This window comes from Mytilus trossulus, chromosome 9, assembly GCF_036588685.1.
Source record: "Mytilus trossulus isolate FHL-02 chromosome 9, PNRI_Mtr1.1.1.hap1, whole genome shotgun sequence".
NCBI lineage: Eukaryota > Metazoa > Mollusca > Bivalvia > Mytilida > Mytilidae > Mytilus > Mytilus trossulus.
Window position 1 is genome coordinate 39,388,547 of NC_086381.1, and position 72,089 is coordinate 39,460,635.

Here is a 72,089-nt window from a genome sequence, read left to right on the forward strand (position 1 = left end):
CGGATTTGGCTATACTTTTTGGACCTTTTGGATTATAGCTCTTCATCTTTTATATAAGCCTTGGATTTCAAATATTTTGGCCACGAGCATCACTGAAGAGACATGTATTGTCGAAATGCGCATCTGGTGCAAGAAAATTGGTACCGTTAATTAAATTACTACCACTGGGTCGATGCCTCTGCTGGTGGACTATTAGTCCCCGAGGGTATCACCACCCCAGTAGCCAGTACTTCGGTACTGGCATGAAAATACGGATTTTTTGTGTTATTAAAATTTGCTGTTACAAAATATTAGAAATTATTATAAATCAAGGAATGTATCTACCTCATGCAAAGCTCTGATTCCTTTCACGGATTTGGCTATACTTTTTGGACCTTTTGGATTATAGCTCTTCATCTTTTATATAAGCCTTGGATTTCAAATATTTTGGCCACGAGCATCACTGAAGAGACATGTATTGTCGAAATGCGCATCTGGTGCAACAAAATAGTTCATAAAGCGAAAGAAGCACGTCATATAAGAATAAAATATAAAATCTGAATCTAACTTTTACCCGCGTTTTTTATTTTATACTTATATTGTAATTTTAAATTCACATGCATACCTTTTACATAATCTGGCAAAGCATTCCATTTTTTAATACCACTAAAACAAAAAGAAGACGATTCTACACCTTTGAAATTTGGAACATAAAAATTGTAAGCAGTTGTTCTAGTATTCCTGTGCGAAGATTATGCGGAGCGATGGTGATTTTTTCCCTTTAAAGTGAATCATATCTTAATATTTTGGCATTTAGAATCTACCTGATAAAAACAAATTTCAGTTTCATGTAAATGGTCACGTTTATGTGTGCAACTTTTTAACCAAGTTAATAAAAGCATGTAAAGGAAAGACGTATAATATAAAAGATATAAGAAGATGTGGTATGAGTGCCAATGAAACAACTAAGAAGTACACTTTTTTATATAAGATTCAGCACGTTTTTAGAATTTGCTATCAACTGGATGCAAACAACAACGATATATGTATCGACTTCTGACTTGGGACATGCGCATACAGATTGTGGCAGGCTGAATCATGTTTACTGAATCATGGCACCAAACCCTTCCCACATGCTAGGACAGTTGTGTAACAATACAACATCAGAACAAGTTATCATTAGTTGAAATGCTGTTAATGGATACAAAGCATAAAAGACATCACAAAAAAAGCCAAAAACACACATAGTTCAGATCTTAGAGTACCAAAATGTAAAAAAGCTAGTTGTATGTTTTGGCTAACCGTTTAGTTATTGTCGCGTATTCAGTGACTGTTGCTAAAACATTTTCTTTTCTTTTTTGTAATTTGCAAGAGATTGACATATTACAAGGCCTTATCTAGAAACACAAACGCTAAAGCCATTGTAAGACTTTTCGTCAAAACTACTTTTTAATAATACATTTTTTTAACTATATCTGTACCATTTTTCTCTACATTTGTCAAAAAGCACAGAAAAGCATATCACATTCTTCCAACACAAAGCGCTTGATAAAGGTGTAGCGATTTCAGCTATCAATTTGTAAATTATAATGAAAATAATTATGAAAATGTATATTCATTAAAGTAATGTCTATTCCTGCAAAATTCGTAATGTTATTTCTTTCTATTATTTTTTACCTATTCATATATATCATTCATAGTTACAAATTTGAAATAAGTTATCCCTCTTACAATGTATGTTGATATTTAAAGTCTCGCAATAGAACAAAACACATTCGACAAAATTGGATAAAATTCTTTAATTACTAGTACGTTTTAAATAAGAATATTCTATAAATCATACATTTTCATACTTTTGTATTCGTATGCTTTTTTATTCGTTTTTGAATAGTAACATCTTGGTACGATCACCTTAGTGCTCTATTGTGATCTCTATTGTAACATTCAAATCTTTAAAAATTACCCACATGTGTTTTACTTTCTTTCCACACATTGTAGTATTCTAATACATTTCTAGCTATTTTAAAATTTGTATTCTATTAATTAAAGTACTGCATATTCATTAAAGCAATGTTCTTTCGGTAATTTTACATTTATACCATTCATAGTAAGAAATAAGAAATTAGTTATTCCTCTGAACTCGGAAAAAAATTCAAAACGGAAAGTCCCTATTCAAATGGCAAAATCAAACGCTCAAACACATCAAGCGAATGGACAATATCTGTCATATTCCTGACTTGGTACAAAAAAAATTGTATTTGTATGTTGATATCTTAATTCTCAAAATAGAACAAACATAGTGTTATTTTAATGCATTTCTATTTCTATTGGTTTTTTTTATTTTCGAAAACTAAAAATCTTAATAAAACTTGATAATATTCAGGCGGCGGATGCGTTTATAGAAATTCAAAATAGTATAAACATCTAATTTGAACTCAAAACTGATGAAATATATCAAATCAGTTAAAATATAAGAAGGAAATTATATGAATAAACATTAAACATAATATATTATTTCCAGAAGTTCAAATATGCAATATTAGTATTCACTTGGTAAATTCAAGGCAACAAAAGTTAATCGATGTTCAAGTTACAAGAAATGAAAATTAACTTATGAAACAAAAAAACACTTAAAGTAATCGCACAGACTACAACAAGGAAGTCAGGATCGAGAGGATGGTCGTCGTCTGCTACATGTATGTATGCATCACCCGCCATACGTATCCACAATCAGTAAAAATAAATATTCTTGTCGATAATAAGATATGCTACCAGTCGTTAATTTGTAAATTCGTCGACTGGTCGCATATTTAAAAGACAATAAACATTGCGCAAGTGAGTTTCGTGTCGGTCAATTAATTCGTGACGGTGGCGGTAAAAAGGATGTTGTGTCAATTTCATTCGTTATTTTTGTTAACATTACTGGATTTTTTTCTGTCCTGGTACAATTCAGAAAGTGTTTGAATATCTATTCAGAAAACTCAAATTGATATGAATGATGGAGGACAAAGCATTAAGACTATGATAGAGAAAGAGTCATAAGTCAAGTCAATGGCCTATACGCATTAAGGTACATATATAAGGTTACTTTCACTCACATATTTAACTAGTGATAATTTTTATGCCTAACAATATAAATTTCAAACAACATTCCGTAATTGTATTTCCATAGCATTATTATCCATCTATTCAACAGACAAACTATGAATGTTTGAAGCACGTTGCAATTTTTTACTTTTGTTGACTTTTTTAGTATATTTTTAAGTTCCTTTAAGTCATGCATTTAGTTGACCATTTCGTCAACATGTTGGTCAATGTGTCTATTCCAAAGACAGAAAACTTTGAAAACATTTTATTTTTAAATCATTTATAAGTACCTCGTAATATCCTAAGATTTTCTAAAGTATCATGAAATGTTTATGATGATCCCTTCCCTGTACCTGCATTTTTCATGTTTAACAACAGTGACGCTCAAATCCAAAAGGCATCTATGAAATTAATTGTGGTTCATATCTTGACTTTCACCTAGAAATTGACTATGAGGGTCGGAATGAACAAAGGTTTACTACAAAAGAGATGAGTTCAGCTTTCTTGTTGTGAACTTTTAATCTTAATGATCCAATTTTTCAAGCAGTGCCTGCATATTGAACACATATCTTCGAGTTGATTAAGTATGTTTAACGAGCGCAATCTTGAGTTGGTTGACTGTTTTTGTGGAATATCTGTTGCACAGATGTCCCAAGAAACGTTCCAATTGTCGCTACAACGATCCCATTCGCGTTTGCCACGAATATGACTTACCAAATTATACCGGGTTTTCACAGCCCAGTAGTCAGCACTTCTGTGCCGACATGAAATGTCATTAATATGGTCGTATTTATAAATTAACTGTTTACAAAACTTTTGAATTTTTGTCATACAAATCTATCTCAGGAATAGATGACCTTAGCTGTATTTGGCAAAACGTGTAGGAATTTTGTTCCTCAATGCCCTTCAACTTCGCTTTATTTTGGCCTTTTTACCTTTTTTTTATTCGAGCGTCACTGATGATTCTTTTGTAGATGAAACGCGCGCCTGGCGTAAATACAAAATTTAATCCTGGGACTAGTATATATGATGAGTTTATTGATCTTACATAAGCAACAGGACATGTTCCACTTTTGGATGATGATCTGCTTATTATATAATTCAAATATTCAAATCTTGTAAATGGTTGACACGAAACACAACCTACTTTGTTTTGTTTTCAACTCAAAATACGACAACTGAAGCTACAATGAGCTAGCTTTAGAATAGGGTTAATTCCACCACTTTCTACAAAAAGAAATTGTCCAGTCAAACTAAGATTTAAGCTCGAACTAATTACAACAGAAAATGTTTTAGTTCTAATCTATAGCATTATGCCCTTAATATACACAGAAAAAAGTCCCATAAAATCTCACTTGAGTAAAGCTCAAAATCAGCATTTTATGGAAGGGAGGATAACTTTCCAAAAATGAGTCTTTTTTGGTCAGTTTTTTTGGTTGATTTTCTGGAAATTTATGTAAAGTATGATACTTTGATGGGGTTATAAGTTTTATTTGACTAAATAATACAATCTTCTACTCATGAAATGCACAAAACCGAAGTTTTATAACTAGTGTCTTTTGTGTGCATTTTTCCTTAAATTAAATCATCATAGATACCAGGACAAAATTTAGTATATACGCCAGACGCGCGTTAGGAATTGCAAATTTGAAGCTTTATGACCATTTTGAAAAAATAATGTGAAAATTTGGTATTGTCTATATCTGTATATTACATTTGTCAGCATCTTACTTATCTAAAGAAACTGTTAACCACAAAAAAAGAAATACATGCTTAATTGCTTTTATTGAATTTCAGATTCTTTACTTTGACATGTTGAAAATTTTAAAAAATGGTCAACTAATGAATTACGAAATCTAGCTTTATAAATGATATGAAAACACATTTAGAGTTGTTTGTTATACTCTAAAGACGGCTAAAAAATCAAGAATCTATACATTCTGATGAATAAAAGTAAAGCGGTAAAGTTATAATTTTGTATCATTTTTTATTAATAATGCTTTTTTGCAAGAGTTTCTCCCTTGTCGATGCAAATCTCCATAGGAATTTTAAATGGTGATTTTTTTAGTCTTCCTCAAGTAAGATTTTATAGTACTTTTTTCTGTGTATAATTGAAGTGTAATGTTAAAGATTAAAACTTTAAAATCCTCTGTTGCAATTACTTTCAGGTTAGGGTCAAACTTATGGTATATTGACTGGACTAAAATACGTGTACCAAGATAGCAATGTGACAGTGGTTTTTAATTTGTGTGATGTGTTCGAGCTCTTCATTTTGCCAATGATCAAGGGACTTTCCGTTTTGGTTTTTTTCTGGTATTCGGTTTTTGGTTATTTTACTTTAAAATAAAGAAAGATAATAAGATTTTTATCAAAGATTTATTATAACAAATATATCATATTTACATATATACACTTTTTACATTTTTAAATAAATATTTAACAGATAAAAAATAAAATCGAATCAACTATGAAATTATACAAAAACAATCTATATGCATATTAAATATAATTTATCCTCACACGTGCATTTTTTGTATGAAAGATATAATTTTAAGTATTGATCATCAGATTATCAAATTGTAAAATACAGCAGGATAAACATCTATGGTCAGGCGATTTTGACTTTAGATGAATATGGTTATCTTTTTTATGACACCTTTTGGTTCTAAAGCTCAAGATATATTAATGTGATTATACATCCTCGACTTTATTTATATTTTTATTTTCGCGTACTTGTATGCCATTGAAAATAATAAATATAAAAGTATGATACTGATTTATGTGTGCAATAAGGAAACTTGAAATTTCAAATTTAATACGAAAAGCTTGCCCAGTGTCTTTAATTTAAATACTGAGAATGAAGAAATGGTGTATCGCCTGATATATCGTGGTGGAATCTGTTTATGATGACAACGATATGTTTTGGGAAATTTATCTTCCATTAATCAATTATCTGCAAAACTCTCTGGTTTAAAGAGGTATGGTCGCTTTTTTAGAGACGTCAAAATAGCTAAAATACGACTATAGAAAGATTACGTGATGTCATTGTTGAATTTTGATCAATTACAAATTGTCACAAAAGAAACCACGCTTTGTTTATAAAAAATAGCAACCAGTTTGTCATTTGTTAAATTATAATTATCTAATGAAAACATTAGTCAAAGACATTATAACATTTGACTTTTAAGGAAAAAGTGATTTTGTCAACAACGTTTATTTTAATTATATTCTCGTTTTCTCAATTTTTCAATAGCCAAAATAATGACAAAAATTGGATGTTATCAAAAAGTCGATCAACAAATTAATATGTTGGATTTGTAACATAATATGTCTTCTTCAGATGTTGAAGAAAATATCAGATTTTATAATATCCAGCCCGTTATATACCATCAGATTACTGCATTTTTAACTTACAGTAGAATGATAAGAGCACTGTATACAGATATTGGTATGTCTGTGTAGAGAAGAATATTTGTCTGTATTTATAAAAAATATATGCATATTACATAATGAAATTCTAAAAACAATACACCGTTCTAATGATTCAAACTATAATGATGCTAAATTGAACAGACTGTATTATAGCGCCATGTTTTAAAGCGAGTCAATCAAACAGACAATAACGAATTCATTTTTTTTCTGATTATAACTATATTACAAATATAATGAATTAAATTCTAGTATCTACCAAAGCCAATAAAATTAAAGATGATGAAAATGTCATTTTGCATTATAATGTACGTTTGCCGAAGCGTCGGTGTGCTATTCCGATCCTTCCCAAAACCTTTTCTGTGAGCAAGAAGAATCTCACGTTTGACACATATTTTCTTATTTTGCTACAGGCTCTCTTTTTTGCAGACATATGTATAAACAATATTTCAAATCATTTTGAACGAAATCCTGGTAGATTGTAAATGCACAGTATTTCTTGTTAGATTAATTTTACAAAATTGACAGAAAAAAATGCAAACAAAATTTTACAAATGATTTACATGTACGTTTAAATTTACATTCATTATTCTGTAATGATACAATGAAGGGAATGTGTGTTCGAGACGAGTTTTCCTCTATAATTTCAGGTCTCCTGTTAGTCTCAATTTGTAAATAAAAAAAGATAGTACGGTATTCGAATATATGACAAATCGCCCACTGGCAAATCGCCCACACCTAATCGATTCGAGTTTGGGGTGATTTTTTTTTAAAAAGTGTGGAGCTTTGCCAGTGGGGCCATTTGTCCGGCCTCTCCGTCTACATCGACATATTTTTACATAGCTGATGTTCTATTCGTAGACAGATTGACATAAAACATTATTTCGTATTCCAGATTTCGATATCAACTGCACTAACTTAGTTAATTGTTAAAATAATAAACAAAAAGTTACTATTCGAATATAACAAATTTACCAGTTGTTAAGCTACACATTTAACGCTTGTAGAACACTTGATATGATAAAAACACACAACAAAGTACTTAACGAACGTTTTAAGTTTAACCCGGAACTGGTTGGGTTTTTAGAATGTTGTATCACAGATGGTTGGACCTCTTTAGTTGGTGAAGTCTTTATTTCGGTGGTAATCGTCGTCGTCGACGTTGTTGTCGTTATAACTTTGATAACGTCATTTGGATGTCGGATAGTACATGAAAATCCGGAATTCAGAAGTAAGAATGATATAGATTCATTTATAATTTTGAAATATACATTTGCTGCTTCCAGAGAGCATAACAACGCTGTCACTGTAAATGTGCATCCAACATATTCATTTGTTACCCTGTAAAATAAATGATAGATAATTGAATATTTTTCTCTCTCATTATAACGTTAACTGATGCTTCAAAATAACGACTTCTGATTCACGTGATATTATGGAACGCCACGACTGCCTTATGTTAATAATCAGCATTATACGCAGTGTTCACAGCATTATATGTAGTGCTCACAACATTATATGAAGTGATCACAGCATTATATGCAGTGCTCACAGCATTATATGCAGTGTTCACAACATTATATGAAGTGCTCACAACATTATATTAAGTGCTCACAACATTATATTAAGTGCTCACAACATTATATTAAGTGCTCACAACATTATACGTTTTTTGTTGTATGATGAGATTGATGTATGATGAGATTTATGAATGATGAGATCATTCGGTAAACTTCGTTTTTTTTTGCGGAAATTACCGAATCCACAATTGGTAAATTACGGTAAATTAATGCCCAGCAAACAAATTTAAACAGTTATTATTATATATGTGATCATTAAGGCAGTATACAATATTTAAAACGGATTGAAAGTAAGGAAAAGATGAAACTGAGAGGTGAATGATTGAAGAAGTTCTGTTCGTCGTAAGAAATACGAATGGCAAAATGTAAGTTAAATAATAAAAAGTTTATTTAATGAAATATCGAAGGAAAATTTGTATGATATATTCTCGAGTTCATTTCATCCTGAAGAAATTTAGCAAGGTGCCACTTTATAGTCCGTACTCAGTTTTAAAAAGCTTAATGACCTTTTAAACAAAACAGTCAGCTTTCTATAACACATAGGTGCCATATTACGCTAGCTTATATATATGTCATGATAGAGTCATTTTTGGCATCGATTTTCAGAATTTGGCATTTTTACATGAATAAGAATCTAACAGATATGGAAAATGCAGTTTAAAGCATTTCACTGTAGGTGTTAAACATAACTTTACATCAATTATTCCATTTTTTTACAAGCTTTTAGCACGGCAAGTACTAAGATTGTCTTCTAAATATGATCAGCAGTCTTATATAGAAATTTAAACTTTCATAGAAAAATTTACCCTTTCAAGACCCTGTTTAACATTTTCATTTAAAGTTATCATCTCTTATGAAAATTGAGTTTGTGGGGATGAATAAAACGTTTACCACGTTTGTTCGTCAGTTTGCACGGTACATATATATATAAAAGTGGTATGCTTGCCAATGAAACAACTTTCCACAAGAGACAAAATGACATCACAGAAATTTTAAACAGCTAAACGGCCACAGTACGACCTTTAACAATGAGGAAAGCCCATACCGGATAGTCAGCTATAGAAGGCCCCGAAATGATAAACGAAAAATATTCCTAATTTATGTAAAAACAAACGATCGAAAAACTAACATGTATATAACACATTAATTAACAAACGACAACCACTGAAATAAAGGCTCCTCCTGACTTGGGACGGCCACATATATGCAAAATGTGGCAGGTTTTAACATGTTAGCGGGATGTTGGTATCCTCCCTCTAACCTGGGACAGTGGCGTAACAGAACAACATAAGAACGAACTATGAAAATCAGTTGTAAAAGGCTTGTTAGTTTTCTCGTTTGAATTGTTTTACATGGTCGTATCGGAGCCTTTTATAGCTGACTATGCGGTATGGGCTTTGCTCATTGTTGAAGGCCGTACGGTGACCTATAGTTGTTAATGTTTGTGTCATTTTGGTATTTTGTGGATAGTTGTCTCATTGGCAATCATACAACATCTTCTTTTTTATATTAAGTCATTAGATGGGTACAAATATAAATACATATGATCTAACAAGAAAATAGAGTGAACGTGCATGTGGGCGGGTACTTGTATATCCCAACAATAAAAAGACACTATAAGTACTGATCTGAGAGTATATATAACTAATATTGTACCATGCTGATGCTGTTGATTAAAAATAACATCACTCCAGACCCTTTTGTTTTCCACATAAAGTTAATATTGCCAATAATTAAGAAGTTCCGGGTCGAATCGATACCAATAATATATTCACCTGTTAACTGTTACATTATCTGTACGTTCCGCATCTGACAGGAGTACCACGAAACGCTGTATTTAAGATTTTGCTATATACACGGGTCGTAATCACAGGGTTGAAACGACTTTTAATTCAATCATTGTCACATTGTTCCCGATTGTAGTACTTTAATCAGTATGACTTTCTAAGATGACAATACGAATAATAAAAATCTGGACTTAAAATAAGGCGTATAGGTACAGCATGTACAGTTTTCAATTTGTTAGACGTAAAACAGCACATCAAAGATTCAATTTTATTCATAACTCATAAAGGACAAAACTGTTGATTAAAAAATACTCCTTTCCAGAGACTTTTGTTTTCCAAACAAAATCAATAATACCAATATTAAATTGACAAGTTCCAGGTCGACGGATTCAAACAGAAAGATGTTAAAAGCAGAGAAAACTTCATCTTATAATCGGCATGACTTTATCAGATGACAATACCAATACTAAAATAAGGCTTACGCATAGTTATATTCTTTAATTCAGTCACAGACCCGCGATATCACGGATGTGTTCTAGTAAATATATATACATACTAAGTTGTGAATATGGTGAAACTAATCCTCAAAATAAGTTTAAAATGCCCGGGCCTGGTGTGGAATAAACTTGGGTTAAATTGATCATACTTCTTAATTTACTTATTTCAATCCGTTTTAAATAGTGTATACTGCCTTAATGGTCACATATATAATAATAACTGTTTAAATTTGTTTGCTGGGCATAAATTTACCGTAATTTACCAATTATGGATTCGGTAATTTCCGCAAAAAAACGAAGTTTACCGAATGATCTCATCATTCATAAATCTCATCATACATCAATCTCATCATACAACAAAAAACGTATAAAGTTGTGAACACTTAATATAATGTTGTGAACACTTCATATAATGTTGTGAACACTGCATATAATGCCGTGAGCACTGTATATAATGCTGTGATCACTTCATATAATGTTGTGAGCACTACATATAATGCTGTGATCACTTCATATAATGCTGTGAACACTGCGTATAATGCTGATTATTAACATAAGGCAGTCGTGGCGTTCCATATGATATGGTTATATAATATATCATGGTCTAAATCATTAATTAACAATGCAATTAACGTGAACCCTATAAATAATTTTAACATATATCCCGCTTGCAGAACACTCTTGAATTTTAAATGCAAAATACTTCAAGTTGAATTTGACCTGTATATTATGTTTCAAACCATTGTGTTAAAATATCTTTGTAAAGTGGTACTTTTATTTTAACCTTGAAGGATAACTCATAAATGGTAAATGTCAAAATCATTAAAATTAAACTTTACCCGTTTTTATTTTCTATACCATTGTATTCTTTTTTTTAAACATTTTGGCGAGCGTTACTTTTGATATCTTCAGGAACTATTTCTTTTTTGATAACATATACTGTTAAGTATCAAAAAAGGTCGAAATTAGGAAACCAAGTTTATGATCAATGACCCAGTGTACTAAAGTCAAAGGTGAATGGCAAGTAATACTTTAATTTACATCCGGTAACAAAAGAAATTTATATGTTTGAAGGTAATTTGCATACAATGTAACTTGAACAGATCATGTGAAAACCATGAAAATATAAAATGAGTTGTATTTTTAATGGTCTATAACATTGTTAAAATTTCAAACGTCTGGTAAATTAGTACCTTAAATATCAGCTAGAAACTAACGGTGTCACGGATATACGGTATTCAAACATATGCATCACTGTACAATCCCATTCGCGGAAGGGGTATAAGAAATAACTTGCATATGTCATTTAAAATAGTATATGTTAATCATTCCAGCATGACAGAAACTTAAGAAATGGTCTAATTCCTAATTATATCTTTTCGATGTTTAAAATTTATAAGCATAAGAGGCTGTATAATTCAAGTTTAATTATAATCCATTAGACAATAGAAATGGAAGTGGGCAAAACCAAATGTATTCTCATACTCTTAAAGCATAAACGAACTTCATCTGACTTTAGGCCAAAAAAAATACATACGTGCACATGTGCAATTTATAATGTTTTGCATCAGTCTCTTGCATATTTAATTGTTCTTGTCTATGTTCCTGACACTTTTTATATGTGCGTTGTAATCGTTGAAAGCAGCTTCTTTGTTTAATATATTCTACAAAAGATATACATAGACTTGTTATGATACAAACATATATGGTGAATATTAAAATAAAACTAGATATGTAATAGCGACACAAATGGCCTCTTCTCAAAAAGTTGAAAAATCTGCAATTTCAAAAACACGTGTGGACACAAACATGATGGAAGTATCACAAATCAAACATCAGCTCAAAACCTGAAGGCGTATTAAAAAATTTCCATATAACTGTGGTTTTCGACAAATTTCAATGTTGTAAACCCTTAATTTCGACAAAAATTGGCGGAGCGGGACGAACCTTGATTTTTTGTAACTCATCATGGTTAGCTAACATACCAAAAAATCAGCCCAATATCTGAAAGCATTTAGAAAATCTATCAAACTCAAAAGCCCGAAATTTCAGCACAAAATTAGTGGAGTGGAACGAAACTTAAATTTGATCTGATTTTTTAACATTTATCAAAGTCCATAGCCCGTAATTTCGGCAAAAATAAGCCGATCGAAACGAAACTTGAACTTGATCTGTAACTCATCATGAGTAACTCACACACCAAAAATCATTCCAATATCTGAAAGCGTTCAGAACAAAAGTCCGTTTAACTAAGATGTTCAACAATTTATCAAAGTCCAAAGCCCGCAATTTTGGCAAAAATTAGCGGAGCGGAACGAAACTTAAACTTGATCTATAACTCATCATGGTTAATTCAAATACCCAAAATCCACCCAATATCTGGAGGCGTTAAAAAAAACTCTGTATAATGGTTTGTTGCGGAATGACGGAATTACGGAATGACAGACAAGGGTTGAACTATATGTCACCGGCCATAAAAAAAAAAGATGTGGTATGTTTGCAAATGAGAAAACTCTCAACAAGAGACCAAAATCACACAGAACTTAACAACTATAGGTTACCGTAGAGCCTTCAACAATGAGCAAAGCTTATACCGCGTAGTCACCTATTAATGGCCCCGAAATAACAATGTAAAACAATCCAATCGAGAAAACTAACGGCATAATTTATGTACAAAAATTGAACGAAAAAACAAATGATAACACATAAACAAACGACAACAACTGAATTACAGGCTCCTGACTTTGTACAGGCACACACATACAGAATGTGGCGGGGTTAAACATGTTAGCTGGATCTCAACCATCCCCCTAACCTGTGCACGTGACCGTGGTATAACAGTACAACATGAGAACAAATGTTAAACATGTTTTCATTAACAAATGAACTTTCATCTTTTTAAAAAATCCAACAACAAAGACCATAAGGCAACTTTTTTTATACAGATCTCTGTTATTATACTGTAGTGCAAATTCATGTTTGTTAAATTAATGTGCTTCAATTCAATATCTGACAGAATGTTTTAACTCAATACCAGAATGTACATTTGCGGTCAATCTCAACAGTTTTTATACATGTTTAAAATAGGAAATAGTAATAACGTAATTATGGCCTGTTAATGTTAAGCAGCATATTTTAACTATTTTCAAAATGAGTATGAAAGGACAACCTTTGGTCTATAAGAAGTTATGAAATAGCTGGTATTGTCCTTATCTGATACATCATGATTAATATAACGCGCAGTTATTGTTCATATTTACAATGTATCATTTGTGTATTACGACAGTGACATGGTGCGATACCAAGATCAAAAGCAAAGTTATCGATAAAGAGAATTCATATTATGTAGCAAGTTAAAATAAAATGTTTTAATCTTGTTTACAATCTCAATGACAATATATGTAATATAGCTAAAACAAATGCAAATGGCGATTAAAAGGAATCAAGAAAAAAAAACTTTTGTATTTAGGCCGTATTTTGTCTATTATCAGTTTTTCATAATTATCATAGAAGTTGCAACAAAATTATATTCATTTTGTGTATATGACCCTGTATTTGTAAATTAAATTCTTATCACATCTGTTTAGATTCTTGGAACACTGTCATACTGCAACAGTAGAGAAATCAAAACATATGCGTTTGAATTGTGATGGTACATAGAAATGATTAAATATTAAGGTACAAAGTATGCGTATGTATTCCAATTTCGGCATGATATTGCAGCAACTTTCGTCTTTTAAATTTTAAAGCAATTTAATCCACCAAAACATCCGCCAAATACTTAGATTCTCTTGAATAGTTTTCTGTTTATGTACAGTTACGTTAAGTTCCAACTTTTCCATGTAAATGATTTAACATAACCTTAGTTGTGTTGTTACACGGTATAATGATGGATGTATTGTTCACGTACTTATTTGTACTTGTATATTCAAAATGGATTTAAATTTGAACAACTGTTAACCTTAGTTGTCATTTTTTATATAATTCAATCTTTGTACATTTTTTTTTATCATTGAAATTTGTCCATGTTAACTTGACCACCTGCATCCTACTCAATATCGAAATACACATTATTATAATCCTGGTACCTTTGATAACTATTTACACCACTGGGTCGATGCCCCGATGGTATCACCAGCCCAGTAGTCAGCACTTCGGTGTTAACATGAGTATCAAATATATGGTCATTTTTGTAAATTTTCGGTTACAAAACTTTGAATTTTTCGAAAAACTTAGGATTTTCTTATCCCAAGAATAGATTACCTTGCCGTATTTGGCACAACTTTTTGTAATTTTTAGGTACTCAATGCTCTTGTTTGGCTTTATTACCATTTTGATATGAGTGTCCCTGATGCGTCTTAGTAGACGAAACGCGCGTCTGGCGGATTAAATTATAATCCTGTTATTTACTAATAATAACTTATTATATTATGTAAGTTGTTAAACTGCATGTATCTCTTTCCAATATCTATAGACAATTTTGAATTGGATTTGTTAGTTAATTTGTATCCTTTGTGTGTATTCTGTCACTTCTACTCACTCCGTTGTTTTCTTGTTATATAATCAGTCTACTCCCGAATGATCAATCAATTTTTTCAATTATATTTTTCAAATATTGTTCGTATATGTTAACTCGTATACTTTCTATATTAATAACGCCCAAATGACCAAAATATGTTTTTCCCTTTAGTTTCGAATTATATTTTGATGAATGTTCCTGCAAACGCGGTTAGTAGCTTGTTCAGTTTGCAATTGGATGCTTGATTTATTTGTCTCTATTTTAAACATGCAACTGTAAACTTATTCTAAAGTACTATTCGACAAACAATACCGACAAATAGGTTCTCATAACGTTACTATTCTTACATATCAGTAAGTGTTTGAATGATTCATATGCATTGTACAAATCTCATTCTCAGACATCAATTTTTAACATGCTGATGTTTCATCGGGAAATTATTGTAAAGAATATAAGTTAAAATTAATTTCTCATTTTATATGACTTCCCCAGATATGTGTTCTCGTGTGTTTTTATACATCATTTCTTTAAATGCAGGCAATGCAGGCATACTTAACACCAAATGCCGTTGTTATTATTAACACTTAATAGGATGTATAAACTATATATTTAAAATATCTAATGAAGCAATAGTTCTACAGTTGAAAATATTGCATATTGAAAGTTTTTTTACATGTTATATCATCAAAAGGTAAATAAAATGTAATTCCCCTTTGATAATTTGTACATAGTCATCAAAGGTACCAGGCTTATAACTGTATACGCCAGACGCGCGTTTGTTCCACATAAGATTTATCAGTGACGCTCGGATCAAAATAGTAAGAAAACCAAGCAAGTATAAAGTTGAAGAGCATTATTCTATGTACAATTCACATGTTCATAAGATTTATGACAAAGCGTGTTTATTGAAGAAACTCATTTTCAATTGAATCTTTATGTGAAATTAAAAATTAAAATTTTTGATTTAAATTTAAAAAACCTGTTTAAATCATTTACAAGTGCAGTAAAATCTTTTTAGAAAGAGAGAAATATACTGAAACCAAATACCAACTACCCACATAGTCAAAGTTTAATACCATAAAAAAAAGTCCACTTTCCAAAATTGATCAGATTAGAATCTGAAAGACACTTTCAAAAAGTCTACTGAGTTGGTGCTAATTATTGGTCAATATCCTAATACTAGACTTACCTGCTGCTAAGTGACCACATATAGGTGAAAAGGCACTGTCTAAAATATGGAATTCTGTTAAGGTTTCTTGGTCACAGTTCATAAAGAATGGTTGTGAACAAGTTTTATATTCCTGAAAAAGACTAAAAGTGGAACTTTATTAGTAAATAGTTATCAAAAGTACCAGGATTATAATTTTATACGCCAGACGCGCGTTTCGTCTACATAAGACTCATCAGTGACGCTCAGATCAAAAAAGTTAAAAAGCCAAATAAATACAAAGTTGAAGAGCATTGAGGATCCAAAATTCCAAAAAGTTGTGCCAAATACGGCTAAGGTATTCTACTCCTAGGGTAAGATTAGTAACATTTGAAAAAAAATTATATCAATGTAAAATAATCATTACAACCCTCTGTCATAATTTTCTTAAGATATGTTAACGTGCATGTGCATGTAAATTTACAAACACACATTATCCGGCAACGATTCAAGTAGTCTCGGACACTTCGAAGAAGATCCTTTATGTTCGGGTTTTTATTTTATTTTCGTTTATATTTAAGGGTCTTTTAGCATTGATCTTTTTAGATTTTATACGGTAATTAAAAGTAGGTAATATACAATAGTGGTATACCGATGTTACAAAATCTTGAATTTATTTATGACACTTATGTTCTGCGAAAAGGATTTTGATATGTTTGTTATGGTGATTTTGATATTTGAATAATTTCGATATTTCAGTAGTTTTTCGCCTCTCATTTGCCTATTTTGTCGTTTTGTTCACGCATCGTTGTCAATAAAATGGAATTTGATGCGCCTGTCATACAAGTCAGAGGTTTAGCTAGCTATTAAACCAGGTTCAATCCACCATTTTTTAGTACATAAGAAAATTCCTCTAACAAGTCAGGAAGGAATATGACAGTTGTTTTTCATTCGTTTGTTGTGTTTGAGCTTTTGATTTTGCCATTCGATTAGGGACTTTCCGTTTTGAATTTTCATTGGAGTTCAGTATTATTGTGATTTTACGTTTTAATACAGTTATAAAAATTATGTAAGTTGTTCATTTCTCAAATTCATTATACTTTTTGTGAAAGAACTCTTTACGTGGGTCTTATCATTCACAGAGAGGTTGTATCATTGAATGTATTGAAGGCAAATTGAGCTCAATGACAGAAGAAAATTGAAGAACTAAAAACAAGTCACTAAGGTCAGGTTTTGTCCTAACCTGAAGCAATTCAATTTCAAATCAACTTGTAATTTCATTGACTTATATAATACGTTTGTGTTATGAAAAGTTAGTTGTGTGTGTCTAATAAGTTTTTACCTTTTTTAGTTTATTTTCTTCTGTTGCTTGTATAATAATTTTTTTAAACAAAACATAACATTTTGCTCCAAAATCAATTTTGTATTGCAAGGAAATAGCTTAAAGATTTCGATGAAATAACTTGCAAAACATCACGTTATTCAATTGCATTTATTCAGATTTTGAAAAAAACATATCGGCCTTTTTTGTGTACTGGTATTTTGCATGCATTCGGTTATAACATATGTTCTTAAAGTACATTTTTTTATTCATAACTAAAGACATGCTTGTACTTCAACAATTCCTAAACATCTTTACGCAAAAAGTTTCATATATGTATATATATATATCGACACAGGGAAACTTCAAAAAGGCTTTTAATCATGTTGTCCTTTGTTGCATTCCCTTTTCTAGGCATTAATGACAAAAGACTTGCGTCATCTCCATACGATGTTCACACTTCTGCGTTGTTTTCGTGGAACTATGGTTTCTCAATGCTGTTCAACTTCGTACTTTATTTGGTTTTTTTTTAACTTTTTGATTTGAGCGTCACTAATGAGTCTTTTGAAGACGACACACGCGTCTATCGTACACTAATTTGAATTCTGGCATCTATGATGAGTTTAATGTTGAAGTCCTTTCACAGAAATACTTGTTTGACTCTAAACTGTTATAGGTACACTAACTATAGAAATTCGTACGATTAATAAATTGTATATGAAATAAATGATCGAACATATATTTCCAAACACTTGAACTGTTCAGTCTTCTCAACCTCAATTCTTGATATAACTGCTCTTAGGTCTTATTATGTAAGAATTTTTCAAAGCTTTATAGTCTCTAGTTCATTATAAGCGTTTATGTTCTTTTTCTTATTAAAGGGAAACTTCGCAAAAATATTATGTTTATTCTGTCTGTATAAAAAGGCATAGATATTAAAGTTTTATTCTGCTAGATAAGAGATCACCATCGATTTTAAATTTAGAGTATCAATTCTATGTGGTCGGCCATTTTGTCACCTTCTCCGATTTGCAGTCACGATATGTCTAAGGACCAAGACTACAGTAACCCGATGTAGTCGTAATTGCGTGTCGATATCTCGTCAATCGTACGGTTGTTTTATCCGACTAGTTAACTAGTTAACTAACTTGAGACGGAAAATGTTGTTCTTTTTTTTTTTAAAAACCATGATCTTTTATTTTAAGACAGATAATATAGGAATTGGTGAAAAAGTCGAAATTTCAAATCATAGATAAGTCTTCCGTGAAACTTGAACTGTTTTCGGAAATCTAATTAGTTCATAATTCTTTTATGTAATAAACTTTATTCAAATAAATTAGGATCTTCGCTCCACTGATCACCCGCATGGCTAAAGGTATTAGTCCCAAGGGTATTGTAGGGGGTGTGAGGTGACACGTCCAGGTATTCAAGCGATTTCCTGTCGAGTTTGCAAATTCATGCATCGTTTCACTTCTTATTGTATTTGATAAGTGTACACGGCCGATAACTTATTACTTTCTATTTTGAACTACTAGGTGTATAATATATCTCTATCTTGCGTGTCCGAAAGTGATATTACTTAACTCATACGCTTGTTTATGAATAACATTTCTGGTGAAAAGAAAATTATTTATAAAAATATAAATAATACCAAAAAAAAAAAAACAGATTTGATGAAATAAAAATCTATATACGTATTTTTTCCAAGGGTAAATTTGGTAAAATGTAATATATACTTGTTGTCAATGGTGAAGGCCTGAAATATTGATTTAAAAAAATGTACGCACTTGTCGACCATTCGTATATACGCCTGGATTATGAGTTACGGAACTATATCGCAAATTAAAATATATACATGTATACATAGAACCAGAGACATATAATACATAATATTATATGTGTCTAATAGAACATAAGAAAGAAACATACGTTTTGCGTAAATTGGGGTAAAAGTTTTGTAAAATGACAAGTCCACGTATGCCAACAGTATGTAATCATCAAATGTCGATAGACTATTGTATACCAAAAGAAGAAGAAGAAGAGATTTAAATACAGGTCGATATATAACTTTATTTGGCTCATCGAAGTTATGGACATTTATATATCAATTAGATTGTTCTCGAAAAAAGGAAGAAATTCGCCATCATCACAATTGTTCCGACATGCATGATATATACGCAACTGGAAGTACACTTATACCGAGGGATGTGATTATTTTCCAGGAAAACTATAGAGTATCAAAGTTTCAAATCAATTTCGGGATTTATTTTCTCTCTTGATATTCAATGACAGAAATTTAAAGAATAAACTGCTTGTCCGCTTTAGTGGTATTCTTGCAAATTGAAACAGACTTATAATTACATAAAAAAATAGGGAAAATGACATTTAATTCGTTCATTTTTTTAATACATCGTTGGTCAAATAGCTAAAGTATTATATATAGTTACGGTGTGAGACGAAGAGTATTTTATGAAGGACATTCCCGATTATGTTTAAATTTTGTTGATGTTTTTCACACTTGAAAAGCATCTGTTCGTAATTTGTTGATTCCATTCCAATTAGATCCTTTAATTTCCTGTCAATTTTTTAAAACATTTTTTTTCAAATATCTGAAGTATTCATGTGTTGTGAGATTTAAAATATTTTGATGAGCACATTAAATCCTAAAAAGGTAATTAAAGATCACTTTGGATGGACCAAAATATATAATTGCAATTGTTAATGATCTGTTTTAAATATTTAAGGCTGCCGATCCTAATTTGAAATAGTACAATTTTTAGTTCATAAACTCGTGTTTAGAAGGCTATTTTTATTTATAATTACCTTAATTAAAATAATTCAGTATTTTATCGTTACTAAAGTAATCAAAAGTCATAATTCATTATCAGTGATCTTATGCAAAATATAAAAATATACAACAGCTATCCAGTTATTGTGCGATCTTATTATTCCCGTTAATTAATTTTAATTATTTTTTTTTACATTCATGTGTCTGAAACTTTGTCGGACTCCCGTTTACAATTGATACGAAATATTGCTAACACCTAAAATCCCAGTGAACCGTAACGCCTAGATTACACTGAATGAGGATCAAAAGATTAGAATTACATAATCTAATCTTTTAATTACCTTAAGTTAAACTACGCATTCCACATTCTTTAGGTGTCACAAAACAATACACATTTTATTGTTTCCACCGTACAAGCAAGTGAAAATGATTGCTGGAATGAAGCAAAAAGGTCAGAATACAAACATGTATTTTTAATACACTATCGATCATGTCAGTTTCATGTTTGTTTTAAGTATTTTTAGAAAAAAAATCATAAAAATGTTCTATTGTATGATTTACTTTTATTATAAAATAGTTATCAAAGGTACCAGGATTATAAAAAATCGTTTTACAAAAATCCACACGATCTAATTTTAAAAGTTCATGGCTATCACTTATTTTTCGTTGGTTAATAGCTACACCAAAACTCGTCTATGCGCTTTAAATCGCGTTATTAGATGGTTAACGAACAAGACTTAAATGAGATATGTTCACTCCTGGCATGCATCAAAGACTTAAACTACGTCACATAAGTCAGGAAGTTTCAAAAAATGAAATTAATAATTCCCAATTTTCTTCTTTATTAGATTTTATATCAAAATAAAACTTGGTGAATATTTTTTTATGGTATTATGAACATAATAAGATGAAAAGTGAAAAATCGCGAATTATCCCTTTAAGTGTGCATATTTAATTATATTTCGATCATGCAGTGTCCATAGGAATTTCGAGTCTTTCCTTCATTTTATAATACTTTTTTTATTCTGCGCTAATTCAATCGTAACAAACAAATTTTAAATGACGTTCAGACCAAACTTCGTGATCAAGTCTATCGTCTTTGGTAATTATATTTGTTTAAAACTATTTTACAAAAGTGTTAGGTAATACTAATATTTCATATATTAAAGGTTCAACGGAATATCTTTCTACGATCTTCTGTTTTTGCTTTTGTTTCCTTCTTATTGTTTCATTCATCTATTATCACACTTGTCATTGTTGGTGGTGAGTTTTTACTATGATCTGCACGCAATTCTTTTTATATTCAGATGTGCAGAAATAATTCTTATTGAATCAAATCGAGCTTTTCTCATTTCCTTCATCACTAATACAAAATAAAAGATCAATTTCATCTTAAGAATTCGTAATGTTAATTTCCATCCAATTAACATTCATAGTTAGCTACGGTAGTTGTATGGATGAGTTCATAACGCTTAAATGATTAAACCATTGTTTCTTGTTTCTTGGGAAATTTTTGTTATACAAAATAACCACACATAAAAGAATTGAACTTGTTATTTTATAAATATTTTATCAGACAAACTCGGTTGTTCATTTCTTGAAGGAAAGACATTGTAACACCTTCCTGTTTCATTGCGTTTTTGTATTTTGATGCAATTATTTCATCCCATTAGACTTTTCCCTGCAAGTTGGTAGATGCTGGATACAAATTAAAATTACTGACAGAATATTGGAATTATTCACATGGTGTTTTTTTTAGAATATGTTAAAATCACTATATATCTCGAGCAAGGGAATAACTTGAAAATGTATTTAATTATAACATAGGGAGATGGTCATTCTTGGACATTAAACATAATCTAGGTTACCATGACCGCATAATAGGTCAGTCCACAACTATCCGTTTATATAAATATATAAAGATGATAAACTGTATAGAAGGTATCGCTTAAAACCAAAAGTAGTATAACTGTAAACACTTACATGTAAGTTATTTCTATTTCATCCAATGCTAAATTAATGTTTTGAGCAATTTTATTTATTATGTCTGTTGTGTTGTCGTTGTAAATGTAGTCATCGTTGTAAATATTATGGAATTTGAGGAGAATGTTGTAAAAGTAAGAGGTTTAGCGCTATAAAACCAGGTTCAATCCACCGTTTTCTACATTTGAAAATGTTTGTACCAAGTCAGGAATATGACAGTTTTTGTCCATTCGTCGGATGGGTTTTGTAATTTGATTTTGCCATGTGATTAGAGACTTTCCGATTGAATTTTCCTCGGAGTTCAGTATTTTTTGTGATTTTACTTTTTTGTCTGATTTGAATTGCTGTGTATACTGTACCTGCAAATTTTATGTAAAGTAGTTTCGTTGTAGTCTGGAATGAATCCACCAATAGGATACAGGATATCTTCATAATTCTTCAATTGAATAAGCGGCCAAGAACACGCCATGTTATGGGCTTCCGAACACTGTGACATTACGTGTTTCCATAAAGTCACTGAAAGTAGAAAATATTATTTTGTCATAATATCTTTTCTTAAATCCTTTCAGTAAAAACCTATAGACAAGTATTGTAAAGCTGGTTAAATAAACCTATATTAACAACACCATCGAATCACAATTTAATAAGTCAAGTTCATGTATTCAAACACAGAGAAAAAGTTCCATGTTTTTTAAAACATTAGAACATGCTGTTTTTGTTTACTATGTTGTGTGTTGTGTATTGCTACTCAACTTTTAGGGTTTTTTTAGGTTTTTTTCTAGTTTTTTTTTAGCATTAGGTTGTCAGTTTATTTTCAACTTATGACATTTGGTATCTTTTATCTCTCTTCTGTTGTTATAGAGAACATGAGTGTAAGAAATATTAAATTATCAAAACAGAAAAAAAAACGTTATTTTTATAGCCATATATCATCATAAAATGGACATATAAACAAACATTCCACGAAAGCTGTGCCTCAGTCGGTGTAAAAGTGACATGGACTTAGACGTCTTAACTTATTCCACTTATAAGGTAAAATTCGGAAATGAAAAAACAAATTCTCTTCACATCATTATTGATCATTAAGAAGCTACAAGTTTTATCCAAGTTTTGTAAAATTTTATAAAGGTTTGATGAAGATAGCGATCACTGAACAATACCTTACAGACTGGGCCAGTGTTGCCGACACTGACCCAAACGACGGAATGGATATGATCGCTATGCCTCGCACTTGCGACAAAAAATGGTTACAGTGTATTATAAATTGTTTTTTAAGTTATTCCGAATCGATCCATATATAACAAATACATATAAAAATTATTGAAAATAAATGTAAAAAAGATATCGAAGTTGAAGTTTTCATCTTATTTCGAAAAATCTTATTTTTCTTTGTGTTGAAATAACTATGGAAGGCCATTATCAAAGACCCCAAAAGGTTCCAACAGTATGCAACATTAGCATGTTCAATCAATCCCTAAGGTAGATCTGTAAATAGTGTGATTATTAAGAAAAGTACTTCAATAAATCACTAAAATCCAGGTTTTCATGTTTGTGTGTTGCTAACTTTTATATCTAGATTTATCAAGTCACTTTCAAAATGACTTCATACTATCAGAATATTCTAGGTGATAATTTATTTATTAACATGGTACGTTAATGTCTAAAATGCATTTCTGTTATTGCACCAAGAGGGGAATGGAATCGAATTATTTTAATCAGCACACTCGACCGCAATGATTTTTGTATCTGTTAATTGTTTCGAGTGTTATTATTATCTCATTTTTCACATTTTCTTTCATATTTCCAGTTCAAAGAAGAATCCCGGGAAATTTCTATTTTTTATATTAATAAAAAAATTCATATAATTTTTGGAAGTTGCATCTTTCGTTATTGGAATTTTTACAATAGAGCGATGGATAATTGATAGCGATGTGCACTTCAATGTCAAAATATTCCAAATTAAGAAAGGCGAAGTGTCAGCATGTATGGTATTTGATAGAAAGCATGCAGAGAGTTACGGTAATTCTGCCGATAAAATCAAACCTCGTGGGCCACTTCATGACAAATACGTATATTTTATGACGATTAACAATATATTATTTATTGCTTCATTTACTCATTCGATTAGTGATAACTTGCAATTTGTTTCTCATTTTCTGAATTGTTCATATTTTGTGTTTTTCCTATTTTCATATACTCTAAAACGGATCGGTCATATAATAAACAAATCAAATTTGACATCCTTGTACTAAAGCAGGGAGAACCTTATTACAACAAACAGATCAAAATGCAAGCAAAAAGATTGATGTTCAATCATGCCTTTCCAAATTGTAGAACAAACTAAAGATTCGCTCTAGATCTTATTCAATCCAACATTGCGTTTAAGACATTTCGTCACAAGCATTAATTGTTTGTCTCCTTTTTTTCTGCAATTGGTAAAAAAATCTTTTGAACAATGTCAGCAATATTGAAACACATGAAGTGTACAAATGCAAAACTCTTGTTTCAGACGACAAACATTTTACAAACAAGAACGCAATGAAAAGAACAGTTGATGAAAATATTACCATTTTTCCCATAATATGTATTTACAAGGTTTGTCATACTGATTATACACATTTGATGCGTAAATTGCGATTTACAGTAACTGTTTGGAAATAGTCTATGATAATTATATATTGAAGACCAAACACAGAATAAAGATAGAATCGTGAGAAATGAACATCCTAATTAAAGATGGCATTCGTTCAATTATTTCGAAGACAGTCCGCCATTAATCTTAATAAATTACTTCGATGTAAATATCCCCTCCTTATAAAGTATGTTCAATATATAAACAATGACACATGCTTTAATTATCGGCTCCTTACCGAGCTGCAAAATCGACAAGGGTAGGTCAAAGATTCCCGCCAAGATGTTTGATTGATGTCAAAGTAATCAACGATGTCTTGTAAAACAAGCGTCTTAGATGATTTGGTAGATGAAGCAGACGTACATTGGGCTCGCGACGTTGGACAGGACGTAATGGAGTGTTACAGTTACCTTATTTCCTCTTTTTCAATTATGGTACTATCAGAACTGATTAAACGCTTAATAAACAGCTTCGGTTTTTATTGATTCAAAGATGATTGCTTGACTTTCAGCGCGAACATTGTTCAGATTTGCCCTTAGCAGAAACTACCCTATGGATTTATGACTAATTATGGATCGTCAGGCAATTTAAGTAGTGTTGGATATAACGAGTGACAAACTTCCATCAAAATTAGTCTTCTATACGACAAAGCAGTTAACATTATAATATTTTCAGAAATATACTGAGAGAAAAAATTAGCGTTCATGTAAAAAAAAATATACTAGCTGTTGATTCATTATTATTCGTTGGATAGCAATTTTCGTGGCTTTTGTTGGTATAGGTAAACCACGAATTCAAATGTTAAACGATTAATATATTTTCAATAAGCTTTGTATACAGAAATTGGCAAAACCAAGAAATCAAAAGAAAAACTGGTTAATACAACCTTAAACTTTTTAAGTTTTTATATACATTATCAGCTAAGTTTTCGTATATTACAATCACAAATTAAGACCTGAAACACTGCTTTAAAAATAATGTTTACTTGATTTTAAATTTCTGATATTCAAAGCTCATGACGTTTTTAGAGCAACAGAACTCCTGTATGGACTTCTAGAAATGTAAAGATATTATTATCCAGCTGAATAAAAGGATGCATCCTTGCAAGTAGACTGGTTTTATTTCAATGTTTTTCAACTTATACGAATAGTCTGCTAAATGTAGCATATGATTGCATCGATATATGAACGAACATACTGTTTCTGATTATCATATAACATTGCCATCTTTCAAAATCCATATTTGTTTTCATTTTCAATTTTCTTTTAAATATAATGTCGTGGTCTGCCCTTTACAAACAAAACCAATCAATACTTAATTGCCGAATGCTCGTGAACTTCTACTCTTTAGGGCTTTCTGTGCTTCAAAGTCAGGCTTTGATTGACAGATTGTTTCAAACTCACGTTTTCTCCCCATCTTTTGTTGACTTTAGTTACATCAAGACGTATAATTGTTTTGTGCATTTTAGACAGCTAGTTAAGGATAGTTATTACTGTGATGTATGCTTTTTTAATCAATCATAATATTTGGTTAAGAAGGCAGGTTTAGTGTTGTGACACAAGTAATTACATTCTTCAGCTATGTCTATTTCGATTTAGATTAAAAAGTATTCTCTTTTTTTTTATCATTTTTTTTTTTAAAAGGGCAACATCTTCCAAGTTACAAATAGAAAAAATAATCCCCTCAACCATTAAAAACAATGTTCAGAACTCTGATTTTTTACATTGAAATGTAAGCAAGTTCCATATGTTCACGATGAAAATTTAGATATGACGTTTTTAATTTGCCGCAATGGGAGAGGTAGTCCGAGATCGATGTGGCGTCTACCGGCTTTTTTAAAGTCATGTTTGAATTGTGGATTACAAACAAATATATAAGCAAATGGTGGTTCAACTAATACTATAACATCCAGTATAGTTTGATTGATTGATTGATACAGCATCATAGTCAATATGATATATACTCAGGAGAGAAACTATTGTATGCAAATAGCATCAAAACACATAAAAAAAACGTGTAGTACATTGTTGGCTGATTTCTAGAAGAAAAACGTAAAAAAACGTGATTGCGCTAGTCTATGACAATATCTACCTTCCGTAACGTAACGCGTCTGTTTCAATTTACCCCTTTCAAAATTAATACCCGTGGTAATTCTACTCTAAATGATACTGTTTTGATTTTGGCAATATGCATTTGATTTTTTATTTACTTAGCTTCTACGATTCATCTTCTGTACAATGATTTTTTTAAATAAGACACAACATCAGATCTAAACCGCTTGTTCCTCCTACTAAGTTAGTAAGCTAAGATCTTATATATCCTACCCTCCCCCTAAAATAATTATAAAAAATAAAAAAATAAATGATTACAATGCCAAGTTAAGTAATAAGATACTCGTTCGTTTGACTTTAATTCCAGAAGTCACATCATAGCGGCTAATATATTTTTATTAGACAGTGTCCTGACCCTTTAGCCCTTTCTGGAATAATTGGTTTGTCACACATGACTATGTTGAAACATTAATCGCTCGGAAAACCTCTAATTAATTAAAAATTCCTGAAACTGTCTAATGGTAATTGAGTATTGTGTGATTTAAAATGTCGATCAACAATGCATCATTCTCTCTTGGGGTTTAAGTTTTCAATTTGTCTTTTTCAATTTACTTGTGCAGATTTAGTGAACGATTGAAATAGAAAATTAGTCTTTCGTTTTAAAAAAAAAGTGCAACGAGGAAAATTGTAAAGCGGAAAGACGGTGTTGAGAAATCTAAATACAGCCAGACACTCACTCGAAAAAAAAACTGTAAATGTCTGACAGTATTATGATCTTTGGGCATTCAGTGTGAGTAAAAATATACCTTTCCATAATATGAGATACATGAACAATTTATGAATGTGAATTCGAAATTTAAAGTACACACAAATGGGAAATATCACCAAAGTTTGTGTCCTTACTTTATTCTTTAAATCATGTATTTGTAAATTAAATTTCCAAGTTCAGGTATTATTTCAAATTACAAAAAACTTAGAATGCATGAATTTAAATACCTGCTGGTACCCAGTATAAAGTAAAACTTAATTTGCATTGCATATATAAAAATAAAACTTCTTTAAATCGATTGAACTTTGAAATCTAAATGCAAAAAGGAATAATGATTAATACATACCTTCAAATATTTTTTTTGTGCATTGAATGTTGGATATTTTTTTTTCTCGTTGAATTGTTTATTATTTTGACATATCGGTGACTTTGATGAGTGTTGCTCATTATAGTTAAAGGCCGCAAGTTGGCATAGAGTTGCTTAAATCTACGAAATTGGATAGTTGTCTCATTTGCAATCTTACACCATCTTATCATTTTTATATTAGAACTAGATACTAGTAATAAGAACAGGCCAGCGGCTGGTCTTTCTGAACAAGGTGGATATGGGTTTGGATTTGGTCGCAAATTTAAATCAAAAGAATTTCTAATCAAATGAAAAGGTAATTGATTATAAAACATAAATGTATTAAAGAGAAAAACAATGTTAAGAACAATTCAAAGGAAATTGACACCACTTTATTATATAAAACGGACCAATATAAAAATAATTCCTCGTAAAGACTTATTTCGTTGGAGAAGATGAAAGGAGGTATGAACTGATCAAAGTCAATCGATAGTGTCAAATCAGCATCAGCAAAAAGGTTCTCTCTCTCACCCATCGCCTTACAGATATAATTTGTATTTTTGACGTATAGATACAGATACCTTGATGATCAGATGCATTTTAGAATGCTCCCAATGAACAATAAAACATATCAATGTTATGTGTTATCAGTATTGCCCTCGGATACTGTGAGGTTGCGTGCAATATCAGTGTGCATGCATTGATATCATTATCTTCGCACTCCGAGAAAGATTAGTTACATTATACATGTTATATTACTTACAAACCTTCGACAAAATAAGAAGAAAAATTACGTTAACATTGTTTGAGAAAATGATATATTAGCGTGCACAAATAATGTAATTTATTTAGGAGACTAATGTTGCGGCAGTCCCAACTCGTGGCGTTTTATTTATCATATCTTAGAACTAATTTGATTGTCGTTCTTACTTCAAAAATGCTGTTGATGTTTCCTATTCATCAGAGAATGAAATAAACCTAGAGAAGATTGAATCCGTTACCATGGCATATTCATTTCAACGAATTATGGGCCTTGGTCAAATGTCAGGCGTAAATATCGGACTCCATGACGTGTACACGCCCATTGTTTGCTAAGTAGTAATAGAGCTGTTCTGATTTATGAACAGTTACTAAATGATAGTCGTTTGCAGAGTGATGCTTTTGTTAATAACATGTTATAATCAATATGAATTTCCTTTCATCTTCAAGAGTGAAATGCATATTGTTTTTAAAAACAAAGCTTTTTGTGATCATTTCATTTCTTCCATGTTTGAACATGACATCTTCTGCTGTCTTTAATAAATATTTTATACATCAATTTTGATAATTAAATAAAAAATGATTCCATTATAAATTTTTTACGCAGATTTTGAAATTCAGTTTTCAATTATTAAAGATGAATAATGGAGAAATACTCCAATGTCATCAGCATTCGTTCATCAGTTGAAAACTCAAAGAAAGCTGTGACATACTTTTTTTTCCAATACAGTTTGAAAGAGTTATAATTGTTGGGTAAAGAATGTATAGAAAAAAGCTAATTTTTCGCTCTTGATTAAATCAGAGACCTTCAGAATGCAGCTTTAAGTTTTGATATATCGTTGGGATTTTAAATATTGTTTAAATTATGTTATGTGCTTTCATTAAAATTAGGATATTAAGGGTAAACTAACGGGTGGATGTTTCGTCAGTTCGTGTGGTTTACAACTACAAGGTTTTTATGCCCCACCTACGATAGTAGAGGGTCATTATGTTTTCTGGTATGTGCGTCCGTCCGTCTGTCTGTTCGTTCGTTCGTCCGTCTGTTACACTTCAGGTTAAAATTTTTGGTCAAGGTAGTTTTTGATGAAGTTGAAGTCCAATCAACTTGAAACTTAGTGTACATGTTTCCTTTGATAAGATAATTCTAATTTAAATGCCAAATTAGAGAATTCATTCCAATTTCACGGTCCAGTAAACATAGAAAATGATAGTGCGAGTGGGGCATCAGTGTACTGTGGACACATTCTTGTTTTCTAATTTTATCACATAAGTTATATTAAAATCAGTATCATTACAGTTGCAAAATATTACATCTAAAAATATGCCATCATACATCAGGCACTCTGTTACATCTCTAGATGATGGCAACAAGAAAATGCATCAATCAAATAACAAAAGCTTTATTCTGTAAGGTGGCCAAGATGGCTGAGTTACCTCAATGTCATAAACCTCTGGGTTCAATTCCCGCTAAGGGAAGGATCGTTAGATGAAGCCGAAGAGAAAATGCATCATTCAAATAACAAACGCTTTATTCTGTAAGGTGGCCAAGATGGCTGAGTTACCTCAATGTCATAAACCTCTGGGTTCAATTCCCGCTAAGGGAAGGATCGTTAGATGAAGCCAAAGAGAAAATGCATCATTCAAATAACAAAAGCTTTATTCTGTAAGGTGGCCAAGATGGCTGAGTTACCTCAATGTCATAAACCTCTGGGTTCAATTCCCGCTAAGGGAAGGATCGTTAGATGAAGCCGAACAGAAAATGCATCATTCAAATAACAAACGCTTTATTCTATAAGGTGGCCAAGATGGCTGAGTTACCTCAATGTCATAAACCTCTGGGTTCAATTCCCGCTAAGGGAAGGATCGTTAGATGAAGCCGAAGAGAAAATGCATCATTCAAATAACAAACGCTTTATTCTGTATGGTGGCCAAGATGGCTGAGTTACCTCAATGTCATAAAAGCCTGGGTTCATATCCCCCATAGGGAAGGACCGCTAGATGAAGCCGAAGAGAAAATGCATCATTCAAATAACAAACGCTTTATTCTGTAAGGTGGCCAAGATGGCTGAGTTACCTCAATGTCATAAACCTCTGGGTTCAATTCCCGCTAAGGGAAGGATCGTTAGATGAAGCCGAAGAGAAAATGCATCATTCAAATAACAAACGCTTTATTCTGTATGGTGGCCAAGATGGCTGAGTTACCTCAATGTCATAAAAGCCTGGGTTCATATCCCCCATAGGGAAGGACCGCTAGATGAAGCCGAAGAGAAAATACCTCATTCGAATAACAAACGCTTTATTCAGTATGGTGGTCAAGATGGCTGAGTTACCTCAATGTCATAAAAGCCTGGGTTCATAACCCCCATAGGGAAGGACCGCTAGATGAAGCCAAAGAGAAAATGCCTCATTCGAATACTGAACGCTTTATTCTATAAGGACAAGGTGGCCGAGTTACCTCAATAACACGATGCAATAGAAGCATGGGAACAAATCCCATTAAAGGAAGGACACAAGCACTTAATTTAAAATTGTTGAACTTAATTCCATAACATATATTTCCCCAATGGACCATGAAGGACAATGACAGTTAAGGTTTAAGTTATGTGAATCTAAAGTGAATCATGTCTATATTTTACATATGTAACTTTCAAATAAAAAGACCTTCATGCAGCTTTACAGACATTCGGATTTAATCATCTGAAAATATTAATTATAATTTCATTTATTTATCAATCTTTTTGATGAAAGCGTTATTGTGTTGATCTTGTATTCATATGTTTTTATATTCAAGTTTAAATTAGGTGCCCATTCAACTTAATAGATTGAATTTTAATGAACCTTGGCAAGTTTTGTGCATTTCAATGCATGCCAAGTAAATTATAAAACCTATTACATGTACGTGACCGTAATTCAAGATGAGTCTACAACAAATACCCACATGTCTTTTAAAAAAAAATTGTTTAATTTTCAATATTCGATTACTCAGTGATTTTATTTTAAATCACTTGAACCCAAATTTCAAAATCCTGACATTAAATGAACATCAATGAAAGAAGTAGTATAAAGTCTTAGTATTAAGTATTTAGTTAATTTATATGTTTTGGAATTTATTGTGACATTCATTCACACTGAACAAACACACATTTTTGTTAAGGGGTACCCAGATTTCTTTTTCTGGGCGCGGGAATTTTAAGCTGTGTTGAAGAACCATTTGTATATTCTTGTACTGTTTTCTTGGGGTTTTTTTCAGGTTGTTGTCTCTTTGGCACATTCTCCATTTCCGTTCTCATTTATATTGTTTCTTTTTAAAAATATAGTTTTTAGTTCCGTAAATTATAATTTATAAAATGTGATTCGAATGCCTAAAACCATCGTCCCCCATTTTAAAAATTCAGTTTAAAAACATAAATGGTCTAAAAGGGCCGGTGTGTTCGAGCACCATTCTTGACATATAACATCTTTACTTGGGTAAATCTAACTAAAATATGGATATTAAAGAGTCTTTTACATACTATTTTACAATATTTGTCATAACTTTGCATATTTCAAACAGAATTTTGGTTTTGGTTAATAATGTCCATCTAGTACATTTCTTTGATATTAAAAAATATTTTGTTAAAATCTAGTAAATTGAAGTTTCGAGCTATGGCGAGTCGTGGCATGCTAATATTGTGAAAAGTTTGGAATACCGTAAAAAATCAAATTGCGTTCAAGAAGTGATTTTAGCGTAAAACAAAACACCTTTGTTTCAATTATAAGAGGGTTTGAATAGACTATCGCAATTATAGCGATTTTTCTGTAAAAAAGTATAACAAAAATACAGAACTCCAAGACAAACTCAAAAGGGGAAAGGACATCAAAGATGTTAAAATTTAACGCTGTCAATCAGTTGAACAAGTGAAAAATACATCTGCCATATTCTTGACTTTGTAAGGAGATTTTCAGACGAAAATGTTGGATTATACCTGGTTTTAAAGCTAGCTAAACCTCCAACTTGTACGATTAATACTAGTATTATAGTTTTCATTTTATATTACTTAATATTTACGATTCTTCCATAACATTTCGTACACGTCTATGATTTTACTTGTTTTTAAACTCTGCTAACACTTGCAGTGAGCAAATTTAAACGAGTTACTGACGAAAGGCTTTAAGTTTTCCTTTGGTTATTTTTTCTTGTAGAGACAAATTAGTACCCAACATTGCACCTAATCGTTCCTTATGTAATAATTTGTAGATACTTTTTTTTATTGAAAAACTTCTTGCTTTTGTCGAATGTTAAATGATATCTATTCAATTTAAAATTCAGCAGAAATATGAGTTTATTCTGATAATCAAAAGTATGGCATTTATCTAATTCAATCGGTAGTTTGAATACAAAATAATTGAAAACGGAAAAGATAAAAGTTCTTTTTCATAAACGGGCGGAAAGCAAATAAAAAACAACACACATTTATAAAATTGGTTAATTCAACAAGCAAGACGGGAAATATCGTAAACATAAAGATAACGAACTTTGTATTCCTCTTTATTTAACTTTGAAAAAAAATATCATATTCAATAAGAACAAAACTAAATTAATTTCGTAGTTAATCTTGCTATTATATAAACTTATTTGTCGTTTAAATTACTGTACTCACAAAAAGCTGGAACAAAGTTCAGCAACAAGCTGACCCCTTTCATGTAGGCACTCAGAACATCATCAGAATGATCTTCAATTAATTCACCCCGATACAAAACATCGGACATTTGTGCAAAAGTTTTCACGCTCCCGGAAACTTAACAACTTAATTCTATGAAATGGTTGAAGCAAATGATGGATCGACTATTGATTGGACAAAATAACACGCGGCTTGTCATCTCGTCTGCACGCGATTTACTTTGATTGCCTTCTGCTCGTTGAGAATAGATGGTGAATTGGCTTTTACCGCATAATTCCAATAGTCTATAATTATCTCCGTTTTAGTTATGTTATTCCGTTGTAAATAGACATGTACCGCGTTTTTTCCTGACGTTTCAACTGTTTGTTTTTATTTTACAAATAAAAGAAGGAAAATCCAATAAGGCAAGGTTAAATGGTTGCGATTTCTGGATTGTGTTTGGATACAATGCGGAAACAGTTATGGTTTAAAAGCTCCAATAAACTGTTACAATATGAATGCATTAATTCAATAATACTATGACATAAGTATAGTATTTCTGGTAACAGAACTGACAATTGCTGTAACAAGTGCTTGCTTTCGAGAGTTCTGATGTTTACATTGATCGGCAATATAAAAACTTCTATAATTGCAATAACAAAAGTATTGGATAATCTAGCCGAAACAGGATAACGTCAATATATTACTATCAGAGCTAACTAAGTATCATCGAAAAAACTGTCCAAAACCGACAGGTTATGATACAAGACCGGACCAACCCTCCCTTTAATGAAATCCAGATTTTAATCGCAAATGACATACATGTTTGCATATTTGTGAACAGAGAGGACATCACTAAAGCCTTTCCAATGCTATCTTATCTTGGAGAACATTGTTTATTATATGAATGGGATTTCAAATCTTTTAGAGGCTGTTGGTAATCTTGTTTGGTCATTGTGTCTTTGTCATATTGTAACTAGGTAATTGTTATCCCTGACAATGTACCTGTTCAAGCGAAAAGACTGTAGTCAAGAGGTAGCCCACACAGGTATGCGAAAGCATGAACCTGACTTGATTGCAATTTTGCTACATGTATCTTCAATTTGATGCTCGTCAAAGTAAATATATCAAATTAAACAGGAACTGATATTTATTTTCGGAATTTATTGTCGAATTCCGTTGAATTGATGTCAATGTTCATTGCGTTGGTCGTTGCTAAGTAATGATCAACGCTTGTTGATTGCAATGATACCAGATTTCTGAAAAGCTTATCGTTGCAATAGGATTATCTTTAAAATACAATGGTAATAGCATGTAGAACGAACAAAAATGGCATTCATAACAAAAATAAGACTTCATTTTTACGATATCTCTTTCAGTTTTACAAGGCGCCCATAGCGTTGCTGTACGGTTATAATATATCGACCCAAGACTGGATAAAACCTAAGACTTACAAAATGGTTTTTGCTTTTTCTCCGGTAAAAAGACCAAAAAGGGTCCCTGAAGGCTGAAGTAAGGATAAAGTTATGATAAATGTCTTTCTGTAGACTTTTGCCATTGTAATTAGCTTGTTAAAACTCCGGCTAATTGTGTTAATCTATTACAGAACAGGGCACACATATATATATATATATATATGTTCCAGACCGTATGAGTATTTGGACCGTATGCGTACTTTTTCAAAATACTCATACGGTCCGACCGTACGCGTACGGTCTGACTAATATTAAACAAGAACTATCTTTAAAAAAGATATCCGACGTATTTAAAATTATATATTCAAATATCATGAACATGTTTCCGTCCTCAACCATAACTTCATTTGCAACTGGACGTTTAACAGTCATTCATATAGTCATCATCATCCCATTGTTCGATTAATGAGGTCAATTATTTTGTAAATGTCAAATATAGGAGTGTACCGAGTTGGAATCAAACTCGTCAAAGAAGTTTAGAAAACATTACCATCCGATTGTATACTATAGCGGAAAATATAAACTACTAGAACACACCCGTGATATCGCAGGTCCGTGACTGAATTAAAGTATATAACTATGCGCAAGCCTTATTTTAGTATTAGTATTGTCATCTGATAAAGTCATGCCGACTATAAGATACACAGTTTTCTCTGCTTCAAATCTTTCTGTTTGAACCCGTCGAACTGGAACTTATCAATTATTGGTAATATTAATTATTTGGAAAACAAAAGGTCCTGTAATGGAGTATTTTTTAATCAACAGCATTGTCCTATATTAGTTATAAATAAAGTTGAATTCTTTGATTCGCTGTTTTACGTCATGCCCGCTAACAAATTGAAAACTGTACCTATACGCCTTATTTTTAGTCCAGATTTTTAGTATTCGTATTGTTATCTTAGAAAGTCTTACTGATTAAAATACTACGATAGGTAACAATTTGACAATTTAGTAGTGTCAACCCTATGATTATGACCCGTGTATATAGCATATTAATCATGAATACACCGTTTGTTGGTGCGCCTGTCAGATGCGGAACGTACAGATAAGGTAATAGGTAACAGGTGAATATACTATTGGTATCAGTATCGGACTCGACTCGGAACTTCTTAATTATTGGCAATATTAATTACGTGGAAAACAAAAGGGCCTGGAGTGGTGTAATTTTTAATCTACACCTTAGTACTATATTTGTTATATATAAAGTTGAATTCTTTGAGTCGTCGTTTTTACATGATGACGGCTGACAAATTGGACCTCGTAATTTTAGTATTATAGATAAGATATATCCATTACTGTCAGAACTGAGAGAACGTCTTCAAAAAAGTTTTATAATTCCACAGTTATCTGTTATAGCCAATATAAGTATCATGATGCTTAAATTAGACAATCTTTTTTGGAAAGATATTATTTGTTTGTTATCAAGAGGTACCAGAGACCTTACGCACCCGGGTACCTTCTACTTTTTCTGAACTAAAGATACAATTAGAAATTAAACTTTTTATGTGTCATTTAAAGGCTTTGCTGGTGTAAAAACTGTGATGTTTGTATAATCAAAACGTTTTGAAAAGGTCAAAATGAGACACAACAATTATATTGTTTTATAATATTGTGAAACAGATATCCGCATCATTTTATATAATAATCTTCTTAAAATTGTAAGTGAAATCAAATCGTTCCTAAAGAAACGCTTGTGTAGGTCATTATAGCTGTCTATATTGGTTCGAAATAAATAAATATGACATTTCGTCGATATGTTAGCTGTCTGACCAATCGCTTAAATCCCCCATCTATCCTGTTTGATGTTTTACACGATACTTAAATATCAGATTTCAGCCTCTTCGTAAAAGCCTTGTTCAGCTTAAGTGCCTTTTTATTGTAAGATGGATTAACTCCCTTGAGTAGGGTTTCATGAACTTCCGATAAGATATACCGAACAAGCTGTTACACACAATTATAATTATTATATCCTTTATCGAATTTGAGTCCATCTTACAAAATATTTTAAATGTATGTGCCATTCATTTCCATGAAAGGGGGCGAAAGATACCAGAGGGACAGTTAAACTCATAGATCGAAAATAAACTGTCAAAGCCATGGCCAAAAAAAAATCCAAAAAAAAGTACACAAGACACAACATAGAAAATGAAAGTATACTAACTTAAAGTATATCGATCTGAATATTAAGATATATCAAACATTAGAGGCTTTGAACTAGCTGTCAGTTAACGCAGAGTACTCTCAAATATGTATACCTAGTGTATTTTTTGTTGTTGGGATGTACAAGTATCCGTCCATGTCCACTTGTATTTTTACCTATTTGATGAGTTAAGCCTTTTTCAACTGATTTTTGTAGTTCGTTCTCATGTTGTACTGTTCCAGGTTTGGGGAGGGTTGGGATCCCGCTGGCATTTTTAACCCATCACATTATGTATGTATGTGCCTGTCCCAAGTCAGGAGCCTGTCATTCAGTGGTTGTAATTTGTTAATGTGTTACATATATGATTTTCGTTCATTTCTTATACATAAATGAGGCCGTTAGTTTTCTCGTTTAAATTGTTTTACAATGTCATTTCGGTGCCTTTTATAGCTGACTATGTGGTATGGGCTTTGCTCATTGTTGAAGACCGTACGGTGACCTATAATTGTTAATATCAAAACAAAGTAATGAGCAACATAGCGTTGCGCCAACAGAGTAGAACTCGGACATACGCTTCAGAAAGGTAGAAGTTTGGGCTCCACTCTTGGCTTCTGTTTTGATGATAATTCAAATCTGGTGATGGATTTTAATGTATGATCAATCATGAACATAAAGGGGACACAAATACAGTTTAGATCAATTCTAACCTCTTTAGAACTGTCAAAATAATTTCTCAAAGACTTATCTTAAAATCTCAGAATATGTCCATGGGTAGAACAGTGAGAATATGTTGTAGGGTAGAACAGTGAGAATATGTCCTAGGGTAGAACAGTGAGAATATGTCCATGGGTAGAACAGTGAGAATATGTTGTAGGGTAGAACTAGTAACACACTAATTTAACTTGGCTTTAATTGTGTCGTTAAAAAAACTCATCAACGATACTAGGCTAACAAATGTGTAAGACAAACGTGCGGTGTTGTCTACAAAAGACCCAACAATGAGGCGTGAATCAAAATTAGTCGTCTAACACAAACGTTATACCCACATCTACTGACACACAGCAAATGAGCTTTAACATTTTTCAATTATTTTAATAATGAATACATTGCCAAAGATATGGGTTTTCCATCAATTTCATGTTTACAGCCCTTTGAGGAAAAAAAGAATCTAAAATCATAAAATCAATTATCATGGTTAAAAATATTTGCAATAAATCTTCATTTTGCAAGTAAAAAAAACTTCATGGACGTGCATTGTACTTTAATAATAATTCGTAAAGTCAAAAAGTTCGCTACATCAAATGATCAGTTTCTGCCTGAACAATAATCTTACATTCTACCATACTATTGTAATGATCCGGAAAATAATCAACTGACTAAATCATGTCAATTGCAAGAACGTCGATTTCAGAGATGAAATGAACTTCAGGACCCGTGATGCACATTAGAACTGGAGAAAACTGTGCCTTATGAATGTTATCAGAGGAATTTATCATAAAAGTGAAGAATAATAAGATTTTTCATGCCACGATGTGTAATTAGAAAATATGATCAATAAAATTGTATTGGAAATAAATTCACTTATGCCTGTTATCCACTTATTTTCTTAGACTTTCAATTGAAATCATAATCCGATAAATAGTTACAATTGATTCTACACGAATCATTTCCAAAGAAAGTCCATTAAGAAAATCAAGTTGTAAACTGGATAGTTAGAGAAAATGGTGAAATGAAGGTAGAAAGTGTCATTTGGAGAAACAAGGAAAGAATCCGTCGGAAGTTCCCTAAAACATTTTCCAAATTTGTAATGAGCTTTGAGATTGTTATCGCGTGGTATTAATCTATGGAGTAGAACAATCTTCTTACAAGGGATATACGCGCCAAGGTTCACTAACCATATATTTCAATTTGTAAATGAGAAATTTACCGCAAATTATCTGTCATATTGGAAAGTCCATTTTGATAGTCAACAATGAAAAAAAAACGAAGAACGAAAAATATGAATAAAATAAGGTTTCCCATTGAACAAAGTAACTTCAATGTTCTGGTGTCTTTATAAAATGTTGAAGTCAAAACACTAAAACAGTATAGCAAAGTAACTGCTGGCTTGACTGAAAACACAAATAACTACTTTACCATAGCATATCAAGCTATCGACTACAGAAACGCACGTTCGTGTTTTCATGTTTTCAAAGACATAGAGGAGCAAATTAAATATAGTTTTTCAAACACTAATTATAAAATAATTTAACTTTGTGACTGAACGTGACGCAAAAAGCATCGGGTATAATTGTACATCTCGAATTTCAAGCCTCAACGCGTTTCATCTTGTGTTTTGTATTAGTTGGGTGATTATTTAAAAAAAAAAAAAAGCATGCGTAATATATCATACAATCACACAACAGGTCGGTTCTATACAAATATAGCTCATTGTACAACTTAACATTTCCAATCTATAACATTAAAATTCTGTTAATCACCATACAAAAGTTTATTAGTTTTTAAATATTAATTATAATAGAATGTTACACTTTTAAGTTTATTAACTATCGTTATCCTCTTTCAACCCGTGAAATTAGAGAAATATGGATTTTCCACCCAAGGGAATGATTTTCTCAGCATGTAATATTAATATCGTTGTAATTACAATACTTGTATCTCTATTCTTTTATGTTCATTTAGAAGAAAGTAAATGGAGAAAACCGTTAGGTCTGATTATTGACTACCTTTTCAATTTTAATTTTGTCTCTGTAATATTATAAGGAAGCTGTCAATCTCAAGTTGAACGTAATCTAAAAGAGACAAGCTCTGATAAAAATCACTAACGAGTCCAAGAGGCGACATGGCATGGTGCTACAATGGCTTCATTATTACTTCCTATTAAACATCTCTCAAAACATTGACAAGAAATTAAAACAGGCATAAAGATAGAGAAGGGCACGTACCAGTTGACATGAAAATTCTTCTCGTTGTATTGCAAGCACGAACATTTCAATATGAAATGTCAAATTAAACAATTTAAGTTTGTGCATCTTGAATATTTACATTACCACTGCCACAATGTTTCTTAATCTTGTAAACTAGTATACAACACCGATGCTAGTCTGGGATTTGGTTAATTAAAAAAGGGGGTATTGTAAAAATGTCAATGAAAAAGCTATCGAAAAATAACAAAGATTGAAAACGTTTGTCAATGTGAGTGCTCAATCGCAGCACACTATGCGACATATTTTATGCTGGCCTTTGAATCGATATATCCCTGCTATAAAGACGGAGAGAAGTTACCAATGCCATCTTAAATTTTGGTTTTGCCAAGTCGAGGATCGAATCTTTAACTGCAGCCTTTGAGGAAAGCATGCTACAACGGTTGAGACAATATTAGTCCTTTATAGAACATTAATTTAAGCGGTAACATAAGGTAATGCATACAGACAAACGATCATTAGTTACTGATTTATAGCCATAACATCGAAAATGGAATGTGTAAAGAGACAACAACCCTACAAAAAAGCCACAGAAAGGCTTTTAACATCGATGCATGACTGAATCCCCAAAATTGTTTTACATGCACCTTAGATGATACTGATGAAAGTTTCATCTATGGTGATAAAATAAAGAAGACCAGTTTTGAGATAGAATTTCCTTCGTCTAGCTGCATATAAGAAACTTTGACTTCTCTCGACCTGTATATTTTTCACAATTACTTCACCCGAACTTAATCTGTTCAAAAATACTATTCTTAAAATGCTGATTATGATTGCCAAAGAGACAACTATCTGCCAAAGTCCAATGATTGGATTTCAGCAAATATAGGTATTGTCAGGTAAAAAAAGGTTCCGACATGACAAACATTAAACAATGAAAAGGAAAAACCAAAGGCCTTATAATTGCATGTTTAATTTCTGAAATATATTTTAACCTGGTACTATCAATTACCTCAGTGGGGTTCAACTAAAAACAAATATTCAATTTCTGGAGAGAAAAAAATGTACCCACAATCGTGTAATGTTTGTGACATTGAACAATGGGAAGGGTTATCTCATATGTTTATAAATAAAGTATTGTTTTAAATGTTTTCTCCATGTTACCCATATTTATCTTTTAATTGAAGTAATTGAATCAAATCAGATACCAACTATTTCACGACATAAATAGGTATATATTGTAGAGAGTAATACGAAACTAGTAATCTGGAACTTCTACACGAACATTTTTAAAGACAATTTAATTTAAACGTATCAAATGATTTTAATATCTTCATAATTAGGAGTTTAAATCATAAACTACAACTTATCTCCCAATGTGATGATAATTCTACTTTGAAATGATTTTAAATGTTTAAGTGAGGTTTAATTCTGAACTTTTAAAGTTTGAAATTAATATATAGGATTGATCAATCGTTCATATTTTTGTTTCTTCGTCGATTTGTTCAAATTATCAAAGAACTTAAAGATTAACCTATTTCGTGTCTCGCAATGATGTAACCAAGTTTTGCAATTTTGAAAAAGAAGTTTTCAAAATTGAAAGTTGGTTTCCTTTGGTTAATCGTTTAGCATAAACTTCTTCATATCGTGTATACAAGACATTTTTAAATACAGAAATCGTTAACAAAGCCTATATATAAGGCACATAATGAATCATTTGCATTTAGATTTCTATTTAATTTGTTGTTTGCGTGAAGTTTTATGTCTCACTTTTTATTTGAAAGGACAGAAATACCGACATGAAAAACCAATATCTCAAGAAATAAAAATTGAATGCAAACTTCTCAAAACTCATTTTCCGATTCTAAGTCGACATGATGCTTTGTTTTAAAACCATCGATTTCACTTTAACCCATTTGAGTATTATTGAGGAGTTAACTACAGCGAAAGGAAATTAAACGGCATTTCCTGTTAAATGGTAAGGCTTTGATTGACAGAAAAATACATGAAACTATTAAAACGGCAATTGTCTTTGCTTCTCATTCCGAATGAAAAATTCCAAAGTGAAACTTCGTTACAAAATCATGATTGGGTATCCCGACCATGAATTATCTGATTTCTTCCTACTTAGAATCGATAAAGCATGGTCCATCACGTTAACAAATATTTTAAGTCGGAATCAATCTGTTGAAGATGCTAATCTAATTTATCTAATTCTCGCAAATTGGGCTACTGAAGTCCGAGACAAATCATAACGCGATGTCTTCGTATCATTAGTTTCGGATCTATCGCGGCGTGTACACCCGATTGTCCGACAATAACCCTTAAAGGTGTTATGAACATCTTCGATTATTCCCTATAACGTAATTACTAGGAACATTTTGTTTGTTGGAATCTACCGAAAGATTTTGGAATGCATAATTTATGGAGTAACTGGATTTTATCTCAAATTAATGTTATTACATCAAGTTTTATTGCTGTTGAACAGATAAGGAATCTGGCAGCGTGTAATATTCTTTAAAAGGAAGAAATTGGGGTTTTGCTTCCAGATGACATACACGACTTTACAGAAAAAATATCCTTGAAATATAGCAGTTACAAAATAGACAGACATAATTTATATGTCTCTGATTTTATCAAAACAATAATTACAAAATTATAAAATATGTTAGTTATCGAATGTATACCCTGAACTCTTACTATTATATATACATGTCCTAAGTTACTTAATGTCCTGTGTGCAACCAGGAGATCCTGAACGGTCTTTAAACGTACCATTATTTTATATGCATATATTCAAAGCTGTTCTTAATTATATGCATACTAGGTATCAGTGGCGGATCCAGGGGGAGGGTTTCGGGGGTTGAACCACCCCTTTTTTTGAACGATCAATGCATTTGAATGGGGACATATGGTAGGAACCACCCCTCCCCCTTTTGTCCTGGGTTGGGACCCCCTCCTTTTCAAATGGCTGGCTCCGCCGCAGAGGTATATTTATATATATGTGTGTGTACAAGCCCCCTCCTAAATCTTGGGGAACAAATGGTAGATTATATAGGGAATCACGGAAGCATGACTGGACGTGACCCCTCTAATGAGTCCCCACTTATGAAAATTTCTGGATCAATCATTGCTTAGTTCTAGTTATCTTAGGTCCTAGTGTGAAATAAAGCCAATAGGTCTTTTTAAACACATCTTTATTCATACATGTATATATACGTTTTCTCACGGATTTGTTCATGCAATATTGAAATCATGTTTACTCAATGCGCAATTACTGAAGTTTATATTTGCTACTTTTCTTCTTAATTTCATATGATTTTTTTTTATTTTTTTCTTCGAAAAATTAGTGGTGTTGAAATAGGGAATGGACACAGATACCTTATCACATTTAACCAAAGAAATGTTGTATAATGTCATCAATCTGTATTACACGTAGACAGGATGTTTTCTAGAAAACTATACGTTATACACACCCGAGAATACACGCACTGTCGTAATGGAAAATTACTGTATGTTATAGTAACCTGTAATCAGCTTTGCAACACCATGTCATGACAGTTCAAAAAGATTTTCTTCAAATCAAAATGGAATATTCATTTTTTCTGTAAAATTTAAAACTTTAAAAAGTAGTCTTTGACAAAATTATGAAATAGAAAGAATTGAACAATTTAAAATCGTATTTTAACAAAGATTTAGGTATAATTTTACAACGATCCTTCAAAAATAACCAAACAAACGGTTGAATTAAACGATATGAACCTACGCAGTTTTATATTAAAATACTGACACACACCAGTTTGCCATCTCAGTATGCAAGGCAAGGGTGCTTGGTGAGGTGCTGGAACTTGATGTACATGTATCATTAAGTTAATACAGTTCTGTTAGGATTGACTGCCTTTTTACAGAGACTTTCTATTCTTACTGTTATCAGTTAGTATAGACTGTTCCTGGCTTAGAATGATTCTCTGCTCAGCAAATGGTGCGTAATTAGCATTTGAATCAAATTTCTTGTAGAAGTAAAAAAACACAAATTAATGTATTTGACAACTTTATTCAGGAGCACAGTCTATATTATCCGGCGTAAATAACTTCGAGATGTATGTGGAAGTTTACTCTGCTGCTCGATCTATGCTAATCGATGTTCCAGTTTATTTCATATTTATATTTATTCGTGAGGCCTCGTCATCGTTTATATTCACTAAAAGCACAGTCGCCTAAATATTTTATATGGCGAAAAAATTGCGAAAATTGGGGGAAATAATATATTTTTAGTAGCATTTTTATTTTAAAATCTTGAGAGGTTGCTTGCAAATTTAACTCTAAAATGAGAAGTGTATGACGATCTATAACGAATATATACATCCATCATGTGTGCAGATACGACGGCGACTATATAGGGTCTGCCATGAGTGCACTTTGTATGCCCTGCATGTGTGCACCCAGGAGGTCCTCATGAGCGGTGTTTAGACGTACCGGGAAAATCTTATCTGATTCAGGATCAATTCATCGGTTACACTCCCCTGTCACCAGTGATTCTTTTTTGCTGACATTCTGAAAAAGTATTGTGTAGTCCCTGTGTAAGTGTTGACTCTCAACTTGCACATGTGATTTTTTAACACTCCCCGGACTTCTGCAAAAACAATTATTCAGTTCACTGATTAAGATGGAAGGTAAACGAACAGAAAGTCACAGGACATTCCGACAAAAAGCTCTTGACAAAAAGTCACAGGACAAAAAGTCAAACACATGTCAAACTCAGACATAAAGTAACAAAGTTGATAGGACAAAAAGTCACAAACAATTTGTTGACAATTGATTGAATATAAATGAAAAAAGATTTTGAAATATCTTCTTTTTATTACATATAATCATTTTTAATTTTAGGAAATTGTTCATAATATAAAAAAGAAATGTGGTATGACAAAATGTTTGATTGCCAATGAGACAACTGTCCACAAGAGACCAAAATGACACAGACATTAACAACTAGAGGTCTTTACGGCCTTCAACAATAAGCCAATATAAAGAAGATATGGTATGATTGCCAATGAGACAACTGTCCACAAGAGACCAAAATGACACAGACATTAACAACCATAGGTCATCATACAGCCTTCAACAATGAGCAAAGCCCAAGGTAAAGCCCATACCGCATAATCAACTGTAAAAGGCAATCATACTATATCTTTTTTTTTATATTTACATGTTAAAAAATGCGTGCAAATGTAATCAAAAGCTGCACACAAACGTAATGATTTTTATGCGCAAATGTAATGGTAATGTGCGCAAACCTAATGCACTGATTTATTTGTTTTTAATAAATTTTAATTTAAAGTTGCTACATCCTGTTCATGTATAAAACTTCAAGAAAAATACAAAAAGAGTGTTTTCTTGTTCAAAGAAAAATAATCTCAAAACTAAATTGTGACTTTTTGTCCTGTGACAGTGTGTGACTTTTTGACTGTGACTTTCTGTCCTACATTCAGATTGAATAGGGGTGTTTGGTTGATCCCGCCTCCCTCTATCTGAGACTACTATCTCAGTGAAGAGCTTTATGTTTCATGTACAAATGTATTGTGCTTGTCATATATGTATGTCGGATAAAAGCTTTACAGACCTTTAATATGTTGTATTGTTAATATATGTATAACCGACAATAAATAAATAGCCCCTAACAAGTAAGAATTATGTTACTTCTTTTTGTTTTGACCTCTTGCATGGGTTTTTATAGCCCCGTATTAAAATTATGCCCCCATTTAAAAAAAAAGGGGGGTGTATTCTGTTTTACCCCCGTCTGTCCATCCATCCTTGCGTCAGTCAGTCCGTCCGATGAATATTTTTCGTCCCATTTTCCTTAGGAAATACAATAGAAAGATTTCTGAAATTTGGTTTCAGGGTTAAATAAATCAGCTATACCGTTTGATGCATTTTCAGATTCATCACTCGACAACTTCCTGTTTTCCCAACACTTGTATGATTTTACACATGATAGCCAAGTTGAAAGTTGAAAACTAACAACCTAATTTATGTACAAAAAAATTGAAAAACAGATAAGTTACATATAAACAAACGACAACCACTGAATTATCGGATCCTGACTTGGAACAGGCACAACCATAACAAATTGGCAGGGTATAAGGAACTTTGAAAATATTTAGTTTTTGTGGTTTGGTCTATTTTCCGGATACTGTAAGCAATAAGGCCCCTTTATTTAGTGAATGAAATAATTGTAAGATGCACTTAGCTGTCTGTCATATTTTATATGAACTTGACCTCATTTTCATGGTTCATTGGTCAATGAAACACTGCATTGTTTTGACAGTTTATCATATGTTTAAAGTTACAGGTAGATTATATTTGGTAGATATGAAACAATTGTGAGGTGTGCATGTCTGAATGGCAGATTCATATATAAACCATGACTGCATTTTATTGTTCTTTGGTCAATGATAAGTTTTCATGGTTTTGTCATTTTATCAGGCCACATTTAAAAGAATATCAGTTTCCCCTCCCCCGGGTCTACCCTTTGTAAACAGACCTGGAGGGCAGGTTCTTGTTAGCTCACCTGACCTGAAAGGTCAAGTGAGCTTTTCTCATCACTTGGCGTCCGTCGTCTGTCGTCCTGCGTCTGTCATCCGTCGTCCGTAAACTTTTACAAAAATCTTCTCCTCTGAAACTACTTGGCCAAATTCTACCAAACTTGGCCACAATCATCCTTGGGGTATATAGTTTGAAAAATGTGTAGCGTGAACCGTCAAACCAACCAAAATGGCCGCCATGGCTAAAAATAGAACATAGGGGTAAAATGCAGTTTTTGGCTTATAACTCAAAAACCAAAGCATTTACAGCAATCTGACATGATGTAAAATTGTTGATCAGGTCAAGATCTATCTGCCCTGAAATTTTCAAACGAATTGGACAACCTGTTGATGGGTTGCTGCCTGTGAAATGGTTATTTTAAGGAAATTTTGCAGTTTTTGGTTATTATCTTGAATACTATAATAGATAGTGATAAACTGTAAAAGCAATAATGTTCAGCAAAAAATCTACTTCTCTGAAACTACTTTGCCAAATTTAACCAAACTTGGCCACAATTATCATTGTGGTTTGTAGTTTAAAAAATGTGTCCGATGACACAGCCTACCAAACAAAATGGCCAACATGGCTAAAATTAGAACATAGTGGTAAAATGCAGGTTTTGCTTTATATCTTTGAAACTAAGACATTTAGGGCAAATCTTTCAAGATTTAAATGTCCATCAGAATAAGATATATCCCCTCACAAATTTTCAGTTGAATTGGACAACCTGTTGTTGGGTTGCTGCCCTAAAATTGGTGATTTTAAGGTAATTTTGTAGTTTTTGGTTATTATCTTGAATACTATTATAGATAGAGATAAACTGTAGACAGCAATAATGTTCATCAAAGTAAGATCTACAAATAAGTCAGCATGATCAAAATTGTTAGAGGACCCCCTTAAGGAGTTATTGCCCTTTATAGTCAAAATTGAAAAACTTTTCGTCATTTTTGTAACTTGTATAAAAATCATTTCTAAAACTACTTGGCCAAATTTAATCAAACTTGGCCACAATCATAATACTAGGGTATCTATTTAAAAAAAAGTTTCTAATGACCCGCCTACCAACGAAGATGGCCGACATCAGTAAACACATTAACAGGTGAGCAACACAGGCTCTTGAAAGCCTCTAGTTTTTTTTAACAGGATGTGATTAAATTAACGGTACCAATTTTCTTGCACCAGGTATCATATAAAAAAAAAGATGTCTGCCTGCCAAGATTAATTTTACTGTGACCTCATATTCATAGAATAATGATAATATTCATGATATTGAACAGCAAGAATGATGAGTAAGTTGATGTTACAATGTATATATAAATAAGACAAAATTTTCAGTTGCCTACTAATTATGTAATACATGTAGTAGTTATTTTTGTCATTAAATGATATTTACCCTTTTATGTGTAGGGCAAGAACATGAAAGATATAGGAGAAACTATAAACAGAAGAAATTATCAACAAAATAAGATTTACAGAGGTCAACAAAGCCTAAATGGTAAGTCCACTGTTATAAAAGTTTTTGTCCTTGAATAATGATTAAATATTTATTAAAATAAGATGTGGTATGATGAAAGAGAAAACTATCCATCAGAGTTCAATTTAGTGGATGTAAGCATTGTAATTACTTATTAGAGGCCATTGATGACCTGTAAGTAATGAGAAAACCCATACCCTATACATGTTATAGTAATCTATTAAAGTCAACACCAACCAAATTTGAAACAGAGCATCAATTCAAACGTCAAATATACCAGACTAATTTATAAAAACAAAAAATTATGAAAAATAAAAATGACGGATATGAACCAACGTCAACCACTGAACTATGTACAAGCTCCTGATATTAGACAGGTATAATATGGCTTGGTTGATATAAAAATAAGAAACACTTAGCAGTCTGATTTCCAATGAGACATTTCTCCAATAGAGATCAAATGACATTTAAGGAGGCTCTAGCGTATAACAATTTCAGAAAAATGTTTAATATTTTTTTTTCATAACTCATTTTATTTATAACTTTATCATATGGTACACCAAATCATTCAAAACAATCAATTCGGTTTGGCCCCAGATGACTTTTAAAATGCATATATCATTGAAAGAGCTCCAAATTATCTCCCTTTGGTGCAAAAATGCAATTTTTTTGGCATTAGAAATGTAATATCTTATTTAACTCATCGGTGGCCTATATTTTTCATTATAATTTTAAATAAGCTGTACTTTACTAAACTATTATAAAATTTAAGCGATTTCTGTAATTTAGTACTTGTATATTTAAATGAAAGTTTATCATATTAATCATAAACATGATAAAATAGCCATTTTATTGATCTCTTCACTGATAATTTTTGAGTTTGTGTATTTGTAGGTCAGACTGTCAGACATCTCGATTTTCATGGTCATCATTCACAGATCAATACCGAACGGAAAACTTAAAGCTGGTATTTTTCTCCATAGTGCGACTTTTTTATTAATTTGAAATGGAACATGTTTTTTCCTACATTTATTTGAAAGAAGAAATTTCAACATGATGACTATAAACAAAAAGGAGTCATATCATCACGATCATTGATGCACAAGAACTTGATCATATAAATACAACAATGTAATTATCAATTGAAAGATGGAAAGAATGAACTAGATATTAGAATGTTGTTGTCCAAATAAACTTGCTTTGTCTTCTCATTTGAATCTCTCCATTCAATAAAGATGTACAGAGGAAGATCTTTGAAGAACAGATTGAAAAAATGTTTTGTCTAAGAATTGCAGGAATATTCTAGTGAATGAAATTATTTATTGACTTCACTCTTATATAGTGGACTGAATAATTGTACTTGGCAAGTTGGGAATAAAGAAAGCAAAAACTTTAACAAAAAGTGTTTATATTATAAATTTGCAAATATAAGCATACTATTATGTACACCACAAAGGTATATATAATTCAAATGGTTTGCCTATACAAGTATTGCAATGAACCTATAACAAAGAAAATCTTACCTCATGAAAAGAGTGCACTATTCAGTCAGAATATGAAATATGTTTTCAGTTCTATTTTTCATAATAGAATAAACAAGACAAAGATTTCAAAACAATATTTTTTCATTTATTTAGAAATTTCATCATTTTGTTTCAGTGAAAGGACTTTATTCTTATTATTATACATTCCAAAATAAGAATAATCTTTATTGTCATATAAACAAATAAAAAACATGTTTGTGACAATTTTTTTTTTTTTATATATATGTATATATAAAAAATATAAAAAAAACTCGTATACATTTAAAACATTTTACTACCAAACAGCATTCATTGTAACATACACATAACTTTATATTTATATATATTTATAATTTTAATCCTATAGGATTTTATTTTGTCCCATGGGATATTAAAAATCCCATGGGATAATTATAGTCCCATGGGATTTTTTTTGTCCCATGGGACAACAAATATCCCATGGGACTACAATAATCCCATGGGACCAAAAAAAATCCCATGGGATTTAACCAAAATCCCATGGGATAATGGTAAATCCCATGGGATTTTGCCCTGTCCCATGGGATATTGAAAATCCCATGTTTTTATAATTCAAATTGCAAAATAAATATGAAAGTGACAGTATACAACCAATGAAATTATTGAATCCCATGTAATTCCGCACATTTTGATTATATACATGATACTGTAGCTCTTGTTTGAGGCGGCGGCGGATTTGCAAATGAGTGTTTTGCAAATTAAAAGTGTCCAGTGTTATATGTTTGATTTGTTATCATTTGTATAAATACTACAATATTACACCATTTTGATACCCAGGGCTTTGTACAACGTTTATATGACTTGGTCAAAGGGTTCAAATCCAAGTGACAATTTTCGTACAATTGTATCAAAGTTTTAATCTAAGAACAAAATACTTTTTTAAAATATAAATAATGCAAATGTAAAGTTTGTAATCGTCTTTTGATTTCTTTACTTGTTATCATACAGATTATCGAATTTGTCAAGATTACCGTCAATAAATTTGTCTCTTGCCACTGGCGGAACATGTTTAGACTGTATAGCCTTTAGAAATTACATATTCTGTTAAATTTTTATTATGTTTCATGTATAATTGTGAAATTTTGAAATTCACAGGTTTTTTTTAGCTATGGCAAAGCATCATAGCATAATCTATGTAAAATAAGGGCAAATCGCTGATATAAAATTATAAGTGAATCATAAATCATGGGACAGTTAGTGTGACCCGGCCCGGTTCAAATAGCAACATGGAGACTTTTTTTTAACGAAAAAGTAAAAAATATCAGAAAGACCGATTCAAGAATTTGTTTTAGGGTGTGATAAATCTCAGTGGTGAAATTATTTTATGAATTATGAATTATGAAATAATGTAGGGGTGATCTTTTATAGCTGATGTGTAAAACTTTAACTTAGTTACAATTTAAAATTTTCTGATTTGCATACAAATGGTTTGATACATGTATTACCGGTACAATATAGTACATCAACTTGATAAATTAGTATAAAGAAGCATTTGACAAGAACATGTCTTTCTGTATATTTTCCATGTTACGATATCTCTCAACGAGAGTACTAAGACTATTTCTATTCTCCTCTCAGCTAAAAAGGTTATCATACTGAACGGTAATATTTCTTTACGCTTAATAATTTTGTAAGAATAATTCATCTTCCATATTCAAATATGATATAATGATGAAACATAAATCTTACAGGTAGTAAAAATGCGGTGATTATCATAATAGAATATTTCATAATGAAATACACTTAAAAATATATATATAAATGAGAATGAAATATTACCCTCCTTTCACTAAAATTCATTTCATTTCAGTTTTGTGTTGCAGAAAGACGTCTCGAATTTACCGTATTCTAAATGCATTTCTTATAAAAGTAATATTGTGTTTGCATTTATTTTTTTTCAGTTATGACTTATACAGAAAATGCACGAAAGAATCCTAAATACTTTCAAAAAGATAGAAAAAAGAAGTGTCTGCACAAAAAATGTTCCAAACTGATACCAAATTGGAAATTAAGCATTCCTTATTGAAGAAATCTTTTGTTTTGCATTTAAGTTATCTGTTTTGTGCTGTGTTTATATACATTTAAGTTTTTGATAAAATCTTTAATTGGAATACTTGATTCTTCTTTTAAAAGTTACGAAATCTCAAAGTAGAGGTGTAACCACAGGCACTTAAATGTGCGTGGAAAATGAAAACACTAGTCGGAAGTCAATTACGGCTGAAAATGAGACAGCCAAACAAATAGAACAATGCGGTCCATTTGCTAACATAAGGTGACAAGTTCGATAAAGAGATGTTTATTTCCTCCAGATATGTCTATTTCATACTGTCCATGTTCATTAGATCTTAATCAGTTATAAATGTATATAATTTAACCTCACCTGTTTAGAGATCGAACAGATATTTCGTGACTTTTCACCAATATAAACGATATGACGTCTCTCGAATAATTTTCAATTCGTTTCGCCTCGTCTTTAATGTAAGCGAACGTAATGGTGTCAGGTTCACACATTTCATTTTATTTACGACAAACTTTGATATTTCCCCTTTATTTGCATTTATATTATGTTATTGCAATTGACTAAGGCTCATATAGATTCATGTTTGGTCCGTTATTGTGTCCATAATTACTTTTTTCTCAATAAACCCGAGTGTGTGATAAAACCGCATAAGCATTAGTTAATTCTGAATTAACAACTGTATTCATTATTCTGGATATGGTTATTCCTGAATACAACATAAAAAGTTACGGTGATTTAATAGCGAAAAGGTAGCTTAATCATATAGGTTTTTGAAAAAATCCTATGCACTTGTAAATGAAAATTCTTCTCGCTTGCGGTCGATTGAATTTTATATCAGAGAATAGTTCGTGGGAAATTGTATCAGAAACGAAGAGTGTTTTGTGTTGCGTCATTAACTTAAACACGCTTAGTAAGAATCCTCTTTTGTTGATGTTTACCTTAAAAAGTAAAATTCATTAAATTCACTTTTCATGTGGTACAAAACTCATTAATTTGTTTTTTTAAATAACACTATAAATTGTATATCGCGGCGCTTTTCGAAATCAGCATAGTAGTCTAAGATCTAGCTGTGTTGGGATAGTAAAGACACGTGGAAAACAGACGAAGGCCACCAATGGGTCTTCAATAGCGAGAAAATACCGCAAGCGGAAGCGGGTCATAAATACATTTTGCAAACCGTTTCAGTCCTCTTTTTAAAAGAGACAAACAAATGTGTCCATGCTTTGAATGTCAATATGCAGTAAACAAAATTACTTAAAGTAGGGACAAGTATTGCACTTCAGTTGGGTACATTAGGTTACGTTTGTTAATCATAGATAGTAATTAAAAGTAGTTGGAACGGTTGCAAACCTTTCATTATTTTTAAATCTTATTACATCAAAAGATTAAACTTATGTTTAACAATTATTTATAACTTGGCCAAAAAATTTCTAAACCACTTGACCATTCGTCAATTGTTACGTCGGGAAATTCACTTTTTATCCCACTTCATACATCCGCATACAATAGTTGTTGTATAAATCCTTTAAAAATAACAATTATGCAAATTTAATCTTGTTTGTAAATAAGTTTAGTAACAAGACTACACGTTACATATATATCCGTGTAATTGTTTGTGCAAAGTTGAATATTATCTCACCTACACTTAATATAAACCAATATTCATGTTCAGAATAAAAACAATTATATCTATAAGTCTAATACTATTTATCAGCCCACTGATTTTTTAAAACAGTTATATGTTCTGTACGTAGAGCTTTGGGTCTTTTGTAACACCTTGTGCTTGTATGTTTGTGCATGTATAATAACACTGGTTTTGTCAGTATGTGTGTACATGTATAAGTGCATACCCCATTCTCTCATACAGCTTTCTACTTTTTATTTTAAAAACAAGACGATTTCTTCAATTATTCATGGTTTGACTGTTGGGTAAGGATCGCAGATGCATGATTTATTTGTAGACAATCTAAGTTGAATATCAGAAGCACTGGGTAAGGATCGCAGATGCATGATTTATTTGTAGACAATCTAAGTTGAATATCAGAAGCACTGAAACTTAACGTCTGGGGCCTGTACACAATATAAAATTACTTGTTTTATAAATACATCCATGAAAAAAGAGCAGAAGTCCATATCCTGCAACATTTAATTTAAATCTTCATTATTTCCCTCCAAATTCGGTACTAAATAACTGCAGCGAAGTTGAAAGTATGAAATATTATAAAAACTCTATTACGTAATAAACACCCACGGGAACTGTTTCATTTATCTCTATATCTTCACATGTAGAAATGTTTTACATTAGAATATTTCATTTGTATACATGTACATGTATTCAGATGTCACTTCAGGCAAATACAAGCACTTCAAATAGGCGTTTCGTTTTGTATGTGTAATTGGTATGAAAAGGTTTTTAAACATGCTGCTATTTATACAGTTCAAAAAGTATGACTGATCTCTAAAAGAACATTAAATTGCACCTTTTATTGTAAATTTATAAATTTATAAAGTCAATTCATCATCTTTTTATAGTATTAATACCAAATTTTGAGAAGTGACAAGTATACAGCACATATACAGTGTCTAAATATATATCCAAATAAATATTAGAGGCAATTTGTATTAATACAAGACATGTGCAACTGCATAATAATGATTGATCAGAGTATGTGCTTGTTTTAGTGATTGGCCCAATGTGCTGTGTAAAGCAATTTCAACAACTTCGTCAAGAATATATAGAGGTTTTATATTTGGTAAGGGTCAGATAAGAGATAAATTAAGGCCAGTAAATTAAGAGACATTAATCAATCCACATTCATCACATACAACGTCTACTAACACATGTTACACAAATTATTTTGATACAGTAAAACACGATGGGTATTTAATATATACTGAACAGGGACAGCCTACCCTTCCGGAACATTCTAATTAACAAGTTACAGTTACCAGCTGGGTTCAATCGTGATGCTTATTCTTTAGCTTCATCTCCTCTAGTCAAGGTTTACGATCCAGCCCCCTTCTCTCGATGTTTGCTAGCCAATGGTTACGAGGAGAGAAAGGAACCGTATCGTACCCCTTGGCTAACGAAGATGTCTTTAGCTTACAATGCGTTGATTTACGTACTGCTATTTGGCACTGATTTAATTTCTCCTGAAAATTTCAACTGACCCTTCGAACCTCCCTATTGTGCTGATTAACTTTATGTCAGGACCCAGTTTCTCTTTGATTAGGGTTCCCTCCCAATTCAACTAATTAGTTAAATGCTAATGGACAGGACGATTTACTGTTGTAATTGCCTATACAGTAAAGTCTTTGGAAGGAGAATAGCATACTTGAAGAGCATCAAGCAATTATAAAGAAGCACAACTGCAATAAAAGTGTTGGTTTGATATATTGGAATTGCCAAATATTTCCAAAGATTGTATCAGGAACATCTAGTAATATATTTTCTCATCCAATTAAATACAATTTATAGTTTAGTTCATGGCTCTGAGTTAAATATATCAATTATACATGAATAACAAAACCAGATCTACATTTTGCATATTTTGTATTAAGAGATTTTTACCAAGATATATATAAAATTTACTACCGTTGAAAAAAAGGGGGACTTAGGATTTTGATTTGGAAAAATACGAATACGAAACCGAGTTTTGAGATTGTTTTTGCAAATGTGCTATTTGTTAACAATCACGTATATTAACTGGATTTAAAAAGAACACTAGAGGTATAAGAGAAGAGTGCGTTTTAAACTCGCCTGGTTTACATATGAACTAACGATAGGCGGTCATGTGTTTTTCTGGGACCGAAGATATAAGACTTAGCAACTGGTTTGTTTTTTTTGGGGTTTTTTGTTTGGGGGGAGGGGGTAACATGCTTTGATGCAATAAAGATTCATTTGTACATATGCAATAAAGAGTCATGTGTACATGTACATTAATCGTGTGTATTATGTGTTTCAATGAAAGTTTTAAACGATCAAGTTATAATAGTTATTTATTTCTTCCTCATAGTTTAGTTTCACGTATATTATGATTGAGTTATAATCGACTTTAAAACAAAATTATGCAATTATATATTTCATCACCTTAGGAAAATGTTTTACAAACCTATATATGAGATATGCCCATTTTCAAACCAAAAGATTTTCAAATCATATTGTTAAAAAATTTACACGTCAATTACTGTTATTATGCAAATACAGGTAGCATATGAAAGAAAACTTAAAATCTTTTAAAAAGTGTATTATACAACCTAAACATCAGCTATGATATCATATTTCTTACTCTTGTATTACTCCGTTTATTTACCCACCAAAGAACATATTAAAAGATTTAAATCAATATTTGATTGATGTCTGAGTAAATATGATATTAACAATACACCTGCGTTTCTTGTTTCATGAACACTACGAAATTTCTCTTTCTTTTTAGAAAATATCGCAATATTTTAGATAAAACACAGAAATTATTCTCTAAAATAAACACGGAAATATTGATGGTGATTTTTCTCATGAATATTTTATGTTTCAATCATGTCAAATAGAAAATACAATGCAACCGTAAAAAATAAACATTCTCTATAAAAAATCGATGCAAAGTTAAAAAATAGGAAAACTCACCTGTAATTACGACTAAGGTATGATAGTTGTAAAGTAACTTATTAAATCCCATAGCAAAATGTCCTTTGATTGCAAGAAGTTATTAATGCCCCATGTCCGAGTACATGTTAGTCCGAAATTGCCTCCTTGTAACACACCTGGAATTTTAATAGCTTTTAATATCTTTTACAGATAACTCCGTATACATACAGTATATATTTGTAGTACGGACACGGTCGAGAGACTCAGAACATAACGAACTTTTGAAATGATTTAAACATTCATCGGTCGTCCTAAATTTATATGCAGATTTACACTGTATTAATATCTAATGGTACACAAAGTACAATATTTCCCCCATTCAGACCGGAATCGCTTCTTAAGATAGGCGGAAATTGTTGTTGTAATTATCTTTCGCTTCACAAGACATACATAATGATATATTACAAATTTTTCAAAGTTTGTTGATGGAAAACCGTTAGCACATTGTCTGGTTTTTAACGTTTAATCCAATAAGCTTCATTCACAATGCTTTTCCTATTTTTTCCACACTGATTATTGAGTAATGTCCAATGATACAGATAATCCTAGCTTCGTTTTGTTTGTATTAGAGATCAAAATCATTAAACATTTATTCATAATAGTTTTTTGCTTTTAAATATCGCTTATTTGAGAAATGGCAAAAAGAAGCAACTTTCTGAAAATCTCCTTATACGTTTAATGTTGAAGAAAGTAATTACAATCCATTTGAATAGATTGGCCATGAAGAAAAATGATTAGCATACTCTAATAACACATTTCTTTATCGACAACCCGGGTAATTCCTAATTTCAGGTTTTATTGTCAAAATCGATTGATGAAATACAATTTTTATAAATCAAATATTATTTGTTTTTATGCATAAAAATGTGTTATGATATCCTTTTATTAACTAAATAGTCCAGTCAAACTAAGATTTAACCTCAAACTAATTGCAACAGAAAATGTTTTAGATCTAATCTATAGCATTATGCCCTTTACATACAAAGAAAAAAGTCCCATAAAATCTAACTTGAGGAAAACTCAAAATCAGCATAATTAATTTCCTATGGAAATTATCATTGGAAGGGGAGATAACTCTTACAAAAATGAGTCTTTTTTGGTCATTTTTTTGTTGTTTCTCTAGAAATTTATGTAAAGTATGATACTTTGATGAGGTTATAAGTTTGTATATGACTGAATTGTATAATCTTTTGCTCATGAAATGTACAAAACCGAAGTGTAATGGGTAGTTTTATTTTTTTCGTGCATTTTTCATTAAAAAAATTGCAAATTTGAAGCTTTGTCACCATTTTGAAAAAATAATGTGAAAATTTGGTAATGTTTATATCAGTATATTATATTATTTCAGCAACTCACTTATCTAAAGAAATTTTAAACCACAAAAAGAAGAATACATGCTTAATTATTTTTATTAAATTTGAGATTCTTTACCTTGACATGTTGAAAAATTCAATAAATGGTCAACTAATGAATTATGAAATCTAGATTGTAGCTTGATAAAATATATAGAAAACACCTTTAAAATTGTTTGTTATACTGTAAAGACCGCTAAACAATCAAGAATCAATACATTCTGATGAATAGAAGCGGTAAAGTTATAATTTTGTATCAATTTTTATTGATATTTTTACCTTTTTTGCAAGAGTTATCTCCCTTTTCAATACAAATCTCCATAGGAATTTTAAATGGTGATTTTTTTAGTCTTCCTCAAGTTAGATTTTATGGGACTTTTTTCTGTGTATATTTGGAGTATAATGCTAATGATTAAAACTTAAAGATCTTCTGTTGCAATTACTTTCAGGTTAGGGTCAAATTTATGCTAGATTGACTGGACTAAAAGGCGTAATACGTACAATGTAAATACATGTGACAAGTAGCGATGAAAGGGTGGCTACAAAGAGGGAGAAAAGATACTTTTAAAATAAATATGTTTAATAGGACGTCAAGATGAAGAAGAAAACGAGAGATGATTTACGTATGCCCGGGCGCCTTTCTTTTATTCATTACAAATACATTGACAATATAAATAAAAAAACCCAAAATAAACGAACAAAAACAAACAATTTAGTTTAAATTTTGGGATACACACAATTATCCTTGAACAGTATACATATTCAGTAAAGAAATTGTGACTAATTGTTAGAAACCCAGTCCAATCTAGCATTAATTTGACCCTAACCTTAAAGTAATTGCAACAAAAGATATTTAAGTTTTAATCTTCAGCATAATACCCTAAATATACACAGAAAAAAATGCATACAATTTCAATTAAGAAAGACTAAAAAATCACGAGTCAAAAGTTAAAATTCCTATGGAGATTTGCATTTGAAAAGGCAGAACTAACAATAAAAATTTATACAAAATTATAATTTTACCGCTTCCACTCAACAGAATGTATTGATTCTTGATTTTTAGCTCTCTTTATAGTATAAATAAGAACTCTTAAGTTGTTTTCATTTCTTTAATATGAAAGAAATCTAGATTTCGTAATTTATTAGTTGACCATTTATTGAATTTTTTAACATGTCAAGGTAAAGAATCTTAAATTTATTTATAAAAATAATTAAGCATATATTCTTTTTTTGTGGTTTAAAGTTTGCTGAACAAATATAATATACAGATATAAAGAATACAAAATTTCCACATTTTTTTTTAATGATCACAAAGCCACTAATTTGCAATTTTTTTAATGAAAAATGCACACACAAAAAATAAAAATATCCAAATCACTTCGGTTTTGTACATTTCATGAGCAGAAGATTGTATAATATAGTCAAATACGAACTTAAAACCCATCAAAGTATCATACTTCACATAAATTTTAAGAAAATCAACCAAAAACTGACAAACAAGACTCAATTTTACGGAGTTATCTCCCCTTTCAATGCTGATCTTTAGTTTTCCTCAAGTTAGATTTTATAGGACTATTTTCAGTGAATATTTATAGCTAAATGCTATAGATTAGAACTTAGACATGTTCTGTTGCAATTAGTTAGATGTTAAACTTAGTTTGACTGGACTATACCTAATCGAAAACTCTTTCAGATGTGTTTGCATTACCCAGGCCCAAGATTTGCCGTTATTACTGGAGCCGACTTTGTCGATATCTCCATTTGTGGGACCAATTAGTTTATCTTAATTCACAATTCAGGCGAAAGTCAGTTAGTTACTTGTATTATGGATGGGCATTCGGCGTCCAGATACGATTATATATCAAATGCAACGCTAGCAAAATAGGACCTAATTTCGATATCATGTTCAAGTAATGAATCGTAATACACTTGATCACACTTTGCACTTGACTCAGGTTTGCTGAAATATGAAGTTTTTAGCACGACATTCGACTTAAATGATAATATGGTAATGCGTTATGTCGTTTTCAAATGGAAGTTTACATCTTATAATGGGGGGAGATGCCAATGGGGACTTTGGAAAAATCATTAGTCGAAAAAATGCATAGACAGACAAAATACAACAACGAATAGACCAACCTGTTTCTACAATCATTACATAGGAAACTGACGATCAGACAACACGTACACCACAAAATTCAGGGACTGAAGACTCCATCAGTACCATCCGCCGTGTTACTCCTGAGATGCGTCGATGAATAATATCCATTTTGATGAAAAGAAATCGGTGGTCAAATTCATGTCCTCCGATTCCGAAAACACAGGATCGCCTCCGCCCTAAACTTCAAATCGTTGATCCGTATCCGTACTGCTTTCACATTGAATTATGTTTTGCTTTCGAAATAACTGATCATCAGCTGGCGTTTTTGTGAGAGATGGGACTATTCTAATGATATCGATAATGATACATGTTATATACACTAGGACTGTGAATCACCTTCACCCTGCTCAACAATATCATAAGTATATTGAGGACACTTCCGGTTTCTAGTGGTGTTAGTTTTGTTAATACTATAGTTTTCTATGTTGTGTTTTTAATATACTTTTGTTTTTCTCTTGCCTCTTTCGTTGTTTGGCATGGCGTTTTCATTTTATGTTCGACTTAAGTGTTTGAATGACCCTTCGGTATCTTTCGCCTCTCTTTTTGAAGTAAATGATTTGAATTATCTTCATCTTAATTTAATGTCCTGTAAGTCAACTGTGAAAAACATCAATAACCGTCTTGCCCTTAAGGTAGGCTTCCCAAGCATGTGAACAGACGGACAGACAGACAGACAGACAGAAAGACAGACAGACAGACAGACAGACAGACAGAACGAAGAACAGAATAAAGCGCATATGTGCCTATAAAATTGTGTGCGCGGCTATAGGAAAATCTTACAGTCATATTCATTCCTTATATTATTTTTTTTGTAGTCAATACTACTGTTTTAACAATAGCACTGCATCTGTTGTAATGAACGTTTTTGGACAATATCGATACTGGTATGGCAAATGATATATATGTAAAATATTGTGTGTATGCTGGGTTAATATAGTTATCAAAGGTACCAGGATTGAGTTTTCAATACTAAACCAAGAGAAACAACTCCATCTGTATAATAAGTGTTTGAATCAAAAATACTCAGGAATAAAACATGTAAAACGCCAAGGGAATATAAAAAAGAACTAAAATGAAGAAATCGTTCATTCTTTGCACGTTCATTTTTCGTATTGAACCATTTTTTTCGTTCATATTTATGAAACACCCAATATATCTATTCCATACATCAGAAAAGTCTCACATTTCAAAAACTTAGAAACGGTTTATGTTTTTTATCTTTATGGTTTGCTTCCCTGGTTAATTGCTTAGCAATCACTTAAAGCAGGCAGATGGTTTGATTAAAGAACAATACTTACAATCGTGATTCGTTAAAATCAGTAACAAATTACTTCTCTCTTTATTGTCTAAAACATATTTACACGAAGCCTCATTAATTTTATATAATCAGTTATATTAACACCTGTCCCTGATGAGAAATATAATTTATAGCTGCTTTGTGTATAACCTGTTCAATAACTTATGAAATACACCTAGTAATTTACACAAAAGTGACATTTCAATACTGAAGTTGTAATAAACATACTTGGTTTTAAATACAAATGTATTCGAATACGGGATGCTGATCACCTATTTATTTTTGCCAACTCCAAACGCATCGATTTATGATAGATCTTTTCAATGGTATACCTTTGTTTTTCTAGCATTAATACTGTGAAGCTTTAATCTTCGCTCTTTTATCCCTTTGGCTTAGGTTATTTCTAAGAATATAAATTTACAAAGTTTTTTTTATGTAAAATGGTAGTTTTTGTTTCGAATTGTTCATTTTCATATTATTTCATTTTTTATGACAGAGGAAAGGATATTAATTTGCCATGGCCATGTTTCCATATAGTCTTCTCTTTTGTATCGTCCATGATTTCTCTGTGATATATTACTGCTCCCAAATCGTATGAAAGCCGCTGATTATGAACGCATGCATTCATTATAATACATGGCATATTTTTTTATCATTATAATTGATCTTCCACGAGTTCCATTACTAGTATATCATTTTAAAATGTTGCCCTCATCAGCGGAAATAACACTGTTCAAAAAGGGTTTGTTCGATTATGATTATTACACTGCTGTTATGACTTATATATTGTCCATACTTTCCTTCCTTTCTTCTGACTTTGTTGTCGTCTTCAAATGAAGACTTTTCTGCAGTAGTTCTACTGTTACAGTCAGATGTCCAACCTTTGTGATTGATTACCTCCCTTTGTGACTGATAACCTCTTGTTTCCTTCCTTTCTTCTGACTTTGTTGTCGTCTTCAAATGAAGACTTTTCTGCAGTAGTTCTACTGTTACAGTCAGATGTCCAACCTTTGTGATTGATTACCTCCCTTTGTGACTGATAACCTCTTGCATGCCTGATTATGGACGCATGCATTCATTATAATACATGGCATATTTTTTTATCATTGAAATTGATCTTCCACGAGTTCCATTACTAGTATATCATTTTAAAATGTTGCCCTCATCAGCGGAAATAACACTGTTCAAAAAGGGTTTGTTCGATTATGATTATTACACTGCTGTTATGACTTATATATTGTCCATACTTTCCTTCCTTTCTTCTGACTTTGTTGTCGTCTTCAAATGAAGACTTTTCTGCAGTAGTTCTACTGTTACAGTCAGATGTCCAACCTTTGTGATTGATTACCTCCCTTTGTGACTGATAACCTCTTGTTTCCTTCCTTTCTTCTGACTTTGTTGTCGTCTTCAAATGAAGACTTTTCTGCAGTAGTTCTACTGTTACAGTCAGATGTCCAACCTTTGTGATTGATTACCTCCCTTTGTGACTGATAACCTCTTGCATGCCTGATTATGGACGCATGCATTCATTATAATACATGGCATATTTTTTTATCATTGAAATTGATCTTCCACGAGTTCCATTACTAGTATATCATTTTAAAATGTTGCCCTCATCAGCGGAAATAACACTGTTCAAAAAGGGTTTGTTCGATTATGATTATTACACTGCTGTTATGACTTATATATTGTCCATACTTTCCTTCCTTTCTTCTGACTTTGTTGTCGTCTTCAAATGAAGACTTTTCTGCAGTAGTTCTACTGTTACAGTCAGATGTCCAACCTTTGTGATTGATTACCTCCCTTTGTGACTGATAACCTCTTGTTGTTCTGCTGACTTTGAACTGAGTTTTGTTAAGATGTTTGTTTTACATCCTCAGCAGAAATTTGAGACGAGTCTTCTGAATAACATCAAAACGTTCACTAGCAAAATAAACACTTACGATGTCATACCCAACTTATGTGCCTGTGTTTAACCTCCTGTGATTGTTCTGTCTTCGGCCTGTGAGTTTTCATGATTCCAGGAATTTTCTAAATGACTTTGTCCTTTATCTTTCTTTGTATCTCTTAAACATCCTGTTATTGTGACTAGTACACTTCTTCTTACCTACCAGATTAATGAATTTATTTGGTGATATATGACTCTTTCATCATATCTTCTCTATGTTTGACAGATATGTCTGTTAATCTTTTTAATGATCGTCACTTGCAAGGAAATTCAGGAATACATTCTTTTGATCCATTTTGAAATGTTTCTTTACTGAACAAGTAAAAGTGTTTATATTGAGATGTCGGAATGTCACTGAATAAATACAATGTTTCAACATCTGTAAAACAGAGTGTTATCCATGCTGATGATTTGTCACGTTGAAGACTAACACACATCGAAAAGACAGAACCATTTCCAGTTACATTTATCAAAACACCGACATCACAAAAAACACTTTTAAGTATTTCGACCATATCACACTGTATGTTATAAATTTATCAAGTATTTCGATATTTTAACTGGCCTTTCTTTATAAATAAACGTTAAAGTAGAGCTTTTTCGCGATTTAAACTATTGCCTCCTCATTCAGTAATTCTCCTTAAAGTTTGGAACGGAATAGAACAATTCCAAGCAAGTAGCATGGCAAAATGACCAAACAACATTACGTTAGTCCGTGTAAAAAATCTGTCACTCAGCCAAAATCTACAGCTTACAAGTAAACTGACGGATATGGATAATGGTGGTCTTAGTTTCAAGCATCATCAATTATCAGAAATATTTGTTACTATATGTGATACAAATGTTAAAACTAATATTCGGTGAAAAAATATCATGTTGTACTGGAAATTTTAAAACTAAAAAATATCATGTTGTACTGGAAATTTTAAAACTAATATTCGGGGAAAAAATATCATGTTGTACTGGAAATTTTAAAACTAATATTCGGTGAAAAAATATCATGTTGTACTGGAAAGCTCGCGAAGTATGGTGTATTGTGTACTGCTCGGGATAGTATTTCCCAATAACGGTCGTGTTTCATTCGGCAATCCTCGGTATAGAATCTGCTACCCTCCTTCTTTTAGATGAGGGTATACGGAATCGGCCGAGTTGATACGAATGGTTCGTGTGTCAGACCAATATTCGTTAATATAAGTGCAATACCCCTGTAACGTAAATGGTACTTTCACTAAAATTTTAAAAAAATAATAGAATTTAAATGTGACAGCAATTGCTCTCCTACTTTTGAAATGTCCTTTTCCAGGTTAAAACAAACTGACAGTGAATTTTCATTACTAAAGGTATACTATCGTAAATGATACAGATATTAACTTTTGTTAACTAATCCAATATTGGATTTTAGATATTGTTTGTTCTAATTGAAAAATTAATATTTAACTTAAAAGAATGTCAATTGAATTGTATTTTGAAATTTTGATAACTTTATTAGTGTATTTAATTGGTCGCTTTACAATTGGGAATGACCGTAAGGTATTTAAATATTGATGTTTTATTTACTCGATCGATCTGAATAAATGTATTCAATGAGAATACAGATGAAAAATGAAAATTACACTATATAACGTTTATTTGTCAGAAGTGCTTTTCCGGATTGAGTTTCATCGCCAACATCCTAACCTATAAACATTTGAAAGTCTGGAATATATGGACATGTAGAAACTTTATGAGCTTTATGACCAAAAAGGTTTAAATGCTTATTTTGAAATTAGTCAACATCACAGCAGGTATACTTTTACTTTTACTTTGTAGTGGAAAAAAACATAACAGAAAATACAATGATAAAAAATTTAAAACAAGTCATTATTGACAAAACATCTATCATCATCATTTTAACGGGATTGTAACATTCGATTCCAGTTTTTAACAACCGAGTTTCTACCAAAATGTTAACAGTATAGTATAAAATTACCACAACCAATTCCAAGTATTCATAACATTGGCAAAGGTATCCATTAGCTGGCTTATGTGTTAAGATGTTCGGGTAGGTGAAGGTCACAAATTTCGACTTATAATATACCTCAAATGTATTCATTCATGTAACTTTGCATTGTGAATAAGTCTAAACGTTCATTTCGGTTTCAGTATATTTGATAAAATTGAGAATGGTAATGAGGAATGCGTCATAGAAACAAAAACTCAACCGATGAACAGAAAAAACCCACGAATTGATCTTCAACACTGCGAGAAAGTCCAGCAGCTGGAGACGGCCTCCAACAGGCGCGCCTTATCATTAATGTATAATAATTAAGAGAAAAAGACGCCATTCTTAACTTCGAAACAATAAATGAACCAAAAATTAAAAAGAAAACACACGACGAACAAAGGATATAGGTTCCCGACTTGGAACAGGTGCAAAAATGTGTCGAAGTTGTGTAAGTTTCTGACATTGTACTCGGACGTCTTTTAACATATGCATATTGCTACATGTATGTGCTTGGGTTTTTTTTTTTACATTGGCTAGGGATATAGGGGAGGATTGAGATTTTATATATATAAAACATATTTAACCCACTGCATTTTTTCGCCTGTCCCAAGTTAGGGACCTCTGGCCTTTGTTAGTCTGTATGATTTTAATTTTAGTTCATTTTTTATTTCGAAGTTTAGTATGACGTCCATTATCACTAGTACCTATTTTTGTTTGTGGGCCAGCTGAAGCCCGCCTCCGGGTGCACGATTTTTTCTCGTTGTGTTGAAGACCCATTCGTGGTCTTTTCAGTCTGTTTTCTGCTGTTTTGTTAATTGGTTGTATCTTTGACATATTCCCCATTTTTTTTATTTGTAAGATCCCAACCCTCCCTAACTAATAGAATGATTAGAACAATAATGTTTGTGCATTTTGGAAATAGTTTGTGAATGGCATGCGTGATAGTTTCTTTAAAGAAAAAAATATATTGGCTTTACTTATTTGTTTTATTAACCTCTCAAAATATGCACTCGTACAGTGAAAGAGAGACAACTGCAAAAATCAAGTCAATTAATAAAAAGAAGTGAATAGACATTTCAATTCAAATTTCCGTTAATCAAACATCCATTAAAGATTGTTCTTGCTTTTGGTTGTGTTTTTAGCTTTTTAGCTTTTTAGTTTTTTAGGTTTGCTTGTGTTTTGTTGTAGGAACTATTTTTTTCCTATATGTTTTTTTTTTTGGAAATAGTTTTTCTTGAAATGCTTTTTTTTTTATCTTCCATTCTTCTCTTTGTATGAAGGCCATTAGAAATACTTTTAATAAATCACTGTTATTTGAAAATTATTTTTTTGTCCTGTGGGCTGAGGCATTTTCAGAATCACATTCGCAAAATTTTTCTTTTCTTAATGTATAAAAAAATATGATAATCGGACAATTTAACAAGCTCGTTCCGATTACCATAACTGGAGGGATAGAACAAACTCTTCAAAGATACCAGGCTATAATGTGTTCGCAAGACATTCGTTTCATCGACAAACGACATTGACGATTTGAATAAAAAATAGTTAAAAAGGCTTAATCAAGTACGAATTTGAAAAGCATTGAGGACCCAAAATTTTGCAAAGGTTTATCGCATTGATCTTGAGATATCATTACGGCATCAAATATAACAGATACAGTTAAATCTACTCATATCATGACTTATATCTAGAAAATGATGGTAGGTTAAATACAAACTTTACAACAAAAAAGATAATGTCAGATTCTAATTTATGAGCTTTCAATGTCTAAGTGGCAACATTTAAACAGCTCCTGCATACGGAGCATATATCTCAAAGTTGATACTATATTCCAGGACTTCCAATCATGATTCCTTAGATTGCATTGTGTAATTGTGCCATTGAAAATTTTTGTATTTTTGCTAATGTGCTTTGACTATATGCCTTTATGTGCTTTTTTGATACATATTTGTTTGTTTTTTATAGTGATGAAGATTATAACACAATGTTGACTGCTGTTACCATATTCGTTACATTTTTTTTTATCTATTATGTCTGTTTGATTTTTTTACACATCGTTGTCATGATAATGGAATTTGATGCGACTGCCATACAAGTGAGAGGTTTGGCTAGCTATAAAAGCAGGTTTAAAACATTTCTAAAACAGAAAATGTATGTACTAAGTCAGGAATATGACTGTTTTTATCCATTCATTTGATATGCTTGAGCTTTTGATTTTGCCGTTCGATTACAGAGTTTCTGAATTTGATTTTTGAGTTCAGTATTTTTGTGATTTTACTTTTTGGTAGATTGTTTGATGCTCACAATGAGCTATTTAAAGCTGTTGAAATTGTCAATTTTCAAATCTTAACAAATGCTTCCACGAGTTGGTTGATCATTATGGTATATTTGTCATGGCGTTGTCAGTTTGTTTTTAGATTTATGAGTTTGACTGTCCCTTTGGTATCTTTCGTCCCTCTTTCACAGACGACGACATATATGTACAATGCCGCCCCCTTTACCTCCAAAAAGACATAACGGTTTGTACTTGCATGTGTAACACGACGGGTGCAACATATAGAGCAGGGTCGATCTTCTTACCATTCATGAGCCCCATAATCATCATCTGTTGTTTGATGGGTTCGTGTTTCTCAGTCTTTAGTTTTCTTTGTTGTGTGTTCTTAGCTGTTTAAATTATTTCAATTTAAAATTGGTATCATCTTTATCTAAATTATAGCACAAAAAGATACAACATATTTACTATACTTTCAATATATTCTTAAGAGAAACATTTAATTTTGTTTTGCGAAATGCATTAGATATATAAAAGTAGACTAGGTTACAAAAAGGGCACTAAGAAAACATCATGATCAAAACAATACAAGAGGCTCTCAAGAGCCTGAATCGCTCACCTTAATTTCTTTGGTTAAATCTGTCATCAATGATTATTTTGGCTTTTCAATTTATTTAAATGTTCTTTGAATCGTCCTATTTTCTTCAAAAGCGAAAAAAAAATCATTTTCTCCTATGTTCTATTTTAGCCATAGGAGCTATGTTTCTTGACATACAAGGAAATAAAATATAAAATTTATACTAGATACTCTGAAACTCATTTAGCCTAAGTTTGGCTGAAATTGATACAGCAGTTTCAAAGGAGAAGATTTTTTAAAGTAAGTCAACATGACGAACAAATTGTGAAAAAAGTCTTTAAAGGGCAATAACTCCTGAAGAGGTCAATTGACAATTTTGGTCAAATTGACTTATTTGTAGATCTTACTTTGCTTAACATTTTTGCTATTAACAGTTTATCTGTATCTATAATAATATTCAAGATAATAACCAAAAACAGCAAAATTTCTTTAAAATCATCAATTCAGGGGCATTATACCTGCAAAACCAGTTACCCGATTCGGCTGAAAATTTCAGGACAGGTAGACCTTGACCTAATAAGTACTTTAACTTCAGTCTTATTTTCTCTAAATGCTGGAGTTTTTGAGATATAAGCCAAAAACTGCATTTTAACCTGTGTTCTAATTTTAGCCATGACGGCCATGTTTTTTGACGAAATAGAAAATGAAACACAAACTTTATTTTATACACCATACTGATCATTCAGTTGAAGTTTGGTTGAATTTGGTTGAGTAGTTTTAGAGGAGAAGATTTTTTAAAGTTGGCAAATATGATGGACAAATTGTGAAAAATTGTCATTAAAGGACAATAACCCCTTAAGGGGTAAATTGACAATTTTGGTCATGTTAACTTATTTGTAGATCTTACTTTGCTGATCATTGTTGCTGTTTACAGTTTATCTTTATCTATAATAATATTCAAGATAATGACCAAAAACTGCAAAATTTCCTTAAAATTACCAATTAAGTGGCAGCAACCCAACAATGGGTTGTTTGATTCATCTGAAAATTTCTTGGCTGATAGATGTTGACCTAATGAACATTTTTATCCCTGTCAGATTTGCTCTAAATGCTTTCGTTTTTGAGATATAAGCCAAAAACTGCATTTGACCCCTATGTTCTATTTTTAGCAATGGCGACCATGTTTGTTGATAGATCAAAACTTCGGATACAATTTATAAACTAGATACCCTAAGGAACATTCAGTTAAAGTTTAGAAGTATTTGGCCTAGTAGTTTCAGAGGAGAAGATTTTTGAAATAGTTTACGACGACGACAGACGACGGCGACAGACGACGACGACAGACGACGACGACAGACGACGACGACGACAGACGACGACGACAGACGACGACGACGACGGACGCCAAGTGATGGCATAAGCTCACATGGCTATGCCAGGTGAGCTAAAAACGACAAACAGACAAGCATTCGTCAACACAACACTACAGAGAAAATTACTTGAAACACAAACAGCACGAACCCGGTCCCATCAAAAGTGTCCCGAAAAAAATAAGCAGTTTCCGCTCCTATAATATTCCTCGTGTAAAAATCGGCGAAACGCAATAATTGATGTCACAATATAGGATTAGAGGAAGGGATTGTGGCTTAAACCAACTTAACGGATATGCGTTGCCATATGTAACACAAATATTTCATAAGAGTCAACAAATTAAAATGGTGTCTGTTAAATATTTAAAGGGGTGGATTCACTTGGATCATTTTGAACTCTGGGCCAGCCGTTTTATACATATGTAAATGCCTGTTTCAAGTCAGGAATATGTCAGTTGTTTTCTATGCGTTTGATGTGTTTGAGCTTTTCATTTTGCCGTTTTTCATTTGTATTTTCCTTGGAATTTGGTATATTTTGTCACAATTATTTTTTCCAAACTTTCTAGTTAACACTAACCTTCTACCAAAGAAGTCATGGTAGGTAACACAAACGCTTGAAAACGTATGAACTCGCGTACATACAGATTGCATTATGGAGGAATAAAAGATCGCACTTCGAAAATAAATAAGCATTCCGAATCAAACAAAAGATCTACTCTATGAGCATCACCACGGGTGTTCCTTGATTGGGAATCAAATGCAGGTATTTAAAGTGAAACTAAGACTACATCAAGTAATCTCTTTCTTTTAAGTTAGTAAATAGTGGCGCAATTTATGTTGAAAGTTGAAGTACCAAGTCAGTTTGATGTGTTTGGGCTTTTGATCTTTAATAAAGGACTTTCTGTTTTGAATTTTCCTCCAAATTCGGTATTTTTGATATTTTACTTTTTTCTGTATATACCCTTAATGATAGGATGTACGGTAAACCAATAGCATTGGATTGGTTCTGGTTTAATACTTGTAGTTATTTTGCTATTGCATTCTCAATGGCGTTTTGTCTCAACCGTTTCTAAATGTTGTATTGGTGAAATTTGCTTTATAGAAAATGCTGATTGAAACTGTTCATTAAGTATGTTTGCATTTTCTGCTGAGTCCTGTTGGAGTAGTCTATTTCTCTTGAAAGGTGGTTCTAGTTTTTGAATTCCATCTAACGTTTTGTATTTCATAAATGTACAGAAACACTTCATCAAGTAAGACTTTTGGTTTCTTGACATTCGGTATTAATAAGTCATTCCAATATGCGTTTCTAACAATAAGTTCATCAAAGATACCAGGATTAATTTCATATTTTCGACAGAAGCTCGCTTGTCTAAAAGAAACTCATCAGTGACTCTCGAATCCAAAAAAGTTAAAAGGCTACATAAAAGTACGAAATTGAAGAACATTGAGGACCAAAATTTCTAAAAGTAATGCCAACTACAGCTAAGGTAATCACTCTTGAGGTGAAATAATAAAGTTTTGTAAACATTTCATTTATAAATATGACCATATCAATGATAATTCGTATCAACACAGAAGCATAGAAGTAGTGACTACTGGACTGGCTATACCCTCGGGGAAATAAAAACCCCATCAGCAGTGGGCGACCAAGTGGTTTTAAATAAACTCATCATATATACCAGGATTAATTTTGTATTGACACCCTTCTGCACATTTTTTTTATGTTCCATATATTCAGTTAACATGGTTAAGCTTATGATAGACCAATTTCTTTTTTTTTCTTGCAAGATCTATCTCGTTTTTCTGCTGTAATTAAGCAGTAAACAACTTTTTTTCTGTCTGTTTCTATAGAAGCTTGCATTTACCGGCTTTTAAAGTTTGATCTAAAACAGTCCCCTATTTTTTGGCTTATAAAATTGAGAATGGAAATGGGGAATGTGTCAAAGAAACAACATCCGACCATAGAACAGACAACAACAGAAGGTCACCAACAGGTCTTTAATGCAGCGAAAAATTCCTGCTACCCGAGGCATCCTTCATCTGGCCCCTAATCAAATATATATACTAATTCAGTGAATAACTATTTTGATTTTTAGAACTTCTCTGATGATGGTCCCATTGTGCATAGTCATATCTTTGTTCTGGTTTTGGTTTGTTTAGTTGGTATGGTTCTAAACTCTGCAAAGACTATGTCATTTAAAAATAAGAAGATGCAGTGTGATTGCCATTGAGACAATTCTCCACAAGAGACCAAATGACACAGAAATTAATAACAATAGGTTAGATATGCCAGGTATTGCTTTGATCAAAAATATGGTTTAGTACATTCCCCTTTTTGAATTAACCTTGGAATTTCAATATCTTGAGTATTACTTTGTTATACAGCATGTTTGTTTTTCTATGTAGGTACTTTAAAAATCCTTTAAATTAATTTGATGACATCAGTGATTTGAAAGCTTATTTTGGATTCTAATCATTGGCAGCAATGATTAAACAATTTACATTAGGATACCTTGTTATTTAACTTTTCTAATGTATACTGTAAATTCAGAAATAATTGCAAAGTTTTTTATTATTGTGAGAAATGCAACAATGAAATGTTTTATATGAATCAAATAGGATTATTCTCAATATCACAAAAATAAAAATCACACTTGAGTCTAAAATGACAAAATAAATGCATGCAATAATTTCTGAATTTACAGTAATATGACAATAAATAGTCCTATTTTATTGCATTAATTTATAGATAAAATAATACATGTATCAGCAAAAAAATAAAATTGTACTCAGCATAGACTGTTTATTTCAAGTATCTTAATCATACATTACACAGTACAAGCTTATATACTATAAAATGAAATTATATTTTCTTCTGCTATAATTTACATAAAAATAATCACAAAACTATTTCATATTCAATTGATAAAAATATATTTATTATTCCAAACACTAATGTTTTTTTCTAACTGTCAATAATATGACAGTTGTA

General features: G+C 31.6%; 1 protein-coding gene across 2 annotated transcripts; it reads right to left on the reverse strand.

The window, feature by feature from the left end:
• Positions 1-7,326: 7,326 nt before the first annotated feature.
• LOC134685689 (uncharacterized) lies at positions 7,327-56,759 on the reverse strand. Of its 2 annotated transcripts, none has more exons than XM_063545667.1 (5): positions 33,315-33,468; positions 22,477-22,633; positions 16,068-16,189; positions 11,897-12,023; positions 7,327-7,836 (listed from the first exon to the last, which is right to left on the reverse strand). In XM_063545667.1, exons 1-5 carry the CDS (start codon positions 33,421-33,423, stop codon positions 7,482-7,484), a joined length of 870 nt encoding a protein of 289 aa, XP_063401737.1. In that variant the 5' UTR covers positions 33,424-33,468; the 3' UTR covers positions 7,327-7,481. The 2 variants fall into 2 exon arrangements, with proteins under 2 accessions (XP_063401737.1, XP_063401738.1); XM_063545668.1 differs by lacking the exon at positions 33,315-33,468 and adding an exon at positions 56,116-56,759 and having other exon boundaries at positions 7,332-7,836.
• Positions 56,760-72,089: the final 15,330 nt, after the last annotated feature.

Bases quoted from the DNA above. Each gene is read 5' to 3' on its own strand.
- LOC134685689 (XM_063545667.1), bottom strand. From the start codon at position 33,423: ATGTCCGATGTTTTGTATCGGGGTGAATTAATTGAAGATCATTCTGAT. The intron at 12,024-16,067 runs GTAAGTCTAGTA...TATCTTTTGTAG, and splicing joins ATGTGGTCACTTAGCAGCAG to AATATATTAAACAAAGAAGC. The intron at 7,837-11,896 runs GTATGTATTTTT...TTTATTTTACAG, and splicing joins TATAAATTGCACATGTGCAC to GGTAACAAATGAATATGTTG.